Source organism: Parasteatoda tepidariorum, chromosome 11 (genome assembly GCF_982258835.1).
Source record: "Parasteatoda tepidariorum strain Cologne lab strain chromosome 11, Ptep-v5.0, whole genome shotgun sequence".
Taxonomy (NCBI): domain Eukaryota; kingdom Metazoa; phylum Arthropoda; class Arachnida; order Araneae; family Theridiidae; genus Parasteatoda; species Parasteatoda tepidariorum.
Genome location: NC_141765.1, coordinates 27,937,063 through 27,992,781, shown reverse-complemented (window position 1 = coordinate 27,992,781; position 55,719 = coordinate 27,937,063). Strand labels below are relative to the sequence as shown.

General features: G+C 28.0%; 1 protein-coding gene across 1 annotated transcript; it reads right to left on the bottom strand.

Annotated features, from left to right (window-relative positions):
* Positions 1-3,134: 3,134 nt before the first annotated feature.
* Positions 3,135-52,298, bottom strand: Tbh (Tyramine beta hydroxylase). Its single transcript, XM_043039066.3, has 12 exons — positions 51,935-52,298; positions 42,644-42,790; positions 37,844-38,017; positions 37,010-37,096; positions 34,097-34,276; positions 33,747-33,849; positions 31,866-32,032; positions 25,787-25,969; positions 24,940-24,999; positions 23,802-23,929; positions 6,406-6,559; positions 3,135-3,395 (listed from the first exon to the last, which is right to left on the bottom strand). Exons 1-12 carry the CDS (start codon positions 52,214-52,216, stop codon positions 3,252-3,254), a joined length of 1,809 nt encoding a protein of 602 aa, XP_042895000.2. The 5' UTR covers positions 52,217-52,298; the 3' UTR covers positions 3,135-3,251.
* Positions 52,299-55,719: the final 3,421 nt, after the last annotated feature.

Sequence of the window (55,719 nt, the reverse complement as noted above, 5' to 3'; positions counted from 1 at the left end):
TAAATACTGATTCTGATCTAGATGATTAAAAAACGTTCCGAGGAAACAATTTCTAACGCGGAATTGAAAGCTTTACTCGAACCAGGTTCCTTGTCAGCTAAAAAATAATTAGGAATTAGCGGCATTAAATGTTAGCCAATCAGGTGATCACAACATTTACATCTCTTCGAAAAATTCGTGAAGAGAGACTGAGTACTAAGACTAATGGTGTAAGTTATAAGTTTGGAAGGTTATAAGAAAACTTCGCATAGTTAGGTTTTCTTTTTAGTTCTATTCATTAGACGCCTTTTCCTTAGATTAATATTTGCGTCAATCCCATAAAAAATGCCATAGTTGTTTAAAAATAGTGAATTAATATCAGAACATATATTTTTTTTTTAAATGTCTCGGTGAACATAGCATATTTTGGGAATATGGTTTCTGCATATTAGAAAAATTTTAAAGATTTAAAAATATTGAAAATAACGAAAATATTAAAAATAAGAAAAATATTAAAAATAAGAAAAATATTAAAAATAAGAAAAATATTAAAAATAAGAAAAATATTAGACCTAGATTACAGCTGTAACAATAGCTGTTTCAAAGACAATCAACTAAATTAGTTTCAATATGCATTTTGTAAAAAATAAATATTGCTTTGTTAATTAAATTGATTGATTTTTATTTTATCTAGTAGTTTAACAAATCAATGTTAAATATTAACTGAAAAACACGAGGTATTAGAAGAATTTCGGAAGTAAATATTTTATGACTCTTATAAAAAGTTATGATTGTACGATATTATATGTAATAAGCATTTTTCAGGAAAAATTAAATTGAGGGCTTAAGCTTTTTCCGAATTTTATATTCTATAAAAAGGAATTAAAGTCCAAATATGGAGAAAAATTTTTTAATAAATCATAAAATATACAACAAAAATTAATTTAATTTTTGTGAAGAAATACCCTAATAAGTGATGTATTAGTAATCAACGCAAATTATTATTATGCACGGAAAAAACAATTCTTGTCAAATTTCCGTACTGTATGGTAATAATATTTCTGGTAAATGTTATTAATAACATTAATTCTGGTAATAAAAACCAAAATATGCGGTATTCAAATCATTCATTTGGCAATTTTTCCGCTCATATGGTAACGATTTATCGGGGATTCTGGTTTTCAAAATTATAGTTCTTATTACCACACAGTTAGTAAAGAATATAAAACAGAAAAATAAATTTATCCGAATAATTGGATTTTATGCCATATTCTGAAATATCATGATAAAATTACCAAATTTTAAAGCATTTTTAAAATTTTTATCACATATTATAAAACCATATTTTTTTAATTACATTACAAAAACATTACCAAATCTCCTAGGTAAGAAATATAAAATTTTTTGTTGTTCAAATTAAGGCAGAAATACGGTAAATTTTCACATATTCTTGTAGTTTTGATCATATTTTTTTTTTCGGTGCAGAAAGCTTAATATTGACATGTTCACAAAAGCTCTACAATTCTGTGTCCACACTAGTTCTGTTCAAACATTTGTCCACTTAAGATCATCAAGGTATCTTTGAATAAATTGGATAGAAAGAAACAATCGAATGGGGTGGAGCTTTTTAACTGTTTTGGTTTGAATGCTTATACTTGCTTCTTAAGTAAGGTGATCACCAAAGCAAGGAAAGAGGTTCAGCCGATTCTATTGGATAACAATCTATGCTTTGTGTGTGTTTGAAAAAGGGATAACCTTTTCGTATGCTTCAGAATGGGAATTTGCTTATATTTAGAGCAAAAATGAGGCCTTTATGAGGAAAATATTTACGTTTTGACTTTAAGTTTGGCAAAAGTTAACTTAGCTAAGGCACAAAATGAAAACACGACTAGTTGTCTATTACGAGTAAAGATTCAGTTTGAAAAAATCAAAAAGGTAAATTTAAGATTCAGATCTTCAAAATTTCAACCGCAATGAGATACTAGTTTGCAAAATTCAGCTGCTTTCCTTACTTAAAGTGTTATGAAACTAAGTCAGTTCAAATAAAGTTACGTTTATTCAAAATAAATAAATAAATAAAAAGAGGAAGTTTTCGTTTCTGATTTTGTTACTCAAAAGCTATAGCTATAACAGGAAAACCTTAGATGAACCATGCAGATCAGGGATAATGTTTTATAGTTGGTTTGAGCCAAATCATTGGGTAAAAAATTATCCACGTTTTCATGTTGTCTTCTATTCGTAATTGCATATACTTTGCATTAATTTTCTAAAACAAACATTTACACTAAGGGTTTTTAAAAACATTACTTTGTAAAAAGCTAATTTTACAAAAAGATCAAACACTAATTTTTTAAAAAAAAAAAATTATTAGCACTTATTCTTTGTAAAGGTTTGTAAGTGATCCTCCCCTCTTCTAACTTTGAAATTATATTTTTAAATTTTTGTTGAATATTTATTGTATACAATAATGCAATGAAACAATATGCTCGCAAAATATTTCGAAGCTCTTGCATCAACGGCTCCTTAATCTTAAAAATTTCTTTTAAAAAGGCAAATTTCAAGCTCAATGTACAAAATCAAGATTTTACTTTTTTTTTTTTTGAAGCTTACTGAATAAAAATAATTCGAAAATGATGCAAAATATAAATACGTTGCTATTATAATTTAAAATTATACATGAAATCATTATTATGGCTAATTTCAAATGATAGCACGAATAATAGAGAAAATATCTTTCTTTTGACAAAAAATAAATACTTGAACTATTCATCTTTTTTCTTTCTTCGAGTGAAAACTCCGCTTACAAATCAAAACTAAAGAGAGATTTTTTTAAAAAGTTAAAGGTTTTTAAAGCTTTTTTTTTTAACATAGGTTACCAAACTAGAATATTTGGGCGCTTATTGTTCCCATCGTAATAAAATATTCTTATATATTCCTAAAAGTTGAAAGAGTTAATACTTCACATAGTTCATTGTTTAATTTTTGTAACTGAAACACTTGGAACCCGTGACCACGTATTTAATCTGCACTAACAGTTAAAGAATGAGACAAACGAAAAAATATATTTTTTGAGAAAGAGAGTTTCGAAAAATTGCGATTATTCGAACTGTAACAGTAGCTGAAAAGCGATGTCATTATTAAAAAACACATGCATAGAAGGATCATGAATTGTAAACATTTATTCAACTAAAATACAATTTCTATCATAGTTGAAAGCATTTTGAGCTTAGAATGATAAGAGCCATAACAACGAGTGTAAAGTAATAAACATTTTACATATTATTTTGTTCTTCTTCTTCTTCCTCCCCCTCTTCTTCTTCTTCTTTAGTCATTTTTTTAAAGTTGTTTTTGCATTTTCTAGTAGGTTGTGGTAGTGGATAGAGTACATATGGTTTTTGAATTCCATTCCAATAGCCCTTCGAAATAAAGTAATAAAAATATTATCAATATAATTTTTTAATTAAAATAAATAAATAAATAATATATAACAGCGGTTTCCAACTGGCGGCCCGCCAAGCCTTTTTTTGTGAAATATATTAGTTGTCATTTTTTGCGGACAATTTTCTTAAAAAAGCTATATGGGTTTAAAATACTTTTCTTTCTTTAAAAAAAAACCTAATTTCTTCGTTTCTTTGAAATTTAACAAACCAAAGGGACAAAAAAAATTATTTCTCAGGTTTCGCATCCAAGAAAATATTTATTCAAGTACAAAAATAATCGTGTATGTTGCTTAAAAATCTACTTCTAATTTTAATTTGTAATTCAATACTTTTGTTTTGTACAACTTGATAAAAATCTGACAGTAATATTTAATGTTTCTTCAAACATAAAAGAGTCCTAGTTAAAATTTTGATAAAGTTGCGGCCCGCCATTTGACTGGTGTTTTTAATTGCGGACCACGGCCTCATGTAAGTTGAAAACTCCTGATATATAGAAATAATAAATAAATATAGAATATATAAGAAATAAATAAAACTAGTATAATATAAATATTGTAGGGTAAGAACAAAAAATTTGCTTACAAACATTGAATTTTTTTGTTATGAAATTCCTTGAAAAAGCAAGAAGTTTTATGTTAATTGAGTTTGTGCCTTTAATGTTAATAAGATTTTGCTTTATGCCTTTTTTTTAACATCTTGCGCTAGAATATGAAATTCTCTTTTTTAATAATATATATATTTTTAACTGATATTTTGCCAAAAACGTTTCATTTCAAAATAATTATACTCAGCATATTTTAATAAATTTATGAAGTCAAAAATATTTAATTTAAAAATTTACTTTTAAAAAGTATTACAAGATTACATAAGTAAAGTATTTATGGAACAAAAAAACCATTGAAACCCACTATTATTAAATTTGAGGTATATCAAGATGCTCAGATGCGAATGCTACTTTTTTATAACGCAGCTGTCATATTGCATACATTAATCTCTCAATTTATATTGGAAATAAATCAATTTTGTTAACTTTCAAAATTCTTAATATTCGCTAAAATTTTGGGCTCAATCCCCCAAACTACAGCATTTTCAAAAACTGGGATTTTTGCATCATTGTCCCCAATTGACGAAGACCTTTACTTTAGAATATAAGACAATGTAAAAATAATGAACAATAAGTCATAAAGTAAAAACAAATATACCTTTAACCTAAAAGTTTTTTTTTTCATTTTAAAGAAATATTTCTTGAAAAGAAAAATATTCATTTAAACATTTATTTCTTCAATTTAATTCAGATTTTTTAAGATGTTGATAATTCTTACAACTCAATAATTAGATCAAAACATGCTTCTTTTAGTATAAAATATCCACTTATTTTCCTTTTAGAGATTTGCCAATATTTGTTAATAGAACCCATATAATATTTCCTGCAACGTTTTTTGTCCTTTTCTGAAACCATAAAACGAGACCTATTCAGTCTTCTAATAATGACATAAATGTGTTTCGAAATATTCGAGCAAAAAGATGGTCTTAAATAAGGTAATTACTGCATTATTTTATCCGTGTAAGTTTCGAGCTACCTATAAACGAAGAAATAACGTAATATGAGTAACTTAGAATAGTTACTTTGTTATTATTAAAAAAAGGCAGGAGCCAAAAGTATGAGAAATATAAGAAACTGAATAACGTTTTTTACATTATATTCAATTCAAATCGCTATTATCTATTTTTTTGCAATTCTCGTTATAATGTTAATAAATAATATTGCAATATAGGTTTAAATTAGTTCATTTCAGTTTAAACTTTCTTAAAAGAGAAAAAAGTTAATTTACGAATGTACAGTAATTTTAAATCAATTTCTATGGATGAAAAAAAAAAAACTTTCTCGAAAACAACTTTTTGGGGAACAGGATCATGACTATTTGGCAAAAAATAAAAATTTGATGACCAACGGAAATGCTTTAATACTATATTGCTGTTGACGTATGCCTGTTTTAGGCAGAGGGATGCGATTGTTCTTGTTTTCCAGTGGCGCCATTTATGACCAAGAATTCGACTTCTGCCACGCCCATACGTCACATCCGCTTATAGGTCGGACCCATTCATATATCCATTCATTCATCCACAGACCCTAATTTTGACCTGAATCAGAGAACGGTCGATCTCCAATCCAGTACCCCCAAAGGTTTTGATTTGTTATGGGAACATGGAGCACTTTGTGACTCGACAGATTTAGCGTGCACCAGTCACCAATTACGGGGAGTCTTCGGCCGGCGTGGTTCGAACCCACGAACTCTCGGACACTGGCCCAGCGCCCTACCGGCCAGGCTATCCCGGCTTTAATGCTATGTAATTTATGGTTTGGTACTTAAAAGGGAGGAGAGACTTAGGATGCCTTTCTCAGTTTTGAGAAATTAAATTTTTTAAATATTTTTTAAAGAAAATATTCTTTCAATATTTTTAGTTTTTTTACTCTTTTTCACGCCATTATAATTAATAAAATATTTATACTATTATTTTTAAATTACTAGTGACAACTGGGTCAACCCTCCCTCTTTTCAAGGAAGTTTTACTCGAAAGAAGGGAGAGGAATCTATTTAATATAAATGAAATAAAATGCCTTTTTAAAATGACATATAATGTACAGAATTAGCTATTGATTCTTCATTTTTCATACAATTCCAGATTCATGAATTGAAAAATAGACAAAAATTAAAATCAACAGCAGTTTTTATCCAAGTCTAATTTTAAACCCGATGTTGTCTATTGTTAAACCCAAAGCAGAAATTTATGAGGAATAAATTTATGTAAAGCTAGGATTTTCTTATATAAGTATCTGAAAACTGATAATTTAATCCTAAAAGTACTAATTAAATACTATTAATAATTTCCAAATAGGTAAAAAGAATAGTACTTTTTGTAAATGAATGTTTTTATGAAAGTGCTTTATAATCTGTCATAATAATAATAAAATAGTGTTACATACAGGGAATCTGTCTCCCGATGAGCGATTACATTGCATAGACAATGGAGCAAATGAGTACAGATGATTAAGAAACGCAGCATTTCCTTCACTCCAATGTATCGATTCATAGTTTTCTTCAACTGGTTTTGATTCAGAAGTCATTTCGTCGTTATATCTGTATAAAAAAAAGTAGACATGATTGAAATATAATTCCTAAAGAAATATTTGGTATTACAGTCAAACCCCGCTGTACTGAACTTTCAAGGGACAAAAATTTTGGTTCACTATAACCGGGAGTTCACTATATCCATACCGCAAACAATTTAAACTAATGGTTCTGAATTCCTTCCTTGTATTATACATTATTTAAATAAATGACCAATAAAATGAAATACAAAAATGACTATAAAGCAATATATAGTAACAAAAAATGTGTTAAATTTTATTTTTATTACTCTTCGTCTTGCGTACAAAAAATTTAGGGATGATCTTCATTTAGGAATGAGAAATTGAGATAAATGAAGCAAACAAGAAAAAGTGCTAATGGCTACATCTCACTCGATAGATTGCTTTAAAAATCGGTATATGAATTATATGTAGAAATTTCAAAATTACCAGAAAATGAAGAAGAAAAAATTTGAAGAAAAAGTCGAAGACTGAAAAAGTTCGTAATATCCAACGTCCACTCTTTTTTTGGTTCACTATATCCACAAAAAATAACATTATATGTGTATAGCAAGGCACGAGAGTGAACGTTTTGTTCACTATATCTGGGAGTTCACTATAAAACCGTGTTCACTATAACGAGGTTTGACTGTACTAACTAATCCCGAATAAAACGTAACCAAGAGGAGCGAAGCATGGACAACTGAGAAAAGAAATATTTATATATACATTAATGTTTTCATAAGCATTGGCCAGCTTAACAAGATTGTGAGACCAACATTTGTGGGGGAAATGTTTTTAACTCTTGTTCGATTTTCTCCTTTAGTTCGGCGATGGATGTCGGGTTATCTGTGTAGGGTAAACTAACCAGTGAAGGAACACTTAAGCTTCGCTTGCCTTTAAAAAAATCATATTAATTTCAAAATTCATAATTTTAGTTAAGTGACAGTGTTAACATATTTGTTACTAATTGTAAATTATGTAAAAACATTGTAGAGAACTTACATAATATTGTTTTAAAGTTTTGGAGGTTCAAATAACAAGTAGTAAGAAGACCAAGTGAAGGAACAGCTCTTACCAGTGATGGAACACAAAATTTCCCAGTAAAGGAACACTTAATTTTGGTTATTTTTTAATGCTCTTTATGAATTTATAAGCCTTACAAAGATTTCAAAACAAGCCTATTCTCGAAATTATAACATATAAATACTTGGAAAATGTTAACTTTTTTTTGTAATCATGAATTGAAAATTAAAGTGTCAACATATTAACACATACTGTTCATTCACTGGGAAATCTATGCCCAGTAAAGGAGCATGCCTGTTCCCTCACTGGTTAGAAGTTGTTTTCCGTATTTTTAACATATTTTTGATGCGGAACATCACTAAAGGTACAAGAAAATTAAAGTTTATCTTTTATTTTCATTAACTTAGAAAAAAACCCAGTAAAGAAACACTTGTTCCTTCACTGGTTTTTCATCGTTTGGTGATCCAGTGAATAAACACCCCCTTATCTCAGTCCTTTATTATGCTATGATGCTTAAAAAAGTAAAATGCAACTTCAATAACTATATTTTGAATTCTCTTTTTCACAATGAGAAAAATAAAACTATTGCATGCAATTAATTCCACTTCAAACATATAAATACAAATACTCACCTTATAATTTTTTCAAGGAAACAATGTGTTACAGAGATAATAACAAATTCAAAAATTTTTCCAGAGAAGTCTAATTGATCAGGTAATCCAAAACATTGCTGGATGACTTCCTATTGTTTGGCAGTAAGCTATTATTACCAATCAATCTAAAGAAAAATTTTCAAATTCTTATTTTTAATCAATATATATGAAATTTTCCTTTACTGGGTAGTGTTCCTTCACTGGTTGGTTTACGCTACACAATTTTTTTTTAAAATATTCTTATAGAAACAGTCTATAGGGCACAAGTCCACATTTACGGAGGCTACAGTTCTTTGGAAAGCAAGTCGTCCTAAACAAAACTCTTTAAGGGAGGAGAAGGTTGACCTAAATATATGGGCACTGGCTCCATCCTGTTGCAATTACCATCTTCCTGCGGGTTCTAACAAATTGCATGACTATGTCCCGATTGCTGAACTGATTGTGCTGTCAAAGAACAACGGTACCATGATTTGTTTACGTGAATATCCTCGCTTTTCGTGGATTGCGTTTTATGTGGGACATACTATCCTAAATCGCTCATTTAAATAATCCATTCGGATAAGTATGTCCAACAAGTGACCTGTGGTTGTTGCCAACTTATTTACCCACTACAACTGATAAAAATAAAATTAAAATGAAATAATTATTAAATTACTTTGCATTATTTGTAATGCGACGAAATTTTAAAATTATATTTAAATTACATGAAAATTTTAAAATATACAATTTAGAATAATAAAATCCGTTGTAAATGAGTAAAAAAACTAAAAACTAACAATTTAATGCACTTCTGAACCTAGGAATCTCATTGACAAAGTTTAGAATTATTCTTTTCTTCTTTTTTTTTCACTAAAAGCTGGACATTCTATTTTCTTATCATTGGAACCATTTGTATGATATTTGCTTTCAGAAAGAAAAACAACCAAAAGAATTGCATTTTTTAAAGCTGTCATTCAACTCTTTTTTCGAATTAATGATTAAATCTTGACAAAAACTATTAAAAAAATTAAATTTTTGAACTATTTTTAAAGCCCGTTTAATGAAATGGTTTTATGTTTTTCAGCATCTTTTAAAAAAATACTCAATTGTAAAGGAAAAGTAGTAAAAATCGCATTCTAATTAATCTTTAATGTGAGTGTCACAAAACAAAGATAAAACGGGAATTTATGCATTCATACCTTAATTGAATTTTTTAATTAAATGTAATAAATATTTATCACAATAATATAATTAAGCATAATTAAAATTCTAAAGTAAATAAAACCTCGTTAAAAATGCATTGTTACGCGATAAATAATCATTTATACATTTAAATAGTGACTCTAAATTAAGTATGTGAATAGATAGACTATTCAGTTGCGATAATGGTAAATAATGTCGAAGAAAAAACGGCTCCGACTAACCGTTATCTTTATCTTAAGAATGAAGGGTATCGTTATACAGCAGAAAATAAAATACAAAATATAAATATTACTTCTATTTTGTCTTCATTTCACCTTATCTCTAGGGAGAAATAGATTTGCACCTATTTTTAAAACTCGTTTAACTTAAAATAATCGAAGGCAAAAAATTATTTTCATTTTTCATCAGTAATGATCCGGAAAAAAAATTCAACTATATGGCCTAAAATTCCTTTCGTCATCTTAAAATACGTAATTTTAAATGACAAATTACTTGAATAATTACTTAGATATAAAAATTCTTAAGATCTTATTCATAATTTTTACTTCTCAGAAACTGTTTGACCGATTTCTTACAAATTTTAGACTTTGTTATGAATGTGTATAATGTAATTCACTCAATTTGAAAGAAGTAAGTAGATTATTAAGGGTCCTAAATTCTCAACTGGTATTTCGACTAAATTATTTGGCTTCTAACATCTTCCTGTCGGTGTTCCGATAACTTACGGGTCAAAAATGCAAAATAATTTTTAAAAAATGGTATATTTACTTAGAGATAGTGCTTTTTTTGAACTTGGTTTCGAACTTTAACTGGTATCTGCTGCAATTGATAATCTAATTTCAAGTACCGTCATGTGGGGCTACTTTGTGCAAATTCGAATTTGGCACTTTTCAAGCGCTGCTATTCAGCATTATGTTTTTTTTACGTTCAAAATGTATGGAATTTGAAGATAGAAGTCTCCTCTATTACTGTAAACATTTTTTTAGAATTTTAAAACAATCTCAGAGTGTGTTTATCCAATGTCAACAACTTTCCGAGAACGTCGGACGCCGAAAAGTGAGGGTGGAAACTTTAGCTGTGAAATGCAAAGACGTTGATTAAACAATTGTCGTAAGTGCAAAATTTTTTATTTATATATTGATAAACAATTATATAATGTTAGCGTTAAAAAAATTTGAAAATTAATAAGAAATAAACGGAAAATGAAAAAAATGCACTGTGGGGCTACTTTATGCAAAGTTTCATTCGTTTTTTTTTCGACAGAAAAATTGTCAGACGTTATAAAAAATACCTGGAACAAGAAACTACCGTGATTACTCTTTAGAAAAGCTGCAACAATGTTTGCAAGCAGTTGCTGGTGGTATGTCGATTGCAGAAGCTTCTCGGAAGTACAAAATTCACAGAAATACTATCTCTAATAAAATTCACTAGAAACACGTGAAACGTGCTGGCAAACTATTATTTTTCTTTTACAAAGGCTTTTCTAATGAATTAATCAAACGATTTAACACATAAAAATATATTTTATAGGACATCAGGTGATTTTGACAGAAACTGAAGAGCAAGTTCTGTCATGTTCGTTCAAGCATGCTATGTTCAAATTTATCAATATTATAAATGTTAATGAATATGTAATAATTATTATTTTTGAAATTTCATCCATTTCAATGTTCAAAAATGTATATGGTTTCCTTTTGTTTAAACTCAAGTGTTTTGAAATAAACATTCTTTTTAAGAAAAAAATTCTTTATAAAAAATGGTTTTTTAACGCTGAAAATTATTTTCAAGCTAATATCTTTGCATATCTTGATGTTTTTGTCATTAAAAATGTCAACAATTAACTTTTTTAACAATTTTATATCAATATTTTACTAAAAACAGGATTATTAAACTGAATTCCTATCGCTGCACAAAGTAGCCCCACTTGGGGGCTACTTTCTTATAATTTGTAAATATTAAATACAAATAATGCCAATATTGATCAAATTCACTCGTCTGAGTCCAGTTATGAATATAATACCGATAAATTTTACTAAAGTTTGAATTAACATAGTTTTTTTACATGTCAAAGTACAAAAACTGCGATATCCTGCACAAAGTAGCCCCACATGACGGTAGGTCAAAAGTTGTAACGCTTTAACAGCTTTTGACCTAATGGCCGAATTTGACTTGATGAACCTAAACGTTTCTAAGTATAACATTTTCACTTCACATTGTATATTACACACAGACTATAATATTAATTATCATAAAATAAATTAATTATCATGAAGTGAAACATCTCTTTTTAAGTTTTTTGAAAGCTTAGAAAGTTTACCTGAGTAGAAATAATTAAGAAAACGACACATTATTCGATTGGCATTTATCGATTGTTGCAATAATGATGTAATTATCACCTGACAAAGTTAAATTTGAAATTAAGTTCTAATTCTTCGTGAATTTTTTTTTAATATCCGAAAAAATTTTCGCGGTTTCAATCATATTAAACTTTATAGCTAGCTCAATTTTGTGCCCCTTTTAACATGGTGGCTTTGGTAGATACCACACTGTTAGAATTTTCTCTCTAAAATTACGGTAAAATAACCGGCAGCAGTCTGTCTATCCAACTAACCTAGAAGTTTACGGTAAATTTTTTTTTACCTTTACAGTTTTAAAATCGTTTTTAACTTGTTAAAAAACCATTAATACCAAATTATGCTATTTTTTAACCATTTACAACTAGTATGGTTTCAAAATTGCTAAAAATACTAGATATGGCAGACAGCTCAGCAGCTTTATGGTGCTGATATCTATGCGCGAATGAGAGTATCGTATATTAATATCCCAAGGTCATAAATTAGGGAGTGCAAGATACTGATAACTTTTCATGTGCTTAAGGGATTGGAGGAAACGCTGGGACTCGAACCCCCAGTCTGGCAGATATGAGATTGACAGATAATCCCTCTCAGCTATAATGTGTAGCCAGCTGCAAGGAACTAAGTGGCATCATTAGCTGGGGACTGGTTGGTGCGATAAAATTCTGGTTGTTTAACCGTATTAGGTGAAAATAGTAAATAACCGATTTTTCTCACAATTTACAGTTTGAATACCATCTTATTTATGGTTATTTGACTGTTTTGTTTGAATATGGTAAAATAACAATTAAATAAATTGTTATTTAACCATTTTTTCCAAGGAACTTCTAACAGTGCAATTTTTGAGGCATAGAAATAAGAAGAAAAAACAATTATATTCAGAGTTAGAAGAAAAGAAAGAAAACAGAGCTTCATATTTTCTTCATATATGTCAGTTTTTAAATTTTTGGAGAAAAATAGTTATATTTAGCTTAAAATGGTGGTCACTAAATGTCGTTTAATTTAAAGCCATGGTTCGTAAGCATTTAAATTTAGAACCATTGAACTATGAATGTAAAATTGTTATTAATCAATTACACTGAAGAGCCAAAAAAACTGGTACAGGCATGAGTATGCAAATAAAGGGGTATGGAGCCAATCAAAGTACAGTGCTGCGATCGGCAACACGTATATAAGACAACGAGTGTCTAGCACAGTTCTTAGAGACCAGGCACCAGGGAGATTCGCTCAAGCCTCGCTAGAAACAAGACGTGTTATCTCTGCGCAGTTATGCCTTATCATAGAATAGCCCGCGGCGGAAAGGTGCTCCCCTCAGGCCGCTCTCAACTACCGATTACCGTTGATCAAGCCTCGTCAGATGAATTACTTAAGAATTGTGGGATTCCCCCACAATTTCTCCTCCCGAGAAAGAACATGGACAGAGATGAAGCAAAAGATTACTACTATCAGTTTACATTGGAAGAACTGGTAAATGTGAGAGCACCCTATTTTAGGTTCCTAAGGAGTCTAGACTGGCTTACAAGTCCTGTATATTATTACATCCAAAGAGGAGGTGATGGAATAAGCTACGCCATTGATACAATGGAACAAAAGATGAAGAAGGAGAATGATCTTAAGAACGAAACTCCAGATACCCTCCCAGAATCCAAAGCTCAAACGACTGTGGAAGAGGACGCAACCAAAGACACAGTGTCTGTTCCATTCATTATACTGACTGATATGGATACTACAGAATTTCCTGATCTCTCGGAGAAAAGGAATAAGAAAAAGGGGAAAAAGACGAAAACGAGTGTCAACCAGGCGACACTTCTCGACAAAACTACAGAAGCCGAGCCCACCCCAGTCCCCGCTCCCGCCATCCCAGCGGACCCAGTACCGGTAGAGTGTGTGAAGGATGCCGACTTGGTTGAACCCACCACTTCTAACACCATAACTATGGACTCGACTCCTAACAAAAAGATAAAAACCCTTATCAGAGGACTTCAAATTAATACGGAAATTCCAGTTACTGAGAAATATCTCATCGAATTCGGACTTAAACCTGATAAAATAGTGCAACTTAGAAGAAGAAGTGGGCAGGAACTTAGGCCCCTCCCACTTTTCCTCATCATACAAACAGATACGCCCACCAAAAGGAATATCTACAACATTAGGTCAATGCTCGAGAATACAGTTAAAATTGAAAGATTTAGAGGAGGGCGATTTCAGATACAATGCTATCGGTGTCAAAAATACGGCCATACCCTACGCAGATGCCCAGCAACCGAACCAGCCTGTATGAAATGCGCCGAATCCCACTACACGTACGTATGTACGAAACCCAGATCATCTCCTGCTAAGTGCATCAACTGTGATGGTGAGCACCCGACCTGTTTTTCAGGCTGCGGTGCAAGATCCAGAAAATCTAACAAAGGAAGAAGTGATCAACCTATAACCCCTTATTTCCGAAGCGTCACGAAAAAACATCTACATGCAAACTCCGGATAGGTGTTGTTTCGTGACTCTCCAGGTGTATAAGGTGGGGAAGGTAGCTTCGCGGTTGTTGGGGTTCATTGGGGGAGGGGAGAAAATAGGATTGTCAGTTAACATCAATTAGTTCCCTCCCTATGCATTGTTGAAAAGTTTTCTCCTAAGGTTGCTATTCTTAACTTTAAAAATTGCAGGCATGTCTCTTAGAGAAAGCGCCAAACACCAAATTTTATCTTCTAATGCAAACTTCACGGAAAGACACTGTTTTAAATCAACAAATGGACGTATCCTGTGCTATAACGAAATGCTTCACAGCCCTTTTTTATAAAAAATAAATAAATAAACGTTTTTCAGAATTGATGTTAAAGTATTTACAATTATTTAATCAATAAGAATTTATAATTGTGTCAAATTACAATTAAAACTAAAACATAGCGTTTTTTTATTCTTCGCGGGAATTCCTAAGAGCTGCTATACTTTAATAATTCTTTTCTCTTAGCCACAAGAGTTTGTCATAGTGCAACCGTTAAGCAAACTTCGAATAATTATGGAACATATATTAATTTCTTCGGTTTAATAATTTTTCTTTGCATTAACACTTTAAATTACAATACGAAATTATAATTTTTTTCATATCACATTATGAAATTTTATTTTTGAAGCAAAAAAAAAAAGAACCATTTAATCAACGGCTATGTTCATTTGTGACAATTTGACTTGTTAAAATCGTGCTAAATATAAGTATATATGAATTTAAAATTTTTTCTTTTAACTGAAATTTAAAATAAACTGTTACCATATTGGATTTCCATGTCGAGTTTACTGACAAAATAGCCTAAACTGACGAAACTGTACTTCACTCTAACCACATTAAATATTCGCTATTCATAGGAATAAGAAAGTTGTTTAATTAATTCTGTCAAACATTGATTAACATTTATTTTACACTTGTTAAAATACATCCGTGGGTAAAAAAAATAAATAAATAAAAGAAAGAAGGAAAAAAAACACTTTTGTATTAGAAAAAAAAAAGCGTTTGTAATTAGCGCATACAGAAATTTGTTTGATATTTCAACTTAATTACCTAATACAATTGTTATTCTCAAGTCTTTGGAGGTTATGATGCTTAAGCAATTACCTTATACTTAATTTTTCTTATTAAAAAGTGGAATCAAATTTTAATTACATAGTTTTTCGCGGAATTTTTTTTCAAAACAATATATCTAGTACACAGAGGAAATGTAGTGTTTTATACGTACATATACGAATTAATGTGCTTTTGAGCAGGTACACAAGGAAACCTCAGGAACACTTACATAAAACTTTCGAATAGTCTTCGAATGATAAAGATCAATGCTTTATTGTTAAATAATAATACGCCGCATAAATCGATAAAGGAAAAAAAAAGATTGAAATTGAAAAAGGACTGATTTCTTGTTTTAGTTACTTTTTTAAATTTAAAAATGTATAACAACATTAAAACTTATATTTTTCATTATGATATGCGTCGTTATGTTACTCGATATTGATCGCGAATAAAGAAACTTAGACATTATCTTTTAATATTTTATGGTGCATAAAAATATTGAAAATACAATACATTAATGTCTACAAATTTATTTCAATGTAAGAAAAGATACGAATTTATTCTAAGGAATTTTCAGTATTTCTACTTTTTTCAATATCTTTTTCGTTTATTTTTGTTCAGAAAATGTTTAGAAATAAACGACCTAACGAATTTTCGAAAATGTTTGAAAGCCTTTCATTTGTCATACAAAAATCAAGTTTTTATCGATCAAAATACTACTTTAATTTCTCATTGATTCTCAACCTCATTGATATCAAACCGTTTTAATGTTATTCAAAATGCTAATGATTAGTGTTAATATTTTACTAACTTTAAATAATAAATATCTTCTTTTTTTTTCTTTTTCTTAATTATGCGTAATCATTTTTTTTTCTTCATAAAAATCATTCAGTATTCTATTTCAAATTTATATTACTGTGGTAGTACTCCCTTAGGAATATTTCTTTTTTTCGCGGCAAGGGAAGGACTAATGTTTGTAAGTATTCTGAGTAAGGATTTACACAATACGGTTGTCCACTATTTGCTCTACGTAGAAAAATTTCACAAAGCTTTTTGACTCCTCTTCACCACAGGGCATCTAAACTATCCTACTAACCCACAGTTACCAGAGGCAGAAATTCTTTCAATACTTGTCTATTCCTTCTTCATTGTTACTTGTGGAATTACAATAGCTGCGGAAAGGCATTGTAAGGTATTGCACACAGTAAACGTCACCAAAGAAAAATACACAAAATTCAAACACTTCATTTTCTGTGGGTTTTTTTTTTTAAATTCAAGAAAAAATTATACTATATTTTTTTTTCTGGGAGAGAGATTAACGATCATCTTAAAAAATAAGGAAAAAACACGGAACACCTTAAGAAAAATATATAGATAAAACTGATATTGGAGGAAAAAAAGTTAGAGAAATTCATATTCAAACATTGTCACACCAAAAGGTCGTGCAATTTTCATCAGATTTATAAATATAATATTAACTAAGTACTGTTGGTTTTTCTATGGTGATAAAGTTAAAGATATCTAGCCTTTTTTCTATTACACTTTTTCTATTGTATTTAATTAGTCTCTTTTAGTAAATAATGTCTAATAATTCAACTGTTAGTCTCTCTCTCTTTAAACAATAACATGAGTTAATTAAATTTTAATTGTTTTAATTAGGGGAAAATAATATATAGTACTTCAATTTATTAAGTGCAAATTTTTCATGCATTTTCAATTTCATATATACCTTCTCTGATCGACTACGTACCCTAGTTTATGGTGTTTCCCATAGATTTAAGAAAAAAAATAGAAAGATTTTTTATCCACACATAAAAAAAATATAATTAAGTAAGTAAATAATTAAGCAGAGACATATATTGTTACTAATGCAAAGTAGAAACAGAAAATTATAAGTAATAAACTTCCTCTACTTAGTTATTTTTCTCTCTTCTTAATTTTTTTTTTTCAAAATAAGAAATGTGATTTTTATTAGAAATAATGAAATTTAATGTCTAAAAACTAATACTTAAAAATTAAAAGATTTTAAATATTGTGGGCATTTTTTTTTTTTTTTTTTTTTTTGCTGGCAGCCAATCTTAAAACAGATTTAACAATATTTAGAATATTTAATAAAGATTTTGAAAACAGAACTTTTAAGGAATTTAAAATACTTGTTCAAAAAAATCTAATTGAGGAGAAATTATAATTTAAAACTTTAAAGATTTCAATGATATAAGAAATTACATTGTATAGTGATATTTAAATTTTAAATCACTTCACAAAATCAACCATTAAATAAATGTAAGCATATTCATAAAATAAATTTATTTCAATGGTACCATTCAATTGAAATTAATTCAAAACAATTTATTCAAAATCTGATGATTAATATTGGTAGACATAAGAAAACTCTATCATATTTTATGTAATCAAATCTTCATTTTTTTTCTTAAAGAAAATTCTTAAAAAGAAAACAATAGTTGTTTTGCTGTCTTTTCAGCTTTTTTTTCTCCTTTTTAAATTTTCTTTTTTTTTCTAATAACGCAATTGGAAACAGTTACCCAAGTTTTTTGTTCTGTTTCGATTTTAGCAATTTTAATAAATTTCAAATTTTGTCTATAAATTAATCATTTGAATACAATTTGAAAAAGACTTTAGTCCTAGTCAGTCATAATTTTCCTTTTATTTTCTTTTGAATAACCTCTTTGTCTATGCATGCTTAAATTAAAAAATAAATAAAAATCAACTGTTTCACGAGGGAGGAAACGAGGGGGACTAAGTCTAGTAATTTTCGTTATGAATGAATGTGGTCTGCCGTTTTTCTATGTGTTCTAATTTAGGAGAAAGTGCAATAATTTTTCTTCTTATATGAGGAATGGATAAAATTTCTAAAAAATCGTTTCTATTTCAAAAATATTTTGAAAGTTTGATTGGTCTAGACGACGTATAAAAGTATTTACTGTTAGCCTGCAAGAACGAGTGGGAATAATTTTATGACACCATGCATTCTATAAGTTCGTATTCCTGAAAAACTAGGAAAGAAACCTTTTCATCCCTTTCTTATTCGTAGCTTCCTCTATTTATCTTATTCTGCACTTATCTACCTTTTGTGAGTAATTAAAATGACATTTGGTCATTTTCCTTCATCACCAATAGACGTTTTATCATTTCCCCAAATATCTTCCAGTTTGTTCGACCAATTATTTTATTTTTTGGTGGTTGCTGAGTTCAGTGTATTATTTTTTGCTCCCAACTGAATTTTCTTGAATTTGTAAACAATGTTCACGAAAAGTTTTGCCGCAATACTTACAAGAACTGAGCTATCTAATAAAAATCCACAATTTGTACCTAAGACGCTACCTATCTGTGAATGAAAATCAAAAACCTTGCTATGTCATTGATTAGAATCACTAACTACGCTTTCAAATATTAAACGATTTTCGCCTGGAATCAACCAAAGTATAAAATAAAAACTTCTAGAAGTTTTTTAGACTAACGATTTGTGCCTTATTTTTTTTTCCGCCCCAAAACGTATGATTTCTGTCTGTAACTATTGTCTCCAATATAGCAAAATATATAAAAAAAATATATTATTATATACAAACATGTCTGCATTAAAACAATCATATCGAGTATAATATAATAATTTATATTCAAATTATCAGTGAAGTAAATATTATGCTTTAAATTTTATTGCGAAAAAAAAACAATGGTACACGTTTCAAATAATTTAGCAATAATTATTCAAAGTAAGTCTAAGACTAAAAGGTGATATATTTCTATAAAAAAAATTGTAATTTTTTTTTGCAACGTATAAATGAAATTCATTTTGCGTCAATCAAATTTTGAATCGCACAATACTTTGGCTAGAGTTGAATAGAAAATATGGCTTAACTTGATGTTTCTTTGCGGTTGTAGCAAATTTAATCTTGCACTGATTTTTCTGACATTGCATGTATCTCTTCTTATTTTGTTTTAAGAAATTAGAAATGTTTTTACCTCATTAATTAAATTTAAAAAAAAAATTATTCAGTGTGTTTATTTATTATTATTATTTTCTTTCAAGATTTAAGTTATTTTAATGCTATTAACCATGCAACATACTACTATTTCTATTTATTAAAATTATTCACGTTAATATTGAAAAAAAGAACATAAATGAAACATTTTACTTTTAAAAAAACTCAAGTATCAACAGGCTTTATTTAAAATGTTAATATAACGGAATGGATATTATCACCTTCCCGCTTCCTGCTCCAATGTGCTGTTTACTTTATTCATTTATTTAATATTTTAAAAAACTGAGTGTAATAAAAAATACTTTTAAAATTTAGAAAAAGCCTTCCAAATTATTAAAATTAATCAGATAGTATCCTTATTTGTATTAATTTCTTTATCGTTTATACTTTTTTTCTATAGAGAAAATTTAAAAACAACTGAATTACTTTAGTTCTGTTTTATATAAACTTTTGTTTTTGCAACAATAAACAATGCTTTGCACCTATGTGACTTATTAAAGCTTTCTAACGTAAGAAATAAATAAGAAAAAGATAATTAAATAGATAAATGAATAACATTTGTAAAATTACGACAGTAATTATTTTTTTTAAAAATTATCTAGGGCGAAATGTTTCTAAAAATATACGAACAAGAAGGATTCAAATACAGTTTCCGTTTTATTTATTTATTTTTTTTTTTTCGGAGAAGGAGGCCAGCACACCTTGATCGAAGAATATAGTGGTGTCAATCGCTATACAAAAGGGAAAGAATTCCCGATGTGTGTTGTGAATGATTGAGCCGGTTGGAAAGGGTACTGAGTTGAGGCGTGTAAGACGAATACCTGCTGCGTAATGAGAATATAATAATATACTATACAAAACACTTCTTGACATAAGATAGTAAAAGCTAAAATTTATTTTACTTTGGCCATTTTTGCTGAAAAGGATTGCAACCAGCAAGAAACATTTTCTTAGAAAAATAACAGTTGGGCTTCATTTAACCATGAAGAAATAACCACATTCTTTAATTTATTGTTGAACGTTTACGCAAACAAATTCCGATTCGACGTCAAAAGTGGTTATTGGGAGAAAAAAAAGAATCTGTAACTAGACTTGTATTTTAAAACTTAGACTAAATAATATACTTTCAAACTACAAAAGAAAATTCTTTTATTTTTATTAAAAAATGAATTTGAGGAATTCTAACAACTTTGAAATTCTCCATTATCAAATATTAATGTCAACAAATTGCTTAATATTACACTTATACCGTTAAAAGTAAATTATGCCTGATAATTATATACAAATTAGCTAAGATGATAGTATTCTATTTTTTCACAGATTTCTTTTCACTGAAAAAAAAAAGATACTAAACAGACTAATCCATCTTTCTGATTCTTCAATCATAAACTAACCATATATCTATAATAATACACACAAATAAATGTGATAACTTGTGGCCACCAGATGCGGGAATAGTTTTTGTTATAATTTAAAGTTAATGAAGCCGATTACACTATCCGAATGTTCTTGCCTACAAGATAGCGAGCACGTTATGTAAAGGATTAGTTCTTAAAGATGAAAACGCAGGTCTTGATATCATTCAGTTTTATTACTAATTTATTGAACAATATAAGATGTGCTCTGCAATAAAATGCTGCTCTAAATATTATCACTCAAAATTTAATAATTTTGAGTGATGATTCTATTTAATGAAAAGAAATAATATTTTTGTCTTAAGAGGTCCACTTAGAATATGCATATTATTTCATATAACTATTGATTTCTATGAAAAATTCAATACACAGGTTGATTTCTCAGAATGAAAATAAATATTTTTCAAAATATTGTTGTCAGAAAGGAAAAGATAATTTGGAATATATGGCCTTCATAGATCAGTAAAGAGAAAGATTGAAACTTATACCTTTAACTATTATGCCTTTCTATTACTCTCTCTGAATCTAATTATGGGGATCAAAAAGTATTACTCAAATAGTATAAGATTTGCTTACACTAAGATAATTTGGTTGAAAATAAGTGAAAAATATTATATTTAGCATTTTAATAATTTATGGTTATGAAATAGAGCGTGAAACACCCGTATCTTTTTCTGAGTTAGATAAAATCTTCCAAACACAGATCACTTGCAAACATTATATAGATATTTTTTTAAAGTTTGCCTTTATTTTCACACAAAGTTATTTTGATCTAAAAGAAACAATTTTCTTTAATTTTCAATTTTTACAATTTCTATAATTTTGAAAATCAATTTCGGATAACTTTTTTACATGTATGAAAATAAAATTTTTGTTCAAATTATTATATTCATATTTCATATTTTAGTATAAATATAATTCTGATAATCTAACAGAGTTTTTTAGAAACTATCATACTGTTTTTTACAATTAAAAAATACTGAAATAAGTTATAGATGGTAATTTGAGTGCAAGAAAAAGTATATATAAAAGGAACACCGGTGTCTCATCTTCGTCAAACGGTTAAAAAATAAAATCTAATATTTTTTAGGGACTGTTCAACTGATCATTTCGAGCCATGGGTATTGTCATTTATAAAACTAAGATAGCTAAATCGTTCAGATTCTGCAAAATATTAATCTTTAAACTTTAATCTTTAAGATTGAGCAAAATTTTATAATTTAATCTTTAAGATTCTGAAAAATTTAATGCAATATACTATTAAAAAACTATTTAATAAAAATCTCCATTTAATAAAAAATAATAGATTATTCAAATTATTTTTAAATTAAATAAACTTTGAGTAAAGAAGTCTCGAGATTCGATGTCGGAAGTGGTAAAACAGAGAAATTTGTGAGGTATGGTATACATATTATTTAAAGCTAAATTAATTATTCAAGAATTATTTGAAATAATGCAATGTAATAAAAAATTTATTGAAGAGCAATTTTTATCTAAACTTTTTACATTTCATGATTTTGTGAAAAAATCGAGTAAAAAAAAACAATAGAAAAGATGTAAAAAGAAAACAAAAAAAGAAGGAAGGAAACTTTTACAATTCTAGTTATTCGTCGCCAAAAAAGTGCTGAACTAACGTTTTGGTAAATGGGGTGTTTTAAACATATCCAACAATTTGTTGCTGCATGCATTTTTTCCCCACTTGACTGAGTTTCAATGAAGAGAAAGGAAAATCATTTACACCCCTTTTACTTATCTCACTGGGTGGGAACCATGGTCGAGTTCAAGTGAAAAACCTTCCTTCTGAAAACTGCCGTAACAGGGGAACTCAAAATCTCAGACCCTACCGGAATGAAAGAGTTAAAGACAACAGACACAGCGAGTAGATTTTTACTTCTCTTCAAGGAAATGAAAGAACTTTTGCAAAACGATGAGCTGGTTAAACTGCTTCGTTCCCTCCTCCCCGAGACACAGAACTAGAGTGGTTTTTCCACTGCCATCAAGTCATTTCTACACATGACCTCTACAGTATTATGCTGTGATGAACTTTTCATCTAATTTCATTTGAAATTTTATGCCTATTCAACTTAAGACTTTTTATTTTAGATGGATCGGTAAGTGGCGCTTCGCGCCAAAAGCCGAGATTACACCTATTTCCAACGTTCCAGCACAGTTCTTAGATCGGTTACTACTGCTACAATGCCAGGTTATACAGATTTAAGTGAGTTTGAACGCGGTGTTATAGTCGGCGCACGGGAGATGGGACATAGCATCTCCGAGATAGCAATGAAATTTGGATTTTCACGTACGACCATTTCACGAGTATAGCGTGAGTATCGGAAATCCACCAAAATCCCCAGACATGAACATTATTGAACATATTTGGGATGCCTTGCGAACGTGATGTTCAGAAGATATCCCCACCCCCTCTTACTCCCACTGGTTTATGGACAGCCCTGCAGGATTCATGGTGTCAATTATCTCCAGCACTACTTCACACATTGATCGAATCCATGCCACGTCGTGTTGTGGCACTTCTGCGTATTAGGCAGGTATACCAGTTTTTTTGGGTCTTCAGTGTAGAATGACAATGACAGCCAGGGACGGCTCAGAGAATGGAACGCTTGGTGGCTGGTTGAGTCTTATACTGTTTTCGGTCTGCACTGTGGATACTTTAGTATGGCAAATATCCATCGTGATAGAGGGATTATGGGTTAAGGTTCAATTAACGTCAGGCTAACCAAGGGATAGGGTCAAAGTTTTTTTTCTTCTCCTTTTTATGTTACAAAAAAAGTCACGCAATAGACCCTCCAAGTAAGAAAAAAAAAGGAGCATGAAATATCAAATAAATTTCAAAACATACAGCAGCGTCAACCAGTTCTTTGTAAGGTTTGTATAAGTTAAAAATATAAATACAAGTTTGAAAAATTTTAAATGTATTATGTAAATTTTAAAAAAATTGTCATATCATAGAGAAATTCACAGTATTATTAATTTTTTATAACTTCAACCTACATAATTTTCTTTTTCTGATTTTATTAAACGTACCGTAAATATACTTTACTTACTTATTCATGTAGTTGAAGTAATTATACAGAACTTTAGTGTCAATAGAACTTTTACAGACTTCTAAATTCATTTTTGGATAGTAATGGACATAATTTACACACATTTCGTCACTTATGGCATATCCACCCTAATAAAAAATTAATCATTGTATAAACATTTTGAGTAAGTATACAAAAGTCTGTAGTATATTTTAAAATGTGCCTCTCTTACAATACATCTAACATTACACATCTGAGTAGTACAAGGTATTACATATGAGTATTACATGTATTGAAATATCTCATTTGTCAGAAAACGTGTGTGTTATCGCCATTTAATGTTACTTAGGCCAATGGGGTAACTTAAACCCTTTTGTGAAGTAACTTTCAAATTTTGATTCTAGCAATACTGTTTTTTGTTTCAAATATAAGCTATGAAACTTCACTTAAATTTAAGATAATTACATCATAAATTTGAACCTTTCGTCATTACTTTAATCAACAAAGTCGCATTTTTAAGTTGAACTTCCTGCAAACATTTTTAAACATAATCTCAAACAGAACTTTTATGGTTGGTTTACTTCATTGATTATATTTCCATTTTGATTTTTCCTCCATATTTTTAAATTCATTCTTGTTTCCTAAATGAGTTAACAAAGATAGGCAAACTTTCTCCACAAGGATCAGATTAGAAGTGAGGGGTTCAGAAGGATACTTATATAACAATAGACACTTAAATGAATGTTTTTTTAATGTTAAAAAACCGTTATTGATTTTGTAATTCTGTAACTTAATTTACATTATTTATAAGATGATTTAACGTTCTTTAAGAAGTTAAACCTATTATGTTTAATTTTCAAGAACATTATTTCTTAATTAACTTTGCAAATGTCTTATTTTAGAAAATCTTGAATTTGTTGTAACAAATTACTTTTGTTTTTTCATTATATTGTAAGCAAATAATTCTAAAACTACGCAATTTAATCTCCTGGTAATGCTTTGTTTTAATTGTTAATTGGAATTTTAGTGATTTGTATCAGAGTTTTAAATAAAATATTTTAATTGCAAAAAACGTATTAAATATTTCCTTAGGCTTCTTGTTTTGAATATTTAATAAAATGAAAGTTAAAGAAAATCAAAAACTATTTGCATTACTTACCAAGGTAATATTTACTCTATCTATAGTAGAATAATGACACGTTGTCAACAATGCGTCTCCCTGTATTGAAAAAAGCACAAAAATGTGTGATTTGTTTTTTAAAGTAGTATAAATCCATTTAAAAAAATGAACTAATGGAAATTCAGCATGATCATATATGTCCATTTTTATATTCTAGTCATGCATTCAACGGGTATCGACTATATCGTAAAGTAATAACAAATAGTGGCTCATATATGCGAGTGCATATATTTCTTAATGGAATTTTATATATTTATTTATTTATTTTAAAATGGAAAGAGAAATATCTGTTATTGCGGCACTAAATGCAAAAGGAAAGATATAAATATTCTTTCAAATCAGGTAATTACTGATTTAAGAAATCAGGTAATCATATAAATTATAAAAATTTCCATTTTTAGAATTTTTTTTTTATAAAAAACAACCGCCAAGGATTTTTTAGCCTGATTTGACACTATTAAAATTGATTCATAGTATAAATAATTCCTAGCCTACACGTACCTCCAGGAGTATATGTAATCACCTCTGGGGTACATGGAATAAAAAGAAGATATAATTATGGGCAATAGTGTTTAACTTGAGTACAAGTTACTTAGAAACAGCTTCTCTATTTCTTTATCACCCTGACCAATCAGTTTTTAACTTGATTTCTAAGTTAAAAGTACCATAATTTTATAAGTATTGCGACTTGTATTTTAACACGAAACAATGGTTAAAATTTGGTTTAAAAAAATAACAAGTTATCAGGTACGGAACAGACAACACAAATCGTGCCCATTTTTTTATAAAAAATTATTTGCGTTAAATGAAGAAAATTATTTCTTACTGGCAATACATGCACTTGCTGCTTGAGTCTCCTAATTTCTTGAAAATGTGTGCTATAATGGTTATCTCTGTTTAGTTCTGGTAATTCATCAGACCCTCTGATATGTCTTGTATAAACTTTGATTCCTGTTAAATGTGTATGAAGTTGTGATCCAAAAATAACGATTCCGTCATCAGGAAATCCCTATTAAAAGTAATAGCAAATTTATAGAATAGAATTGAAATTGTGTCATTTATAGAATAGAATTGAAATGGTATCATTTATAGAATCAAATTTAAATGGTGTCATTTATAGAATAGAATTGAAATGGTATCATTTATAGAATAGAATTGAAATGGTATCATTTATAGAATAGAATTGAAAAGATGTCATTTATAGAATAGAATTGAAACAAAAATTTTATGAACTCCCATGAAACTTTTTTTGTAAATATGCGTAATATATTTTTCGAAAAACCAAAAAAAAAGAAGAAAAAAAAAACGAGTATAATTTTTTTGCGTAATGTTTCGATAATATTACATCTACAGCTATGAAATAGTAATGCACGATTGATCAAACAGTACGCTATGCTTATACCCTTGTGTGCATTGGTGTAGATAAATTTTGAAATGTTAAAAAATAAATATTTATCATATTGAACCTATATCCTAGATATATAGTCGATGCACAATTCAAGAATATTCGAAATTATGCTTATACCATGTTCTTGGTGTGGGAGGACTTTAGCTATTAGGTTCACCAATGGACAGAGGGTTTTCTTGTGGCAAGAAATGTTTTTAATGATTTTTTCACATAAAAGTATATTTTTTTACTGTAATTAAAATGGTAATATAGGTCAAACTAGGAACTAGTTATATTCATATCATTTATAATAGAGTGCTTTTAAAAATGATTCATAAAACATGTGTTAATAAATTCATATTTTATATTGTTATAGAAATTAAATCAATATTCTAATTATTGCTGTTAATGATTATATTTCTTACAGTATTAACAATTTCAGAAAATTTTAAATTATTTCAGTTAAAAAGGTTTCTTTGTTACATTTATTTTGTGCTATTAATGTTTGAGACATGGGTCATTTCCACGGAAATATAATTTTCAAGTCAGTCACATGAACCTCTTAAAAAAAATTAAAATAATGTTTTACGTGTATAAATATTGACATAATTTCCTTACAGATTTTTCCGAATATTGACGGATTTCAAACTACTTACACTTGGTGAAACAAACTTTTTAGGCTCATGATTCCATTATGAATTTTGAAATTTACTATTATCAGTAAAAATATAACGTTTAAAAATATTTTAGGGTTACGCAACTTTCCCACAACGGAACTTTCCAAAAAACAATATTCACTTTTATAAGCGATTTGCTTGGGAATTCGCAATAAGGTCTGACGCAATATTAAACAGAATTCTGACGCAATAGCGTGCACTACCACTGCAACTCTACTATTCTTTTTCATAATATATAACTGCTGCAATTATATATATATATATATATATATATATATATATATAATTGCAGCATATATATATATATATATATATATATATATATATATATATATATATATATATATATATATATATATATATATATATATATATATATATATATATATATATATATATATATATATATATATATATAAGTTCAAAATGAAGAATAAAACAAAGAAAAATTAGACATATGAAAAAAAGGGGGTGGGAAATAATAAATAAAAAAAAAAAAAAAAAACAACAAACAATATTTTATTTAAAAAAAAAAAAAAAAAAAAAAAAAAAAAAAAACAGTGAAATGTTAATTAAAAAACCGGAAAAAAAGCCGGAAAAAAAAAGATATAATCTTTTCTTCAGCCCACACGATTATATCCGCAAAACAGAGTGCTTTCTGATATTGTATCAATAAAGCCAAAGCAAAATATATTAATACAATAGTGTGAGGAGCACTCAAAAAAATTTTTATTAAATAACTACGTAAAAATATATCATAAAAAGTAAATATAACATGTAAAAACAGATAATAAAATAAAATAAAAAGAAAAAATAAAATAAAAAACATTAAAAAGGGGGGACTATAAAGCGAGTAGCAAAATCATAACAACTTACTTGGACAGTTATTTTTCAAGAATGATTTAAAAATGTTTTCGCAGAAAGATTGCCAGATTACAAAATATGAAAACAAAAGATGAAAACAAAAGCGCAAATTGAGTGTAACAAAAGGGTTCTAAAGTGTCGTTCTTACTGCACTGCTGAAGTGATTTGTTATTCTGAGTTTTGATTTGTTAGTTACCAAGGATGGGCCCGAAATGGATGTGCACAAGGTAATATTATACTGGATAATTTTAAAAATTGATCATAAATAGTTTTAGAAGATAGATGTTTATTTAAGAAAAAATATAAAATAGAAAAGAGAAACATAAATTGCCTGCTTTGTAAATAATTTTAGCCGCGGATTTGCACGATATGGATTAGTACATAGAAAAATTATTTAAATTATCAAAGAAAAAATTTTAATAGATAATTTTTAACACGGATTTGCCCGAAATGGATTTGCACATGGAAAAATTAACAAAGAAAAAATTTTAGCAGATAATTTTAACCACGGATTTGCCCGAAATGGATTTGCACATGGAATTGTATAAATTAATAAAGAAATTTTTAGCAAACAATTTATCCACGGATTTGCCCGAAATGGATTTGCACATGGAAAAACTGTATACATTAACAAGGGAAATTATTTAGCAAAGGAATTTTTAGTAAATAATTCTAACCACGGATTTGCCCGAAATGGATTTGCACATGGAAAGATTAACAAAGAAAAAATTTTAGTACATAATTATAGCCACGGATTTGCCCGAAATGGATTTGCACATGGAAAAATTACATAAATTAACAAAGAAATTATTTAGTAAATAATTTCTTTGTTAATTTATGTAATTTTTCCATGTGCAAATCCATTTCGGGCAAATCCGTGGCTATAATTATGTACTAAAATTTTTTCTTTGTTAATCTTTCCATGTGCAAATCCATTTCGGGCAAATCCGTGGTTAGAATTATTTACTAAAAATTCCTTTGCTAAATAATTTCCCTTGTTAATGTATACAGTTTTTCCATGTGCAAATCCATTTCGGGCAAATCCGTGGATAAATTGTTTGCTAAAAATTTCTTTATTAATTTATACAATTCCATGTGCAAATCCATTTCGGGCAAATCCGTGGTTAAAATTATCTGCTAAAATTTTTTCTTTGTTAATTTTTCCATGTGCAAATCCATTTCGGGCAAATCCGTGTTAAAAATTATCTATTAAAATTTTTTTTTTGATAATTTAAATAATTTTTCTATGTACTAATCCATATCGTGCAAATCCGCGGCTAAAATTATTTACAAAGCAGGCAATTTATGTTTCTCTTTTCTATTTTATATTTTTTCTTAAATAAACATCTATCTTCTAAAACTATTTATGATCAATTTTTAAAATTATCCAGTATAATATTACCTTGTGCACATCCATTTCGGGCCCATCCTTGGTAACTAACAAATCAAAACTCAGAATAACAAATCACTTCAGCAGTGCAGTAAGAACGACACTTTAGAACCCTTTTGTTACACTCAATTTGCGCTTTTGTTTTCATCTTTTGTTTTCATATTTTGTAATCTGGCAATCTTTCTGCGAAAACATTTTTAAATCATTCTTGAAAAATAACTGTCCAAGTAAGTTGTTATGATTTTGCTACTCGCTTTATAGTCCCCCCTTTTTAATGTTTTTTATTTTATTTTTTCTTTTTATTTTATTTTATTATCTGTTTTTACATGTTATATTTACTTTTTATGATATATTTTTACGTAGTTATTTAATAAAAATTTTTTTGAGTGCACCTCACACTATTGTATTAATATATTTTGCTTTGGCTTTATTGATACAATATCAGAAAGCACTCTGTTTTGCGGATATAATCGTGTGGGCTGAAGAAAAGATTATATCTTTTTTTTCCGGCTTTTTTTCCGGTTTTTTAATTAACATTTCACTGTTTTTTTTTTTTTTTTTTTTTTTTTTTTTTTTTTTTTTTTTTTAAATAAAATATTGTTTGTTGTTTTTTTTTTTTTTATTTATTATTTCCCACCCCCTTTTTTTCATATGTCTATAATTTTTCTTTGTTTTATTCTTCATTTTGAACTTATCTAATGAGTGCTGTTTACTTGCAGCTTAAGCGCAATAAATGTTACTTATTGTTTTCTTAATTTTCTTAGTGTTTTCTTGTATTTATTTTTATATATATATATATATATATATATATATATATATATATATATATATATATATAATATCTGCTCTTTATTGATTTATACGACAAGAGAAATAATTTCAACTTTAATACCAATAAATGAATAGAATTAAAAGAATGTGTAGTAATGTTTATTTATCCAAAGAACAAATAGAAAAACACTTTTAAGTACGGATAAATAAAGCAATGTATACCCAGCTAATGTAAATAAGTTCTATATAAAGTCATTGGGTGTTATTAATGTATGTTATTATTAATAAATATACTAAAAACTTCTTTGTTATTCTATATTTTTACCATGTGCAAATCCAATTCGGGCAAATCTGTGGCTAAAAATATGTGCAAAACGGGCAAATCATGTTTCTCTCTTTTAAAATAAATGTTACTTTTTTAAAATCATTAAATTTGTAAAATTAAATATCAACCTTATTAATCATAAAATTTTAAATTATCCAGTATAATATTATTACCTTACACACATCCATTTTCGGACCAATCCAAAATAATTATAAAATTTGCTTATCTAATGATATTTTTTAAGAATTATTTATTATTTTAATAACATTCTTTAATAGTTGAAAATATTTCAAACTCTAAAGTATAAAAGTTTTTACATAATTTTAACGAAAGTAGTTTTAACGGGAAAAATGTAAAATTTAAACGAAATTTGTCGAATTACTTTGAGTCATCAAGTTTTAAAAAAATTACATGTTTGAAATTTAATTTCTCGAGAACTATTCGACCGATTTCGTTCAAGTTTTGCATTTTGCCATTAAAAATTACATTATTTATGAGAATATAAAAAGATTACCAATAATATTTTTTTACTATTATAAAATAAAATAATAAATGCATTTTAAAAATTTATTTTTGTTTGGACTTATCTTTGGATATACGGATTTTAGATTCGTGTGTAAAAATTTTTCGATTCACTTAAAAGAAGTTCTTGACATATGGTGAAATACACAAAAAGTTAAATTAACATTAAGGGGTCGAAACTTTGGAGCGCTTTCCTGAACAAACTATTGGGAACATATTTTCCAGATAGCGGCTGATCTCTATGTTTTGGGAATCAGAAATCCAAATCCTTCGATAAAAAGATGTGTTGATTCAGAGAAAGTACGTTTCTGTGTCTGATTTCGTAACTTAAAATATCGTCTGCACTAATTAATTAGCATATTTCAGTTCACCACCTCGAAACATTAGGACTGAGTTATAGAACGTGAAGTTCAAAAGTTTAAGATCAAAATTCATTAGATCAAAAGTTTTTCATGGTAGTCCGTTTTTTATGTTGCGCACAAGACAAGTTACATTAAATATATCTTTAAATTAAAGATAAATTTTCTGCTCTGAATAGCATTTTAGTATAATTACTTCTATTGGGAATAATTTAAAACTGCTACTAGAAAACACGGCAGATTCTGTAACATATTGAGAACTAAGAGTGAGAGTTAAGACTAAAGAGCTAAGAGTCAACCAAAGGCAAGAATTATTTTTGATGTCTTTATATTGAGAAAATGCCATATTTTTTAATTAGTTCTTTAAGACTTTCGAAACTTCCGAAAAAACTTGAGACCACCTTTTCTAAATTGCGACTACCACCCATATTCTAAGGGTCAAGAATCCGAATCCGTCAATTTGAGGTCAGGCCCTCTAGCTACAAAGATTGAGCTCCAGTACCTGAAAATCCAATCAACAGATCAAAAGTTATTCAAAGTGTTCCATTTTTTATTTTGAGCGCTGTACAAGTATAGGAGCATAAACAAGTGATAAAAAATGATTAAATACCGCTCGCGTGCATTCAGCCACACAGTAGCCTGTTAGTGCAAAATCTGTTTGATGAGGAGGAATTGCCATTTTATTAGTATACTCAAGACCAAGTTCCATAACTCCAGCATCGTATTTACGAAGTGTAGAGGTGTATGTGAGAGTGACCCCTGAACTGTCTATCATACCTGTAAATAAAACGATATCACTTTTAAGTTTAAAAAATGATGTGTTTCAAAATAAGGAAATTTATTATTATGAATTGTAAATAATTTTTATAATAAATGGTACACTTATCTAAAATAGTTTCATAATAAATAGTGGTAAAAGTTTCATTTTTTTGGTCTTTTTTTAAATATCTAAGTTATGATTTCATTGGGGATAGATTACTAATTTTAGGTTATGTTGTAAACGTGTGGTAATGTTCACAATGTTCCATTTATAGAAATGTAACAATTAATTTTATAACTACGCTCGACAATACGTTTCTAAAGAAAAAGTATGTAACAATAATGTCAAGTACGCAAAAATTTGTATGCAATAATAAGAAGATTGATGAAATGTGTCAACAACAGTTTTTGTTAGAAAGCAGTTTTTTAATTGTTATTTATTATAAAATTAATTGTTACGAAGAACTACTTGAACAATTAATTCAAAGAACTTCTCGAACAAAGAACTTTTTTTCAGTGTACTAGTCTTCAATAGACTAGTACACTGAGAAAAAGTATGTTCAAAACTACCAGAATATGGTAAATTTCGCCTTGTTCTATGGGAACACCAAAAGCAGGATAATTTTTCCGAAGCGCTTTAGTATGATTTTGGTCAAATTGACAATTAAATATTGTTTAACAATATGTGAAAATTTTTGGTTAATGTGGAATTTACCAGAATTTTTTTTTCTCCGTTAAATGAGAAGGGTTTATAAGTGAAAACCTAAGCTTTAAAACAAAACATAATTTGCAGTAAAGTTGTGAATAAGAAATATTACAAGATTAGATGATTATGATTGTCAAGTAATTGTATTAGTAAAGATAACATACTTCATAAAATTGCATTTTCTGTAAAAATAATCAGCACTCCGCTACAGCATCAATTTATTTGTTATTTTATATTTAAAGTTGAGTTTAGAATTTCATAAATACTGAGACAAAACTTCTTTGTCGTGAAAGAAATTTGAATTTTTTTTTCTATCATTCTTATATTTTTTAAAATTACAGTGTCACTCTTTGCAGCACATGAAATGAGCATACAAACAAACGGTACCCAAATGCTTACAATTCAAATCGAAATAAAACGCATTCATTAATAATACAATGCATATCCAAAAAATACACCATACACTCTTCTTAAACAAAATGCTAAGCTTTGCTTAACAATTTTTAATAAAAAACTTAACATATCTTTCAATAGCATTTAAAAATAACAACTCAATTTGACTATTTATTTAAGAAAAAATTAAAATATTTTTTGAAAATCTCAACAAGCCAAATTAAATAGAGGAAAGAACAACTAAATATCTCGTTAAAATCGTAATATTTATCTGACTCATAATCGTAAATGTCGTATCATAAATCTCGTAAATATGCCTTCAAATAACTATTACTGAATTATGAGTAGACTGATTAATTAGATGCTTCAAAATTTTTTTTCAAATCTGGATTTTCAAATTTGAAAAATTATTTATTTATTTAACACTACATGGATAAAAGTTTTATAGTCATTAAAAATAAAAAGCAAAATATTATATTAAAAACAATGAACCCAAGAACTGCACCTAGAATTTAAGTTCATCCCAAATTTTGTGAATTACATTTACAGTGTCATAATTTAGAAAAAGTTTTAACAACATACATATAAATAATATTTTTCTGATAGTTTCATTCAACGAAACGACTAAAATACCTTCTTTAAGTTCAGGATTATTATAATGAACTTCCAGCATAACGTATCGTGAAAAATCAGGTCCCCCAATTGGCAGTCCAGCTTCTTCTGGATATGTAAATGGCTAAAAAAGTAAATAATGCTATTACGTGAATTATTCTTACATGAAGTTAGATTCACAAAACAGCATTACGCACACATTTTCTAATATCTATTGCTCTAACTTACTAAATAGTAAATCAAATAATTTTATATCAATGAGACATGTTTTATATTTAGAAAATATCCATGCAAAAATACATATATTTTACATACTAAACGAAATACTGGATAAGCATAGTTGACTAAAAGTATAAATGATCACATATTACCAATGCACCCATTGCCCATGCAGCTAGAACTCTTTTACAAGTTTCCAGAATCTGAGGTTTCTTCGAGCTACTGCAGGGTCCATTCCAGTCTGGTAGTTTTTTATCGGCATCGACCTCACAATGAAACACTTCCATATGATGGACCACTTCCTTGTTGCGATCTTCAATAGCTGGTGAAAACTAAAAGAAGAAAACCAGATTTATTATTTTAACTTCTAACTTTGTAATCAATAATATTTTTATAATCAATATGAGTTAATCGATGCAGACATATTTTGACATAGAAATGCATTGTATCTTCTGCCCTAGTTCTGTTGAATCATGTCTTGCAAAAAATGCCTAAAAGCATAAACAATTGAGGATATTTTAAAATAAATGCTATATTAGAAAATTCCAGACTAAGCAAAACTGTGATTTTCCGAGAGTAAATAAATATATCGAATTCGGATTAATAATATCAGTGACGTAATATCGGCAAATAAAATGGAATTTATTTTAATTAAAAAAACTCATTGAACTGAGTTAATCGATGCAGACATATTATGACATAAAAATGCATTGTATCTTCTGTCCTATTTCTTTTGAATCATGTCTTACAAAAAATGCCTAAAAGCATAAACAATAAAATATAATTTCTTTTTTTTTTAAATAGGAAATTCCGTCTTAATTATTTAATTAATTGTTTCATTAAAATTTTTATTCACAAACAAGAGATTCCTGAGATTTTATAATTTAAACAAAAAAAATTTACTTTCAAATTTATAAAAGAATTCACATGGTAAAGTTTAAAAGAAATTACGATTGCTATTCGTAAGTTTTTATCTTTTGAATTTGAAAATATCTAAAACAAATGCTGGTCTGATGATTTGCTATTTGGAAAATTACGAGTGAAATATACATATCTAGTTATGCATGAATTGGAAATGCACATCTAGATCATGAAAATGTCGCCTTCAAATGACATATTATTCAAAAAATACTTCAAATAAAAATCTAGTTATTAAAATATTTTAGAAGAAATATTTTTTGAAAAGAAAGCTGAAATGTCAGGTTTCTAATTAATTACATTCCATACATTCTGTCCATACATTCATCATCAAAAATTATTTTCAAAATCTACTTTATCATTCTTAAATTTTTGAGCATAACTTTGCATATTGATTATATTTAAATTAGGCCATTGTGTAATAAAATTTGTCTAAATACATTAAACAAAAAAATATTAATTCGTAATGAATTTCGTAAAAGGACTTCAACTAATTTAAAACTATGAATTTCGTTTTGTTTATTTTTTAAAGAGTCAAGAAATATTTAATACAATAAATACTTTTAAGTTAACGCATATGTAACAAAAATCTCAATTTTATCATTATAGACGTATATGCGACTTTTGTTTGGGGGGGGGGTACATAATTCATCGTTAGTTGTGTTCGATTAAAACAAATATTTATAAAAAAAAATTAAAAATGTGTTAAAAAATTTAAACTACTACTTTGAATTAAAATTATTAAACAAGCTATTATAAACAAACAAATAATTCGACTAGATAATTATATTTTAAAATATAGTTATTTTAAAATATAGTTATTTTCAAATTACATCTTTTGTAATCAATAAATGGTTAATCCATATTGTTTCACTGTGAAAAAAGAAGCTAAAATTACCAGAATATGTTTACATGTACAGTGTTATCTGGATATATGGTAACACCAAAAAGTAAGATAATTTTTATCATAGCACTGGTGATAGCTTATGTTGAAATTGCAAATTAAATATGGTTTTATTACAATGCTCTTTGGTGGTAAATTGAGTTTTAATAAACTACGCAACTGGAAAGTAAATTTGGTAAATTTACTATCTACTATAATGTCCACCAGTTTAGAGCCTCTAGAGCGAACGAAAAAATGCCACAGCAGGGCACATTTTATCCTGTTTATACAGCATAAAAATTATTTTTATCTATGAACACCAGTTCAAAATATGTACTTCTTTTCGTAAATAAAGTTAATGATAGGTCAAATATATAAAGAAATCAAACTATTCCACTAAATTCACGCAGAGGCGGAAAAAAAAGTTTTGCTAAAGTTACATTTCTGCTTGTGTTTAACTAGTTTTGACAAGAAACATTGAAAGACATAATGATTAGGTATGCTTTTATGACATATGAATGTGATGGGGATAGCCAAGATAATTTTTACTTAAATTCGAGTATAATAAGAACTATAATTTTTTAAACAAGAATTTTTGATAAACCATTACCATAACCAACAGAAAAATTATTAAATAAATAATTTAAATGCCGTAAATTTTGGTGTTTATTATCAGAATACTTTTTTTTTATTAAAAATGTCTTTTACAAATATGTTTTTTTACCAGAATTTTTTCATTGCATATATTTATTGTTTCGTGACTTTTTCTTGCGAAAATAGGTAATATTGAACAAGAGGCCTTATTAAGGGAAAATGAAAAGGATTCTTATACCAAATATCTATTTAAAAAAATTCTAAAATATAGCACTAAAAGGTGCATTTTGGAATAATTATAAAAAAATTATTTTGAATAATTATAAAAAAAAAACCTTTGAATAATAATGAAAAATATTTTCAATTATAACAATAATTACAAGCAACAAATCTATACATATTTGAAATCTTGTTCAGCTTATTTCCTACTTTTATAATTCAGGGAGTAATAGCTCAAATAAAAGGTGCAAATAGTTAGGCATTATATTTCTTGGCTTTAAAATTAAGTTAAATTTTTTATGTTAATTAATAAATTTCATTTGCAAGCGTATCAGAGTTATGAAAGACTTAAATTATCGTAATAACGACTAAAGGAATTTTTTTTATAGCTATAGAAAATAAATAAATTGTCCTTAAATATGGAGTTCTATTTAGAGCATAAACTTCTTACCTGAATAACATGATTTTTATTTTCAAACTCTGGGGGTAAAATGTGTAAACTGCACCAATATGTAGTTTCATTATTAGGCACTTGAACCTGAAATAAAATTAAAAAAAATCCCATAAGACTCTGAAAATTTTCAAACGTCAGAAAGTATTAAAAATCAGGTGTATTTTTTACAATGTAATTCATTGTGAATTTAATTTTACTAACCCATAAAAAGGTCTAAACTATTAATTTTATTTAATTCATCAAAAATAATAAATAAGAAAAAGAATTCCGTTCTCTATTATTTTTAATATACATATATATACTATGGGGTTAATATAGATATACTATGAGGTTAATATGCGAGAAGCAAATACGCAAATTATTTAATACTCAGTCTTCGAAACTATTTCTAATTAGTTTTTATTGGTGACAACTATTTAAGAAAAAAAGCTTGATTCCGATAATAATTATTCGTTTATTGTTTACCTTTGACTTACTTGTTATAGTTAATATTTTTAAACTTTAAGTCACTGTCGAGATACAAAAATATAGAAGAAAAAAAAAGAAGAAAAAAAAGAGAAAACTTCTAAAATGTAAAAATTTTTTTCGTATGAGAAAAATTATTTCGTGTTGTTTACAGATTTTAAATTGAAAGACTCGAAACAACTAGAACATAACTTCACGAAAAGATATTTCGACTGAGTAAAAAAAAAAAAAAAAAAAAAAAAAAACGTAAAATGATGATGAATTCGTCAACATTGAATCTTATAACTCAAAAAAAGAAGTTTAGTTGATAGTTAAATTTGAAAGAAAAAAAACAGCAAAATGAAAGAATAAAAATATGAAAATTACCTTTGAATTATGAATTGTTATTGACTTCGTATCTGCAAGAAATCTTGGATCTGGAACCAAATTTTTAAGAAGTTGTACCCTTTGAAAGCCGTGTATTTCTTTGGATAAATTAATATCCTCAAGTCGTCGAAGAGGTCCTTTTCCCATGGCATACACTATATGGGTTGTTCCTTCCTAATAAAAAAAAAACACATTTTGTAAAATAATTTTTGATGAATGCTGAGAATAAGAATAAATGTAACACAAAAGACAAATCTAAAATAAAATAGTTGTATTTTAATAAAAAGTTATACAAAATATACGATAAAATTCAGTAGTTTTCAGTGTTTTTTCGAGACAATAATGACCAGAAAACTAATTTTGTCAGCCATTCTATGTATAAGGTGAAATATAATATAATCATTAAGATTACTGAAAAGATTCCAAATTCCTATTTTATGGTTTAAATCCTTCTCACCAGAATTCAAGATTCTGGTGAGGATTCAAGAAAAAAATCTTTCTTCACTACAATGTATGGTGCATACTTCTCGAAGGTTGCAGTAATTCGGCGATTTACGGCACCCAAATCATTGTATCAACTATCCGAAATTGTTTCTAATGTTGGATAACAAGATGATAAGAAATGCTAGCACAATTAAAAACATGTTTACGTATTCGTCGATTCGTAATGCAAAACATAATTACTTATTTTCTACACAGCATATCATTAATGATAACTTAAGAAAGTACTATATCTGCACTTGAAATAAAAATGTGTAGGATGATTTGTTAGAAGATAGTCACTGTTAAAAATTTTCTTAAAACTTAAAAAAAATCAGTAGAACATTTTTTCATTATAATATGTGTATTTTTTTAAAATAGGGTACGTTGTTAGATGGCCATAGAGGAGAGATGGTCAGCTTACATATCCCTAATATTTATAAGTAGATGACAACAGAAGCAACTGCATAGGAAGCATTTCAACTTGTTTATGAATTCGGATGAAGCATTATTTTTCATGACAAAGAGAAAAAAATAAGTAAAATGCCATTGTTTATTTTATCTAGGAGCAAATATTTTTCTTGTGTTTAGGTTTTTATTATTTTCCAATTCGTTGGTAATGTTTTTTAGGAGTGACTGAACATTTAAGTCATTTTGTTCAATCTTTTTCTTTGAGTAAAAATCAAAGGCATATGATGGCGGAGTGACGCCTTGAGTTCGGTGGCCATCTCACCTTCAACTTTTGGAGAGATAGTCATATAAAATCGAGGTGAGATGACCACTTTTCTTTAATGTGTAACTGTTTATTTTTCCTGATGTTTAAAATGAGCACAAGTCTAAAAGATTGTATTTAGAAAACAGAAAAAAAGTTATAATTTTTTTTTTTTTGAATGCAGAAATAATGTAAGAAAAATAGTAATAATATAACTTAATACAGCGTTTTTCTTTTACTTTTCACGATGTCGCATAAATACATGAGAAATAATTCAACGCAAGACTTAAGAGGGTCGTTTGAAAACCAATAATTTTAAATAAGATTTAATGAACCTTGGCCCAACGCTTAGAAAAAACGAAGTTAAATTAGTGAAGCTCATTAAACGAACGCAGAAACAAGGACTTTCAATTTCTCGAGATGATATGAGAATTTTAGGCTAAGAATTCGCTTTAAAAAAATACTCGATGTGTAAAGTATCGTTTTAATAATGCAAATGAAAAAGCCAGATAAAATTTAGCTAAGCGCATTCCTGAGACGCTATTCTGATAAAGCGTGAAGGTATATCGCTTGCATGAAATGAAGTGAGGTTATGAAAGACTTCTTCAAATTACTCCTTAACACTCTGAAAGAAAAATGAGTTGGCAGATCCTCGAACATATTAATATGGATGAAACAGGAATGCAGTTCAACAATCGACTTGTCTTCACTTGAGTCGATAAGAGCGGAGAAGTTTCTAATAATAACATCTTCTGAAAAAGGTGAAACCATCATTACTGCCATATACTGCAATAACAATACAGAAGAAGTTTTCCTCCCACCAGTTTGTGAGAGATAACGCAAAAATAAAAAGATGGAATACCAACTGGATCACTTGTATAAGACAAGGACTAACATAAGTGTGGCCTCTCATCTGGATCACAAATTCCAGAAGCAATTTACTTAATAGGCAAATCCAGGAAAAACAATTTTGAGCTTATATCAGAACTTTTAATCAGAGCATTATTTTAATATATACGTTTCTAAAATTGCCTGCTTCTGACATCATTCAGAGATGGACGTGCCTTGCGAATTCTCCGAGCCGGGGGGGTTCCCGGCAGCCAGTCGTCACCTCCTCACGTTAGCCTCGATGATGATTCCTCCTTCCCTTCGTGAGCATCTAATGCAAGCCTGATGACTGCAGTACTTTTGCGACGTCGATCACTGATCAATGTTTTAAAGACAACATCAAGATGAAATAGTTTCCAGATCCAGTCAACGTTAAAACACCGTGTAAGCGGCCGTAGTAAATTGTCCAGTAGACCAAAGAACGCAATGATTGCATTGACCTTCCGTTAGTAGCATCTAGGACCTGTCCGATCAAACTGTAATGGCGGCCATTTGTGTTTGAAACCGACTGGTCAAAGCATGTTTTGCAAGTAGGGGTCAAATTTTACAAATTCTACTATCCTTCGGGTCCATCGGGTTTAGTTACTAGCGGAGGCTGGTGATGCCAATTATCTAATCGCGATAAGTCATCTTAAAAACAACGAGATGTTTTCTTCAAGCAAAGCACAGTGGACTTCATTTTTGTTGATTACTCTCAACTCGTTTTCAAGTCACCTCACAACTATTCCTCACCATGGCAATGAGTCATTTTTCTCCCCACCTCATCCTTAGCTTTATGTGACCACAGGGCTTCACCTCATCGATCCTCATCTTATGATGAAGGGGTAAAGGGCTATCTCGGCCTCAGGCACCCCGACCAACCTCCAAGCCAAGCCAAGCCTGCTTCTGACAAACTCCAATGCAAAAATATACAGTACAAGAAACTAAATTTACTATAAGTAACTTGGAAGCGTCTGCAACAAAATCAAATAAGAATGCTGACACCGAAATGGGTCATTTGGAGTACCAATCGAGCTCAGCAAAAATTTATAATACACATACATCTTCAAAAGTACTTCGCGATATTACACCATTTCTTGATGTTACTGTATCAAAAACAGTTTAAAATTGTGCTAAAAATTCATCTTTGGATTTAGTGTCAACAGAAAATATTAAACAACGAAGGAAACTATCATCCTAGAAACCGAAAAATGGAAAAGCAAGTAAAAAAACTCATAAAAAAGAGCCTAAATTAACCTTGATGGAAAAAAAAAAGCAAGACACTTCCATCAGCGAAGAAGATGAAATAGATTTCAAATTATTCTATTCAATGGACTCGAAATTTTTAGATCACTTTGTTTGCTCAAGAGAAGAGTACAATATCCCAGCTAAATAGGATGACTGGATAAGATGAGTAAAACAAACTTTGAAAATTTAGCCAAAAATGTTGTAAATTTTTTTTTTGAATGTTAAGGATTAAAACTGTTTATTAAATTTTACTTGTTGGACTCATTTTACTTTTTCCATTACATAATTCATTCTATACAATTTAAAATAAGTTATTCATGGTGAATCGAGTGTAATGCGATATTTACCATGTTTTAAATCCCCTTTTATTCCTGAATTTGATGGTCAACTCTCCGATTTACTTAATAGAGATGGCCATTTACAAGTTTATTTTCACAAAATTTTTTTTATATTTTGTTTTCAATTTGTATTATTCTTTGCTCAAAATATGTTGTGAGCAAGCATAAGAATTTAAAACTATGCAATACCCCTATAAAATATCCTGTTTAAAACTTTACAATAGTTAGTAAAATCAAGGATTGAAATACAAGAAATGCATAAACATTTCTTGTATTTCAATCCTTGATATTTCTGTTTCGTTTTGAAAAATCTATGGCCATCTATTCAAAGCTTACCCTAGTATACAAAGAAATTTAACTTACGTATCAAACAAATAGTGATATAAAAGTAGTTTTGCTAGCCTTTTGTGCGCAAAGTCATTGTTACGTTTTTAAGTGCCCTGATTGTGCTGCCAGTTTGAGCACAACTCTCGCTTTTGGTTGAAAAAGACAGCTTGTGAGTGCCATCATAGGTCCAATCTCAGATCACTCGTGTTTATACATTAAAGTGCACTTAAAAGATGCCACAAGGAATAAAAAGAAATGTATTGGTGATAGCTTAAAATGATTACAAACGATATCGAGATAGTTATAGAAAAATTAGGAAATATAAAAATAAAAAGCAATGGACAAGTTTAAGTAAAAAAGTGTTGAAATAGGAAAATAAGAGAAAGTCTTCCCTTTCCTGAAATTACATTATAATGGCGAAAAAAAGTCTAATGCTAATGCTGAATGATAAAACATGGATGTTTAATTATTACGGTGCTCCACAGTTTAAATATAATGTTACACAGTCAAAATATAAAATTTAAAACAGATCAATAATTGAATTAGCATTTTATCTTGACCCCATGGTAAAATAATAAAAAGCATATTTATTGCCATATAGTTATTGATTATTTATATTACTGTTATCTTTTGAAGAAAAAGATAAAAATTTTTATGTTACACCAAATTCATAGACGGGCAAAACAAAAAGTTACTTCAATACAGTATTGAAATATAGTATTTAAATATAATAGTGAGTTTTTATCCTACTGTTATCGTTTGAAGGAAACAGTTAAACTTTATATATTTATCGCATCAAATTTATAAAAGGACAAAATCAATAGTTACTTCAATAAAGTAATCCTGATTGTCGCAAGTATCAAACCTTCTAGACCAAGCATATCTTGTAGTAAGTCCTCGTCTCTTCAAACTCAGTAAATGGCAGTCGTTGTGATCATCGATAGCTACATATCCACCATCATCAGTATAAGTATCCTGCAATCATGTCACACTTTTAATACACATTTTTACTCTATCTTAGTTTTAATTTCATTAAAATTAGTAAAACGTGCTTAAATTATAGATTTTTTTGAAACTTTTAAATTTTGAGATTTCCTCCACAATACTGAAGTTATATCAATGATAACAGCAGCAAAAAATGTTGATACCGTAAAACAAGGAAAAAATAGAAATTAAACGCCCTTACTCTCATGTGAGCACTCGTATTTAAATATACAAGTATAAACATTTATTTACTCTATTTATTTGTTTTTATGCATTATTTCCAGGATTTTGCATGATGTTATTAACCACCTACCAACACAATCTTTTTAAACGACGTTCATTTCTAAAAGGTTAGTTTTTTTTGTATGCATTTCAATAAATAAATAAAAAATTTAAATAAAATTCGACTTCAATCTCCTTTTCAACCTCTCCTACTGCTTTTTAAAAATTATTCAAATTAATTGCTTTAGGTAAATTAATTTTAAAAAGAAGAAAACTCTTTTCGAATTTTCTGATATTTTTTTTAAATCCTAGTTAAATTTGAGGAAAAAAAACAATAATAACTTTATTTTTAAACAAAAATCTAAACCCTCAGCAGTGTCTTACTTTAGAAATATAAACTTCGAATGTTCTTTGGAGACATAAACCGATTTGAATTTAGTTCAACTTTTACGCTATGACGTCAAAGCTCTTTTCGAATTTTCTGATTTTTTTTTAAAATCCTTCCTAAATTTGAAGAGAAAAAACAATAATAACTTTATTTTAAAAAGAATTTAAACCCTCAGCAGTGTCTTACTTTAGAAATATAAACTTCGAATTTTCTTTGGCCGATAAACCGATTTGAACTTAGTCCAACTTTTACGTTAGGACGTCTAAGCATTTTTTACTAAATAGTTCAATAACTACCGAAAAGCTCATGGACATTAAGATTTTACAAAGAATTTGAATCTCTTGTGGCGTTTTTTGAATCTCAAGTATTTTTGTTCGAAACGATTTTGATTTAATATATGAAAACAAAATGTTATTTAATTTTTTAGTCAAAAGAATTATAAAAAAAACCACTTCACAATATCACCACAGTGGAGTTACTTAAAATAACCATAAACTAACTGTGTGATTAACAAAAGAGCAATCCCTAGCTTTTAACCGATGCTAAACAACCAGATTAAGACAATAAAAAAATGAAATAAAAACTCTAGCTTTTTTATTCAACGTTTCGTGTTAACTCGTAAAGGCTTATTTATTCGTATGTTATAGGAAAATGTCTCGAAGTTTCTAGACAACAGATATTTTTTAGAGCTGAATTCTGGCCAAAAAATTAAAAAGATTGTTTTATTTTCAATCTCCTTTAAAAATAAAATTTGAATCGATTACTGAATTATTTATGATTTTCCAAGATTTTAGAAATTGGATTTAACTTTTTATATGATATTATTTCTGTTTTTAATGTTGTTTTAGAGGATCTGCAAGAGATTATAATTATAAAGCGCATTCACAGGTTTAAATAAAATTTACGATATTTTTTTTTCTATAACTAAGGAAAGTAATGAAGTAGATTCCGTTTACAGTTGAAATTTCAAAAATTGAATGATCCCTAGCCTCAGGAATCAAAGTTAAATAGTTACAAGAACAAATATTTCGAACAATTTAACGTCTCGTCTTACTCGAAATAGTTTGAAAAAATACTTTTTTTAGTTATCTCTTCCAAAATGCCTTCTAGATACATTTTAGGGTATACTTTAGGCGTACTTCGATAGAGTTTATTTTTTACATTCTTTATTTGTCTCTTATAAAATTAAAATTATTCAAACTATATGATTTAATGCATCCATGATAGGTTAATGGGACAGAATAGGGATCGGGTAATAATGGAGGTGGGGTAATAATAGGGATAATAAATAGGGCTTTCAAACGCTACTTCTACGTTGCAAGTGAAAACCTCGGTGTATGTCGCGAGAGGATTAAATCTATTAGCTGAACATACCTTTTACAGCTATAAAATATTAATTCGTTACCCAAAAAGGTCTTATATCTCATTTTAGTAAGAAAAATAACTATTTTTTTGTTGACAATTTATCTTTTCAGTAGTTGTTATTTAACAAAGTAAAGCATATCGAGGTATCATTTTCCTGATAACAAACTATACTATAATAATATCTTGTGATTTGTGCTTAAGTTGGAAACGAATTTTAACAAAATTTTTAAACTACATTTATCAACGTCATTTTTTTTTTAACCTTTTTTAAATGAGCAGCTTCCTTAAAGTTATCTGTGAAACATGTTTAAACATTAAAATAAAATTGTCATTCAAGTTTGTTCATTTAAAAAACAAGGCAAAATATTGTAGTTTTTGGAGTTGCACTAATATGATAATATGTATACAATTATCATATTTCAAATAAATAAGAAACAAGGAATAAATAATAAAAAAAATGTTTGCTCATTCTTCGAGAAAAAGGGCACACTTAATTAATACGATCAGTTTCACGTTGAATAATTTTAAAATAACAAAATGTTTTTAATTTCATAACAAGGTTTAATTCTCAGCTAACCGGCTATAGTTCTAAGATTTTTTTATCAAATAAAAATCTTGACAATCCTTTTGAACGAATGTTTCAATTTAAAAAAAAATTTAAAGTATTAATAAAAAGATACAACTTAATTCTAAAATAAGGGCGTTAAGGACGATGTATTTGATGCTGAGATATTTTAAGACGTTTAACAAATTTGGCTACATATTCAACAAATCTATGCGTTTGACAACTCCATACCCTTTGTGGTGGCTTAAAATGTACATAATACCATTTCATATAACCATTGTTGATGTTACAAAAGTTTGATTCAAGAAGACTTGATATATTTTACATAACTAGTATATTTATTTTAGTTTTAATTGTTTAGCTATTAAAATATGTATTGAATAATTGATAAATATATTGCTCCAAGTATATGCATATTTATGCGCATTACTGAAATTGAATAAACGATGGAATGAATAGATAAAAAATAAAATGAAACAAAAAACAATATTTTATTTAAATCTCTTAACTGAATAAAGTAAAAATCAGTAGACGACTTACAAAAGGAACACTGTATTTAATAACCAAAAAAAAAAAAAAAAAACAACAACAAAAAAGCGATTAATTATTGATTAACAATGAAAAATCATGACTGAAATTTTATGCTACTTTTGCGTAAGTCAAGTTTCTTGTAAAATTACCGCATTTAGATTTAATTTCTCAATTTATATAATTTTTCCATTGCCACCAAATTTTTCTTTAAGAAATAATAATTTTAATTTTCCTCGTCTTCCAATTAATAAAAACTAGTTAAACTTTAGATTTCTTTATAGAAAATTACGTACATTAAAAGTACAAAAAAATGTATTCCTCGAAATTCAAAATTTTTATTAAATTAAATAAAATAAAATAATAATAAACAATTATTTTTTGTTCAAAACTATATTTACTTTCATCCACTCTTCTACAAGGGACAAATTTCCAGATTACGGCCTTTCAAGGTTCAAAAATCTAATATGCAAAAAAAAAAAAATTATGTTTATTGAGATAAAGTATGTTTCCGCTCGATTTCGTAACTTAATTAATAGTTAGTACTAACCAATTAGCATATTTGAGGTCACCTCTGCGAACAGTCAAGATTGAAAATTAGTTCATGAAAATCCGATCATTAGAACAAAAGTTATTCAGGGAGGATTTTTTTTTTTTGTGCCCTGTACACTAACAGCAGCAAATATGATTCGGTTTTTTATTAAGAAAAAATGATTTTATCTTATGTTTATTTGAACAAAGAGTTAGGAAATTTTTTTTTAACTCTTAATGTATTTAGCAATATTTGAAAGCTATATATTTTCACACCTACACCATAATACAAAAAAAGAGTCTTTTAAAGCAACAAAATTTGCTTCCGATTCAAATATTTTAATATAAATAAAACGCGTTTCATTTGTAAAGAATTTCAACTAATTTATGTTTTAAGATGTAGATCCTGAAATAATAAATAATTTAAGTTTTCTCTTCATGTAGTAAGCATAAATTTGTAATACTTATTTAACAATGATAATTAATAAATAATGTTATTTTAACTTGTAATATCAAATATAATAATTAGGAATTATAAAAACCGCCTTTTAATGTCTTATGTCCAAATAAGATAGTAATATACTACTTTCATAGCATATTTAAAATGGCGATTTACTTAAATGGTTAAGAGGATTTAGGTGACAGTTAATTATTTATTTTCATAATATATTTCTTGATCACAGAGAAAATGGCCCTAAATAATGCTTACAAGCATTTTAAAAATACTATACTCGGATATATCAAGCTATGGTGTCTGTTTTATGCATCTTTTATGAGGATAGTGGGTTTTATTTATTTATTCACTCACAAAATGGGTTTCTTTGCAAATACAAAGAATAGCTAAAAACTCTATCCAAATTGAAAAACAGATAGCACAAGATTAAGAAAGACAGCAAAATATACATCCTATGTTATAGTGGGATTCAATTCCACTACATTTACACTTCAAAGGTTTTAGCAGGCCCCTAGAATTTACTGCAAATAAAACAACCATGCATTGTTGAAGCTTCTGATTCCAAGGGCTTATTAAATATTGTCCTTTTACCAATAGAGCCTGTATATGCTTCGAAGCAAAAATTATTTATTTAATGTTACACATGCAGGGTTATAGTGGGATTCAAACCTGCTACCTCCATTTTATATAGCATTTGGCAGAAATGTGGTATTGCTTGACCAGTGAGTTAGCTGTCAGACGAATGATTTAAAGAAATGAACATTACTATTCCAAGTATTCAGCAAATATTTTGATTTTTGCTCTCAATTTTTTTTTATTAAATGTTCATCTTACTTCGAATGTTTATCTTTCTTTGAATTTTATTTTAAGTGTACTAAAAAATCGTTGCTTTTTTCGTCATGCGCAGGGCACAAAAAAATAAACAGACCACTTTGAATAGCTTTTGATCTAAGGATCGGATCTTCACGTTCTAGGAATCAATCTTAATGGTTCCAGAAGGGGACGTCAAATATGCGAATTAATAAGTGCAGACGGTATTTCAAGTTACGAAATCAGACACAAAAACGTACTTTCTTTGAATCAACACATCGTATTTCTGATCCCCAAAACATAGAGAGCAGCCGGAATCTGAGATGTATGGTTCTCATAGTTTGATCAGGAGAGCGATCCAAAGTTTGAACCCCTTAATGTTAATTTTACTTTTTGTGTATTACGCCATATCTGGACAACATATTAAGCGAATTGTAAACATTTTGCACTCAACTACAAAATTCATTCGTCCAAACATAATTCCATGCAAAAAAAATAACTTTTAGTAAATATTTATTATTATTTTATTTAATAATACTTTAAGAAATTTTGAATTAGATATACAATTTTTTAAATCATTATAAAAAATGTAAATTTATAAGGCAAAGAAACAAAAATTTGATCGAAATTGGTCATATAGTTCCTAGGAAATCATTTTTTTAAAAAAAAAATTGTACATTTAAAATTCAATTTTTCAGGAACTATTCGATCAATTTCGCTCAAATTTTATACTTTGCCACGTAAAACAATTTAATTAAAACAATTTGATTACATTCTTTAAAATGATGTCAAAATTTGTATACCTTACAATTCAAAATTCTTTCGTTTATTATTAAAATATATATATATTAAATATAATATTATTAAATATATTATTAAATAAAATAATAATAAATAACTGAAAAATAATAAATATTTATTTAAAGTTATTTTTTGTATGGAATTATCTTTGGATAAACGGATTTTATAATTGTGTGCAAAGATGTTTCAGTTCACTTTAAAAGTACTCGAGATATCGCTAAATACGCGAAGAAAAGTAAAATAAACAAACAGGGTACAGACTTAGGATTCGCTCTCCTCATCAAACTATGGGGACCATATCTCCCAGATTACAGATACCCCCTATATTTTTGGGGGTGAGAAATCCAAATTATTAAAAAGGTATACTTGTTCAGAGAAAGTGCGTTTTAATGTCTGATTTTTGAACTTATAATATCGTCTGCACTAATTAGTTAGCATATTTGAAGTAGCACCCTCGAATCATTAAGATTGAGTCCCAGAATGTGAAGATCCGATCATTAGATCGAAAGTTATTCAGAATAGTTCGTTTATTATTTTTTTTCGCACTATACTTGATCTGTTCTATTTATTTTTAATCAATATTTTCGCCTTAAATAATTGTTGATGACAGCCGAAACAAAATTGAAAAAGAATTATGTATGGAAAGAAATTATATAGTTTAGCCCTAATCTTTATATACAGGAGAGGGCTTGCTACACTTTCGGTTCTAGTGCTATTTAAATTTGCTAGATTGCTTACAATCAAAACGCATTAAGAAATTTAAATTGCCTGGTTCTTGCACATAGCCCCTCATTACAATTATAGGTCTATAAAAAATATTAAGCAATGATAGTTCAAGTTCGATGAAAAGATTTTTATTCGTTTCTACTTGTTTTCAAAATTGAAATTTTAAGTTTTAAAAAGAGGTGAGTCTGTAGCTCTACAGTCAGATATGCCTGTAAAGTGTGAGTTGGAAAGACAAAACTCATAAAATAAGCGGGAACGATCCTAAGAACAAGAAGTTTTCTAAACGAAAAAAAGAAAAAACTTATTCAAAATTATGACTTGCTGATACGTCAACAATAAATTTACTCAATGATATTATTGGAAGAAAAATTGATATAAAAATAAATAAATAAATCACGTGAAATATAAAAATAAATAAATAAATCACGTGAAGTAAACTAAAAGTTCTGAGATTTAAATGTAGAAATTTCATAGTATGATAAATGAATGATAATGAATAATAATTTTGAGGAAAAAAAATTAACATTGAGTGCTGCCCTAAAAAAATAGTTCAGTATAAAAAAAAAGGTATAAATAACTTATTTTTTTATATACTATTAAACTTTATTTTAAACTCCTATAATTCACAATATCAAACCGCGAGTAATACTTTTCGAAATACACGAAATAAGATATTGTGTAAAATAAATTTATTATTATTATTGTTATGAGCTAATTCAAATAATTTTAGTATTTTTTTGTGCAAAAGACCAAAGTATTTATGAACAAACAATCTCAAATCTTTTTGCACAGTTTTGAATGATAATATCTATTTTTTTTATAAAAACTTTATCGGATTTTACCCTTATCTTTGGCTACTTAAAAATTCATTATATGTAGCAAAATCTACAAGAGTAGACTTTTGCCCAATTACTTTTTTTGAGCAAATAATTAAAGAACAAAGAAATAATCATGAAATAATGAGCTAGCTAAACCTAATAGCTTTTTTTTTGCATAAAAGATTAATTTGTCTGTCCGATTGACAAAAAATTAGGGGAATTCTGTTCTACAACACAATATGGCTGGGTTAGGAGAATTGAAATAGGAGAAATAATTTGAAATGGACAGAGAGCTAGTTGTGGTAATCTAAAGTATCAAATAGAGCAGCGAAAATAACAGTAGAAATGGAAAAAATATTCAGAATAGTAACATACAAAAACAATTTCAATGGTCCCAGAAATGTGTTTAATTAATTTCATAAAGAGTGACCGTTTTTCTGCAACCTCAATTAAATTATATTCCTTTACTTTCTGAAATATCTTGTAAACACGGCAAGAACGTTCAAAATGATTTCAATTTCTACGACGCATGCCAAATTGTGCTGCCATCTATTTATTAGAAAGCAAACTAATATATTAAAAATCAAAGGCTAAACGAAATTGTATAAGAAAGCCATGATTACATTTTGACCCACTTTTAAGACTGCTCAACATATAATTTATGAATCTTCATTGTGTTTTTATATCATTTACACCGTCTGTGACACATAAATGAAGTTTACATTATTTATTCTGAAGATTTCGCTTTACTATTCTAATTATTACTATAATTATTATTGCATCTGCTTTTGGGAGGCTTCAAAAAACGACACATGCAACCAAGATAAAATAATTCAAAGAAAATCTTTTAAGAACTTAATCACAACGTTTAATTGCCAAGTTTATACCCTGAAGCATTTTTGAAAGCAAATAGAATAACGTTATTTTATTTATTTATTTTTTTGGATGGGGAAGGAATAAAGAATGCTTTAAAAAGATAAATAGAACCTTTTTTGCTTTATGGGTAGAATCTAGATCTATAATTCTGCTGTTTGGAATTTAAGAAAATTGTTTTCATAGAAACTTTAAACCATAGCAAAAAAAAATCTTCTCATTAAATAAATGTAAAACAATATTTATTCATTACTTGGACAACTTGAATGTAGATATAGACCAGTTAAAAATTTTATCCATACCTGCATCATTTATTCTCTCTTTCGATAAATACTGAATGAAAATACGGAACATATTGGCATAAATAATTATTAAAATGGAATACTAAGTTAATATTTTATTGATATTTTCAATGACACAAAAAAAAGCATAATTAATTAATGTTCATTATGTTCGATAAGCACTGGAGCAAAATATAATATTTTCTGTCGTCGTTATAAAACTCAATAGTGCTATTTTTTAATGCTTTAAAAACATTTTGGAAAAAGAAGTTTAGTAATTCTAAAGAAAGACTCAGATTCATAGAAGCTTTCACATTTTATTTTCTTCGTTTATATAGAGTTGAATTTATTTGCTTGAAAATAGCATAAATCTCTTCATCGCTTATTGAAATCGAGGATTTAAAAATTTTGAAAAAGAGGCATTTCAATCCCCTAGTTAACTCCTTTATATATCTTATAATCTACGCAAAGACTTTTTACTACTATAAATGTATGTTTAAATTTTTTCAAAATACATTTTTGAAAAATATTTATAAGTTTTAACAGGAATTTCATAAATTAAAAAAATTATACTCATTTAATATTATTTATTATTTTTTATCTTCACTCTTAGGTTAACATTTATTTCAGCTATTGAAAGCCGATTTTAGTTTGTGTTCATTGCTCCAGGTATTGAAACTTTATTTACAGTAACTGGTACTATAAAGAATAACTATAATATTGAACAAAAAAAAAAAAAAGCTACTGCTTACGAGGAAAAATGTCAAATCTACCTGAAATCTGTTCTTTCTTTTTTTGCTTGTCCACAAGATACACAAATCCGCATTAGTTATCTCTCCTCTATCAGAAAAACCAATTCCTATCCAATCATGGTTTGACGCCCGAGCTCGAACTTCAAATGTAACAGTTTCTTCGTCATAATCAACTATCCAATAAAGGTATAATTTACCATCCTGGTCTAAAGGTGTCTCAAAATAAAGTAAAGAATCTTTTTCTTGACGGTTTGCATCAGCAACAATTGTAAAAAGGAGGAATATCCACCACTGAAGACACATTGCTGAATGTTCTGCAATATCAGGTCCTTTTAGCAAAGGATGAGAGGAAGAAAGGAGGCATGCCCATCGACGTCAGCGAATCTTAATGAAATATTTCACATAACTCGCAGCTGGATTCCTGGAGATATTAAAACTCGGAAGCGAGTTTATGAAGGGCACATCATTTTTAAATGGAGACGAACAAGGGAAAGATATGCGTTAATAACGGAGAGTCTTTTCCAACCAGAAAAATCCAATATCGTTTATGGGTATTTATCATTGATGGGGATTGCCTCCTTTAGCTTCTGACGAGGCAAAAATATTTATCATCAAATATGAAGCTATAAATAAAATAAAAATCCAAGTAATTGATGAGAGGTGAGAATTTAAAGCGATTTATGTAGTCTGGATCTTCATTAGAATAGACTATGCAGAGCGCTAAAATTAATAGTAATTCTGAACACAAATAAATTTCTTTGAATTTAAACAACTCTAATTAACTTCCCAGAAAAAATTAATTTAGTTGAAAACCTTTATTTTCAACTTTATTTAACTTTATCATTCGAGGAATTTGAAATAAAATGTTTATTTGAAAGTCCTGTTTTAGTAAAAAAAAATAATATAAGAAATAGTTGATTGCTCTATAAATGATTAAGAAGCTTTTGTTTGTAAGGAGTAAATGAAGTTACAACAATTAGACTTCCTATTTTCTTTAATGTTAGTACATTTTTATAGTATTAGATACATGAAAATAAACATGGATGAAAAAATATATATATTTTAACTATTTTTTGAATACTGTTTACACATTTTTGCCTTTTTCCAGTCTTTTGAGACAAGTTTAAAACAGAAAATTACAAACTGAGAACTGGATAAGAACAATAGAATGGTTAGAAAAAAGAATTTTGAAACATGTTTAAGAGGAATCGATAGGGCAATATATCATTAATGCTAAAACTGACCTTTTTCGATGTATCTTTTCTAAGAAACTACTTATGATATCACTTTGATATTTTTGAGGGGTATTTGAGACTATATCAGTTGTATACTGTGATCATGAAGCGTTAACAGGAATACTTTTTGTCATGAAAGATTTTCGCTCAAAAATTATTAAACTTTTTAAAAAATTAAAAGCTCTTAGTTCATAATTTTTCAAAGAAATTTCTGCCAAAGATATTTATTAACAGTTATCACAGTGTAAACATGTACGTGTAAATATTCTGTGGAAAAAAAACTAAAGCAATGTCTTATTTAGATGCTGAGAAAAGGTACATCGAAAAAAGTATGTTTCAGCATTATTTGTACACTACCAACTCTCCTTAAACTATCGTTTCAAAATATACTATCGAACTTGTTTTTTCTAACCCTGACTTAACAAGAATCCTGGTTTAACGAGGAAACTTTATGTAAACAGTTTATTTAGTTTTTAAATAAAAAAAAACTTAAATTAAATTCTGTTCATAAGAGGTTAATATGTAATTTTTCATAAGCATAGGAAAAATTATCATATTCAAGTTATTAGAAAAGGAGAAAATAGCAATGGAGAGTAGCAGTGTGAGGTTCTTCATCTGTTTTGCCATGAATAATGAAGCTATAACATAATGACAAAATAGATGATTAAGATATTGTTAATAGTGACTAACCTAACTAAAGATTAAGCGTGACAATGACTAACCATAACTTTTATTTCCCTATGCAAATCATTAAATAAGATTAACCTCTTTTTGCTTTAATTTTCTGTTAGTTTGATTATATTTTCCTGACCAAATATTTGTGCATCATGTGTCATATCTGTTCTACATAAGCAAGACACAATATTGATGCTGGGTAAATGTAAATTTCAATCATCAAAAAAAAAAAAAAAATCGAAATTTTAAGATAGTTGGATAACGATGTGAAAATTTTGATTTTGTAGAGAGTATAATTGAATTCCCTCTATAATTTTCATACTCTTGAAATAAAGAGACATTTCTGGAAACTTTCAATCATCAAAATATAAGAGGACAAATTTTGAAAAAGTATGAGATAGAAGACGGGGACGGAATAATAAGCCGAGATATTTTTTTTTTCTTTCCATTTTCAAGGCATTATTGTTTTTGCCATAAGTGGATCATCAAAATGTTAATAGTAATGCAATTAGTGCCACAAGTGTTATACGAGAAAAATATCAACTTAAAACTTTTATTATAATGATTGAAATTTCAATCACAATATGTGTGCTTCAATCTTTATGGTTCGAAGGAGTCACCAAAAATGTGCTAATTAATCTGTAGGATGATTCGATATTATCCTTTCTTTAAATAATCGAAATATCACAAGAATCAGTCACAATATGTGTGCGTCAATCTTCATGGTTCGAAGGAGTCACCTAAAATGTGCTAATTAATCTGTAGGATGATTCGATATTATCCTTTTTTTAAATAATCGAAATATCACAAGAATCAGTCACAATATGTGTGCGTCAATCTTCATGGTTCGAAGGAGTCACCTAAAATGTGCTAATTAATTTGTAGGATGATTCAATATTATCCTTTTTTTAAATAATCGAAGTAGCGCGTCGTCAGAGAAGTTGCGTATTGGTAACCAAATACTTGCAAGAGAATTATTTTTTTTTAAATAAAAAATACATTTAGGCCCCCACCAGGGCTTTAAAATTTCTCTAATTTCATAAAAAAAATATTATTATTATTTTTAATGTATTAAAATCTTTAACAGCCGGCTGTTAGAGTAGTTACATAGTAATAAGACTCTTTTTTTGAGAAAAAAAATTATTATATCATATTGTATTTAGTGCCTACCTGGTGGAGGCGGTAAATACAATATGTTATAATAATTTTTTTTAATAAATAAAATTTGGTAAAAAAATTAATAATTTCATAATTAAAAATAATTAAAAATTAATTTTTTAAAATTTCATTATAAAAATTACAAATAATGCTAATGTCAAAGGCCTGGTGCCTTTGACATTAGCATTATTTGTAATTTTTTTTGTTGATATTTCTGCTTTATTTTGAATAGATGGGTGGTGCACTTGCGCAGAATAGTTGATTTTCCCATTGGAGATATATTTCCGATCCTTTAAGAAAATAGAATATTTAAGCAAGTTTTATAAATTGTGCATGATTCTCTAATTTTTAAGACAACATTTTTGAAAATCAAAAAATAATTTTTTATCGATATTTACATACTTCCTCCCACCTTGCTTTTGAACAATTAAAGCAATGATATTTTTATTTTTTGAAAAAGTTGCATATTCATCCAATGATAATGGCGAATTAATGATTGAAATTAACATTTGAAAACGCAAAAAAATACAATCATTCATTTGCTATTGATAAAAATCTATTTTTTCTGATACATACGGAATAGCTATTCTATGTTACTTAAACTATTTATTTTTTTAAAAAAAATATGTTTTGATTTTACCAAAGAATAAAGAAATAAAGAACAGATAGTAACTTGATGTATGTGTACTTAGTTAACTGACTAAAATGAAGTTTCATGGCATTAAGTTGATCTTTAAA

Coding starts and splice junctions, on each gene's coding strand:
- Tbh (XM_043039066.3), bottom strand. CDS start 52,216: ATGTGTCTTCAGTGGTGGATATTCCTCCTTTTTACAATTGTTGCTGAT. Junction 34,277..37,009: donor ATAAAAATCATGTTATTCAG/GTAAGAAGTTTA, acceptor TTCTTCTTTTAG/TTTTCACCAGCTATTGAAGA. Junction 23,930..24,939: donor ATAGAGTAAATATTACCTTG/GTAAGTAATGCA, acceptor ATTTTTTATTAG/GGTGGATATGCCATAAGTGA.